The 72089-nt window shown below is 39.3% G+C and overlaps 2 protein-coding genes across 3 annotated transcripts in view; one reads left to right on the forward strand and one right to left on the reverse strand.

Annotated features, from left to right (window-relative positions):
* Positions 1-22626: 22626 nt before the first annotated feature.
* Positions 22627-48883, reverse strand: LOC124147887 (lysophospholipid acyltransferase 2-like). The gene is made up of 12 exons (XM_046518731.2): positions 48702-48883; positions 37990-38135; positions 36960-37130; positions 35430-35540; positions 34677-34821; positions 32817-32867; positions 30230-30323; positions 28444-28542; positions 27736-27839; positions 27111-27308; positions 25723-25874; positions 22627-24587 (listed from the first exon to the last, which is right to left on the reverse strand). Exons 1-12 carry the CDS (start codon positions 48780-48782, stop codon positions 24485-24487), a joined length of 1455 nt encoding a protein of 484 aa, XP_046374687.1. The 5' UTR covers positions 48783-48883; the 3' UTR covers positions 22627-24484.
* Positions 48884-55833: 6950 nt separating this feature from the next.
* LOC124147896 overlaps positions 55834-72089 on the forward strand; it is a 17279-nt gene continuing 1023 nt past the window's right edge. The window contains exons 1-7 of one of the 2 annotated variants that reach the window (XM_046518751.2): positions 55834-56007; positions 58178-58279; positions 59747-59952; positions 69037-69094; positions 69393-69509; positions 70134-70205; positions 70671-70842. In XM_046518751.2, coding sequence (XP_046374707.2) covers positions 59763-59952; positions 69037-69094; positions 69393-69509; positions 70134-70205; positions 70671-70842 — 609 coding nt within the window. In that variant the 5' untranslated portion in view covers positions 55834-56007; positions 58178-58279; positions 59747-59762. The remainder of the gene's footprint in view (positions 56008-58177; positions 58280-59746; positions 59953-69036; positions 69095-69392; positions 69510-70133; positions 70206-70670; positions 70843-72089) is intronic. The other variant, XM_046518742.2, reaches the window with a different exon arrangement.

The following is a 72089-nucleotide window of genomic DNA, read 5'->3' on the forward strand; positions in this document are numbered from 1 at the left end:
AATCCCTAAGTCCAGGGTTTGAGGTGTGAGATTTACTTGGTAGACCAGGCATCTTGTTTACTATGAGCCTTGAATTGGATGTCATTTTATGTCACGTAGATACACAATTATTTTAGTTAGTGAATTGTAGTTTGTTGTGATATATTTAGAAAATGTGAGAATTGTTAAACTTATTTGTTATTGTATTTAGGTTTCTTTTAAATTATTAGGTTTTGCATTTCTTTCATCAGAACTTTTTAGGATGTTGAAAAAGAATGTGATGCTTTTATTGCAAACTTCCCTAGCCAAATAATGCATACGAGGATTAGAAGTGTATTTTCAGTGCAATAACTGTCAACAAAGGCTATGTGTATTATGCTAGAAGAACCCTTACAGCACATTCATCTGCATAAACACCACATAACAACATGTTACTTCTGTTTTAGGATTTTAAGATGATAGTGAAGATGGAAACAGGCGAGCAGGATTGATACTGTCTTGGTGCCAATCTTTGATATTATTATCAATTGTTCTTTTGTGTTGATAATGGGGAAATAGATTTTTAATTGCAAAATTGTTTTAATCATGAATTTATACAAGTTTTCAGATTCATAAATCATGTAAAATAAATGTTATGTCAATATAATGATATTTACAAGAGATGGACAATCAGGTCTTTGATTGATTGTAATAATGGCTTTATGACTTAAAACAATGAAACATCAGTTAGTATAGTGATCCTGTGCTTTAGACGTTTGTTATGGACTTTAGGCACTGTTTATGTGAGTACCCTGTTTCTTTGATTAAGAAATATTTCAAACTTCCTAGTTCTGAAATAGTGGGAGATGGTAAAGGATTTAAAACGGATGAAAGTTTTTTATTGAAACAAAAAAATGTAATGTCTCAAACTCTCAATGCTCCCTATCAAAATGCACAGGGTTTTATCTAGGATTCCACATGCGCTTCCCAGGCAAATTGGGAAGACAAGTGTTTTGTTCAAAATTGGGGTTCTTTTTGAAGTTCATATTTCCATAAATTTAGAAAGTATTTTAACATTGTGTTCAGTGCAGTAATGTAAAAGTGAGCATTAGAGCCTGTCCTTGTCCTTGGTATTTCACCAGTGACACACAAGACACCTCTCCAAGACCATCACAACCACACTGATGTGAACGGGGAAATGTTTTTATTCAAATTTGGTGATTTGTTCTGACATTTGCTGTAGATTTGTAGGTGAACATTAGCTTCTGAGCAGGTCTACGTAAATCCCTTATTGTCTGCGATTTTGTAAATGGTAGCCTGGAATAAAACAAGAAAACAAAGTAGCCAAATCTCGACAACTGATAAAAGACGTTTCAGACAATATTTACATTGTATTTCAAATTTGAAGACACTGTGATAGGAACTCTGAAAACGTTTTTTTTATTTAGTGGAACAAAATAAAAAATATATGTACCGTATGTATGAAACTTGTACCCAGCCACCCCAGGGTATTCCAAGTAAGGCTCAGTGGCTTGGTTGATTGCACGTCATTGATTGAATGGGGCATTAAATAACAAACAAAACAAACAAAAACTAGTCATGTACAACTACTTTTATTCTTGCCAATATTGTTTACTAAATAGTAATTTTGTAGTTTTTATTAGCTGACGATAGAAAGTCAAGTGAGATTATGCCATAGCTTCTTGTCATTGTTCATCTGTCGTTGTTAACTTTTTCACCTTCTCTGAAACTCCAGACCTAAAGAGCTGAATGTTTGTAGGAATGGAAACCAAACTTGAGTTTGAAATGAAACGGTTTGAGCAACATAGGGAGAGGCTTCACCATCCTACACAGGTTAAAGCAGGCCCTAACTACCATGGACGGCAGGTCAGCGTTGTTGCCAATTTGACCAATGTGTCAGTTACCCCTAGGCTTGTCAAATCCTACACAGCCTTTGCTTCGGTTGTCGCGACAAGGGCTTCGAACCTTCTCTAGCGACCTCTCTTCCTTACCATGGACTGCTGAACATGTACGTAGCCTTGTGATCTGTGGTAACACTGACCTTTGTAGTCTAAAGAGCTTTGCCCTTGTAGCATTCTCTGAACTAACTTCTAGTTTGGCATGCATTGTCCTGAAGAGTGTGGTCGGGTAGGCTAATGGTTAAAGCCTTTGCTTGTCATGCTGAAGACCAGGGTTCGATTCCCGACATGGGTACAATGTGTGAAGCCCATTTCTGGTGTTCCCCTCCGTGATATTGCTGGAATATTGCTACAAGCAGCGTAACACCATACCCAGTCACTCACTCTTATGGAGACATCTTGTCTTTTTTTTTTTTAAAAGTATTTATAAATTCAAAGTTTACAGGAAGGTTTGAAATCTTGTTCCTAAGAGCACCACTGGGCACATGGCTTAAACTGTGAACTGAATGACCATACAGGGAACCAATATGTTCAAGGCATCACTATTTGCACTCAACATCGTAGTCCTAAATGATGCTGCAAGACTTCTTTTGGTTCCTTTCCCCAGCATCTACTGCACCAAGTTTTCTTAACGAACTACAGATATTTAAAGAAGAGAATATATGGATGTCAACTTCTTTATTATGAAGAACACAACGTTTCGGAGTATATGCTTACTCCTTCATCTTATGAAACTTTGTGTTCCTCATAATAAAGAAGTTGACATCCATATGTTCTCTTCCTTATGTGTATCACTTCTAAATGCCTTTCAAAGACCTATAGATATTTGTACCAAAATAAGGTTGAAGTATCATGAAATTATGTTTTATACGTTATTTTATGGCCTACAGTAATTACTTGTGTGATTTGTTAATCAGTATTTGGGGCAACAAGGTTGGTTTGAGCTCATGATTGAGATTATCAAAACCCATGACAGGATGTAAACCTTTCCCTTTGAGATATGTTATATATTTCTTCTAGTCAATGTCATGGTGTGGGCATCCAAGAGTTAGTGCTCCTTTAACACGTTTGTTTGGACCACAGGGTGTGTCTTTTATACCACATACCATGCTGCATTTCTTTGGGGCCAACTGTCTTCATTGCCAGAAAGAAATAACAATGAAAATGTGGTGGATAAGTGGACTACTTCTGACCTGAAAGAAAGTTGATGCTCCATCGTCTGTACCCACTTCCATCTGGGGTCAAGAGATTGCACGAGAGCATATTCCGGCTGCATGATCACCTGCCATTGTAGCTATTGCCAGTCTTGTGACATAGGAAACACTCCCCGACTAGAAACATCCCAAGGTACCTAGTCACTGCTGGACTCTGTGGACTCCCGTTGTGTCAGTAGCCGGCTGGTGGTCAGGGGATGTAGACTTACTCTACTTATCAAGATGTCACCATGATATACGGTACTCTGGGTACATGTTTGTGTCTAGATCACTTGACTAGGAGATTGACAGTAGCCGTTTTTTCCTTTAGCGTGGCCTTTGTCATGTGGTCACCGAATGGAGTGGCACATTCAGCATACTGTATTCGACGTAATAAGCACCCCGCTCTAATAAGTGCCCACGGCAACATTTGCTAAGATATTGGCTAGTGAACAATCCCAATTAGAACCCTCCGATTGATCAATGACACAAGACTTATTTATTCGCGTATAATACACACTCGTGTGTTATATGCACCCTTAATTATGGGCATTTAATTCTGGAAAAATATATCTGTCGTGCATAAACATTTCAGGCTGTCAGCATAAACCACGAAATGTATCTTTCAACTCTGTTTTTCTCTCACCAAAATAACATTCAAATAAGAGCCCCCTATTTCTAATTTTGAGAGCGCCCTGGGCGCTTATTACGTCGAATACGGTAAGTCCCCAGGGTAAATCTGGGACTATGCCCGTGTAATTAGAGCATTCCTAACCTGCCAGATCTATATGTCTGTAATTTGGAAGACAAACAGAGAGGGGTGTATGAAGGTCAAAGATGTTCCTGTGCCTCCATGTTGGAGCATTAGAAATCCTCAAGTCAAGAGCATATTTGACATTTGGTATTTATTTTGAAAGTCAAGTTTATGCAGTTTTACATTGATATTATTGGTAGGTTTTTACGAATATGGTAAGTCATCTGGGTGTTGTAATGAATATGGCAGGTTTGACTATACACCTGAGTCAGCTTGTTATATAGTTAGGTCATGCAGATATTGACATGAATACATTCAACTACCGGTAGGTCACGCAGATATTGACATGAATACATTCAACTACCGGTAGGTCGTTCAGATATTAACATGAATACATTCAACTACCGGTAGGTTGTTCAGATATGAATTTAAATACATTCAGCTGGGTAATCCAGTTATGTGTAGGTCGTTATGAACTTAAATACATCCTGGTAGGTCTCCCTGCTGTTTTATAGCTTTAACAGGGCATCACAGGCAAAACAAACTTCCAGTCAGTCTGTAAACTAGCAGTTCGTGCCAATTATATTTCTTTACCTTGCTTCCTGTGATCTCCGTGGTGATGAAGGTGTGGCTGCTTTCATTATCTCCTGCAATCAAAACTCTGTTTTTTGCTTGATGTTTATTTATATAATGGCTGCATGTTTGTTTGTTTAGGGCTTGTCTTGTACAGACTGTCGCCAACGCTAGGTCTTCTGTCAATATTTGACAAGAATACTAGAAATGAAGGTCCCACTATTTTACTGTTTTGTGTGTTTGTGTTTTATGTATGACATCAGTCCAAACCAATTGGATTTCTTAGATTTTCTTGTCAATAGGCTACATAGTATTGTCTCAAAATATCTGTATTTACTTGATATTAGTATTAACAAAACACATGTGAGATAAGTTTTACACAAATGTAAGACTTATTAAGTTATATTAAAAACATTTTAAGAACAGAAATATTGTTTTGTATAAATATTTTGAATTATTATTAAGCTCATCCAATATGCAAGATGTAATATTTGTCTGGCCAAATGAATGAAAAGATTTGTTCTGCAGATGCTGTCCTCCTGTATGCCACCATTAATCATACTTCATCTTACAGCATCAACAGATTCATTATATACACAGTATTACCGCAAGCTTGGACATCTGGTTATTATACACAACCTTGCAAACGCGGTGCAGCTCTTTGGTCAAGTATAAGTATTATATTTGTATGTATATACACATTGTCACATGCTAGCTTGCTTGCACATATTTATTGCATATATATATGTATACTTCTCAACATTCGATAGGGATAATCAGGTCGGTCAGATATATAGAGGATATTTCATGAGACACATGAAATATCCTATTTATTATATACTTTTTGTGTAGTTGTCTACTGGAAAATTAAATTATTTCATTACGACTTAAAAGTAGTTTTGTGTTTGCAAAAGATAAACAAAAGTATCAAAAAATGTTAAGGGTCATTAAAAGTCTTTATCATACATTTGGATATTATTATATACAAAATCAACTTTAACAAAAAATATTCTTGAAAACTGCGAGACAGCTGTTGGAAGCGAAAGAATACACGCTGGTCAAGTTACAAAAATGCCGCTTTGTGAAACGAACAGTCTTGATTGACGAGTTAAATGAATAATTTACAGTTTATAACGAAACATTTTTGAGACAATAACAAATCTCAAGAAGCGATATTAACTCCATAAATGACCATCTGTCATTATTTTGCTTTCTCAATGTGGAACTAATGTAAGAAGGACATCGACAGTGTGTTTACTGGCTAGACACTTACGATAAAGGGAGACAATTTGAGGGGAGGTAACTCTTGTATGACAATAGTTCCATCAAAGTGTTATGTTCACTGCAGTGAAATATCAAGAGATAAGTACACTGCAGTGAAAATATAACTTTTCTCAACTTCTTTCACACTGAAGTATATAATAAATTTACATATACACTTGACGAATCAGTTTGTGTATCATGGAAAGATAAAGTATCCCTATCCAAGGTGGAGTAGTATATATGTGAATGGCAAACATTCCAGTTTTAATTCAGTTGCTATTTGATGTCGGTCACTTTCATTGGTCGCTTGGACTGACGGGAAGAAAGTTACGTTAAAACCTATATGTTACCTTTGTGTTCTAATCTGAACAGTGCAACCTCATTAACCTGGGCGTATTCTGGGAACCACAGTTGCTTCCAGACAAGTGGTTATTTATAATGCTGCACTCAGCAATATGTCAATTATATGAAGACAGACGGTAAATAATCTCAATCCAGTGATTGATGTTATGAGCAATGGTCCCACCGTTGGGTTACAACGACTTGCCATTGTCCAGGGTGCCATTGTACAAAACAACCTTAGTGCTATGACTGTTGTAAGTATATGTTAAGGTATGGGGGTTACGATCACCTTAGCGCTAAGATTGCTCTGTACAACGGCACCCAGGTCAGTAGTATTTGATTGAATCTGATCACATGGGTGCCGTTGTACAAAGTGATCTTAGCGCTAAGGTGATCGTAACCCACATACCTTAACATAGACTTGCGACAGTCGTAGCGCTAAGGTTGTTTTGTACAACAGTACCCTCATCCATTAAGTTGCCCTGTCAACAAGCGTATGTCGCTGGCAACATCTATTTATAATCATAGGGACTTTTAGTCTGTGTTCAGGATTTGTGAAACCTTGAAATATGTAAATCTGATGGTTTCACGTAGAACAGTCCAGAATAACAGGGTTTCACTGAGGATGGAACAGAAAGTTTGTCTGAATCATTTGTGATTTATCATAGTTAGGCTGAAGTGCTGAAACTGACAAGGAGTGAAGTGGCCATCAACAAAGACCTATAGAATTATGTTTGTTTGACTGCATGAAGCCAACAATACTATGCATGTGAATACAGTCAAATCTGTATCCATGGACTGCCTGAAACAAGTTTGTCTATACCAGGACTATTTATTATGATAATAAATATGTATAGAATGGATCAGTGAGTTGATTAGTTTGGGACTTGGGTGGCCAGGTCGTTTGAGGCGATACAAGTCACCCACTCATGTAGAATTGATTCTATATTGATGCAATATTGCCAATGTGACATTTGTAGGACAAACAGGTTGTGTATTATTGCCAGTGTGCTGTGATCTAAAACTCAGTAACTCATCTAGAATTGTTTTTGACCTCATCGAACACATCGGGTACTGTCTGAGGAGTTGCTGTATAGACAGCGTGGGACATGACAGTTTGGGTGACAACTGGAGTGATCTAACCTGCAACAATAATACATTTCCCCCTAGATTAACATCTACTTTCTGAAATAAACATATTTTACAGAAAAAAACAGTTGTTAAGTTATCTTGGTAAAATAATATAAAAAGGAGCCCAGTGACTCTGTTCCTGAAACTGCAGTAATCTGGACTTGCCAACTGTTATAGACTTGCATGGGCTGTATTGGATATATTTCTTTCAGGGTCTGTATGACTCACTACCAATAACACTGAAAACATCATTATGGTCAGGAGTGGATTCAGGGTTCAGATTTGAGTTCCGACCAAGTTACCAAGGAGTCTTACTCTGCCTTTACTGTGCGTTTAACTGGATGACAAGTTCAGTTCAGGGGAGATTCCAATGCACTGTGAATTATGTAAGAGCTTCTCTGCCATAGACTGTTGAACTTTACATAGGGTGTCCATGGATGCAGTTTGATAGGGTCTCCATGGATGCAGTTTGATAGGGTGTCCATGGATGCAGTTTGATAGGGTGTCCATGGATTTAGTTGGATAGGGTGTCCATGGATGCAGTTTGATAGGGTGTCCATGGATGCAGTTTGATAGGGTGTCCATGGATGCAGTTTGATAGGGTATCCATGGATGTAGTTTGATAGGGTGTCCATGGATGCAGTTTGATAGGGTGTCCATGGATGCAGTTTGATAGGGTGTCCATGGATGCAGTTTGATAGGGTGTCCATGGATTTAGTTGGATAGGGTGTCCATGGATGTAGTTTTGATAGGGTGTCCATGGATGCAGTTTGATAGGGTGTCCATGGATTTAGTTGGATAGGGTGTCCATGGATGTAGTTTTGATAGGGTGTCCATGGATGCAGTTTGATAGGGTGTCCATGGATGCAGTTTGATAGGGTATCCATGGATTTAGTTGGATAGGATGTCCATGGATGCAGTTTGATAGGGTGTCCATGGATTTAGTTGGATAGGGTGTCCATGGATGTAGTTTTGATAGGGTGTCCATGGATGTAGTTGGATAGGGTGTCCATGGATGCAGTTTGATAGGGTGTCCATGGATTTAGTTGGATAGGGTGTCCATGGATGCAGTTTGATAGGCTGTCCATGGATGTAGTTTGATAGGGTGTCCATGGATGCAGTTTGATAGGGTGTCCATGGATGTAGTTTGATAGGGTGTCCATGGATGTAATTTTGATAGGGTGTCCATGGATGTAATTTTGATAGGGTGTCCATGGATGTAGTATGATAGGGTGTCCATGGATGTAGTTTGATAGGGTGTCCCAGGATGTAGTTTGATAGGGTGTTCATCAATGTAGTTTTCATAGGGTGTCCATGGATTTAGTTTGATAGGGTGTCCATGGATGCAGTTTGATGTTTAATTAAAAATCAAAGTTTGAGTGTATTTTTTCTTTTCTGATAAAGATTGGACAATCGTGAAATTCCAATAGATAAGTAAAGTCTTTCTGGATATTTGATCAAGATCTTGATTTTGTGACTGAATTTTCTGTCTCTCTTGGCAAACATCAGTGAAATTAACAGCAGCATCTCATATCCATAGTGTTATGAAAAATGTTTTGTAGTGTTTACAATATTTATTTAGACAGGATTATCTATTATCGGTCCCCATGAGTTTTGATAGAATTCACCTGGTATTGCCGGAGTGATAGAGAGGAATGCCACACCATGCCAGACGTTCATGTAGTACCTCATGGTGCACAAGCTTGTATTAGTTGTGCCTATTGTTAGTTTTTAAGGTATAGTTTTAACCATATTATGTCTGCGGAACAACAAAATGTTTCCTAATACTTTGAAATAGGAATTGCAAAAATTCAATTACATAAGTTATGTTTTTATTTGACATTTTAATGAGATTTGTTCTTTTTGTGTATAAAAAAACTGTTCATCTTTTACATGAGGTATAATTTTCTTGTATTTGTATTTTATTTATCTTTTAATAATTATATGACTTGATCAATATATTCCATTTTATGTCAACCCGGTAAGAATAATTTTCTTTCATTGTCTACTCAGATTATTTGGGTATTTGTCTGTGACCAAGAAGCCTTGACATAAAGGCCTCAGAGTTGGATTGTCAAAAATATTTAGTCGTCAAAACCATCCATATTTACTGCTAACAAACATTTAGTAACATTTTATGTACTTGCACCAAGCACTTGCCTAATTTAGCTACACCTTTGCAGCATTATTTATTTCCTGTGCTGTCTCCATCACTAAGTTGATGGAGAGCTACAAAAGCATCCAGTGACATATGTGCATGTCGGATTGTCCTGGAAAGGGACATTTCTTGTGATCCCTTTTTTATCAAACCATTTTCATGTGCCATTTGTCCAAGAAGTTTACTTCAACCACAATCAAATCTTTGGGTTCTGCACACAGGAATTTGTTGTCTGTAGATCCTCATATATGTGTATCTTGTATGCTTGTCAAGTTCTCCTTGACAGTGTTTGATGTGCTGTTAATGTACTTAAAGATGTTCACTAAAATCTCTCTTGCTTGTGAAATGTTCTTAGTTTGCTAGATTGTCACAAGTATTGCAGGATATTCACCCAGTTTTGCTCTTCTGAAGATGTTCAGGTTTCACTTATTAGCCTTCCTGACATTTTGCATAAGTTTAAGAAAGTACATGAAATATAATGCTGTTTTATTGATAATGTTTTTTAACACAATTTAGATATTTTTGTTACAGTATTCAATTCAAAAGTGTGTTCTTTAGGAAATTAACCACAAACAAACCCTGCCAAAAATGGTTTTGTTTCCTGCCTCTTGGTAGTTATATATTAAATAAAGAAAATAACTGGCTTGGCAGTAAATTACAGAGAGATGTTTTTTGTTTAATTTAACAAATTGATCAGATTTCTGTGGCAGTTAGTCCTCCAACTAAATAGCATGAATATTTATTTGTATTTGATTGTTGGTAAGTTGAGATAAAGTCACAAATTTATGCACTTTGTGAAACGTGACAAGAGTTATCTCCCCCTGGATAGTGCTGCCACACATGCTTAAGTCCTGATCTTGCTTATTATTCACATCATGCTTACAAAGTTGCTGTGTAGAATATAGGTTCATATTAGGGTATATCCATTGTGAGATTACTTGTATCAACACAAAACATTTCCAGCATAATGAACGCTGTCTATCTCAGAAGGCTGAAATGTACAACTGAAATGTGCGTGTCACTCAACTGCTGTAATTAATGCCTAGACTTTCTGTACTCTTGCTATTTATATTTTGCTTGATATGTTGTGTATCTATCACAGTGTTACATTCTGCAGTTGTGACAACATATGATGATGATGACGATGATGGTTATGATGATGATTGTGTCATGAATAAATCTTTTATTTAAAGCTTGGGTTGTGTTTCAATCCTGAAAATGTTGTGAACATGAGGTGAGGTGAAATGGGGTTTAATGTCGTGTTCATGGTTGTTTCACTTATAAGGTGACCTGCATGCACTACCTGCATGTGTCCGTGTCTGATAGTTGTAGACTCTGTGGTCTAGTGGTAGAGGTTCTTCCGGAAGAGGGGAAGGTCGGGGGTTCGACCAAAGGCAGTGTCATATCAAAAGACGTTAAAGGAGAAGTGTACACGCAAAAATCACTTTCTTTCTTTTTCTAAACAAAACGCAATTTTAGAATTAATTAGTATCTGTGTTTGAAAATATACACTCTTTTTTTTTCACAGTGAACGTAGGAAGCTCACAATAGTGTGAAAATGATATGCCGTTATGAGGCCTTCGTTTTTCGAGCTAAACAGGCCTGAGTTATCCCCCTTAGATTCTGACGTAATTGGTGCCAATTCAACTGGGTCCCTGTTTATTCTCAACGCAAAAGATATCAAGTACCAGTTTGCGGTAAAACAACATGGCCTACGACACACTCCGGCGCAGTGGTGACTCAGCATAACACTATGCTGGCTGGCATCTGAGACGCTAGAATCACACACCTGGACCTACACCACGTGAAGCGGCTCTAACAAAGCATGATGACGTCATAATGTTTATCAATTGGCACCAATGACGTCATATTGCAAGGGGCATAAGCCATGGTGTTTTTGTTGTGGAAATAGAACACTTGGTAAATGTGAAAAATATAAATCGTTTTAATGCGAAAAATATGTTAATTAATTGTGATATTTTTATATTTTTGTCTATGACACTTCTATGTTAACACTTTTAATGTGGAAAAAGTACAAGAAAAATAGGTTCATTTCCGTGTGAACTTGCCCTTTAAAAGATAGTACTTGTTGTTATCCTGCCTGGTGCTCAGAATTCAGGGGCTAAATCAAGACATGGTATCGCAGTGGGCTAGCACTAATTCAGTATTAGTCTGGATTAGTACAAGCAGCCACACACACACGTCGCTGTATAAGTGCAAAGATCTTGAATGCGATGTTAAACCCCATTTCACCTTGATTAACCTGATGATTGTACTTGTCTGAACTTATTCCAGACTTATAATGCTAGCCCACTGAAATACTATGCCACAGTTTAACATGCACACCCAACTGGGATACATCATACTGACCCTGAGCCAACCAGTCCTTGTTTGAGCCCCTAAATACTGAGGAATTTAAGGAAAAGTAAGGAAAATTCAATAGTATTATTGCTACTATCACTTTGTTTGTTGATTAACGCTGCACTCAGCAATATTCAAGCTATATGACTGCGGTCTGTGAATAATCGAGTCTTGACCAGACAATCCAGCAATTGACATCGTGAGCATTGATCTACGCAATTGGGATATGATGACATGCATCAACCAAGTCAGGGAGCCTGACCACCCGACTATCACCTTGTAAAACAGCCACGCAACCTCAAATGAGACAGTGAATGTTGTGTAATGCAACAGTCAGCAATATTACAGATGTCTCACAATAGCCAGTGAGTAATGAAATATGATGACATACACTCAACCAAGTCCACAAACCTCACCTCCTGGGCCAAATTGTTGCCTTTTATGACAAGCAATCAAGTGCTGGTCCCATGGGGCAAGTAGTTCACTCAGCAATATTCCAGCTTTATGAGTGGGGCCTGAAAATAATCAAGTCTGGACCAGACAATCCAGTGATCTATATTGTGAGCAATGATCAACGCCATCAGGATACGAGGACACGCTATCAACCAAGTCATGGAGCCTGACCACCAGATCCATTTGGTCGCCTCTTATGACAAGCATCGGCAGCTGCAGATCAATTCTAACCCTTAACTCCCACTGAGTCATATACAGTTGAATACTGTGAGTGAGTGAGTATGGTTTCACACCGCTTTTAGCAATATTCCAGCAATACCATGGCGGGGGACACCAAAAATAGGCTTCACACATAGTACCCATGGCGGGAATCGAACCAGGGTCCTCGGTGTGACGAATGAACACTTTAACCACTAGGCTACTGGAAATACTGTGAACTACTGTCCTCTTACATGTAGATGTTCTTCAGGAAGTCATCTGAAAAATGGGTATTCTGGGTTAACAGGCACATAAAGGGTTTCACAGTATCCGCATAAATCGGTTTGCACAGAAAGTTCATGCGAATAACGGTATCTTTACCAGATGATCCCAAGGCAAGAATGCACACTAAATATGTCAGAAAACAAACACTGATATAATCTCACACATTTATTTCTCATATTCAACAATAAATTTGACTCTTGCTCAAAACAAAAAGAAGATTGGTGACACAGCAACAATGAAATAAAATGTGAATTTGTGAACAAGCATCGTCCTGTTGACACTCAAGGTCAATTCAATCCTGGTACATCTACAAGCTTGTCTGCACGGTTCTTACATTCAATTCAATTCAATTCATTTTGCAATACCTGATCTGTGTCATATTGGCCTGAATTCTCCATGTTTCATGTGGCTCGGCTAACAAGAGGTAGTTGAATTGTTCAGATTATTTAAATGCAATCAGACTAGCATTTTGTGATAAGCGTTAAGGAAATATTAGGCCACAAAGTTATCAGGCTTAAAATTAAATATTACTTATTGTAAATCGATACAGAGTTAAAACATGAATTGACGTGTGAAGGCGTATTATGATTGTGAGTTGTTCATTTGCAGTGAATCGTGATAACACTTTTCCATACCATGTCTACTTTAAATCCTTCAACACTGACAATGAACTTATTTTTACCTCATGCCAAATAGTTGATAGGGTATCAATCTACATTTCAGAAATTATTCAAAGCAGGTAACACAGGGAGTGTTTTCAATACCGAGGGTATTTATTCACCACTTTTATTATTCCAGACAGGTGTGTCTTTAGGAGCTGTGGTGCATGAATTACCTGGATACCTATATATTTACCTGGATCAATGGGATCACAGTAATCTCAATATTCATGACATTATAAGTTTGACTTCTCCCTGAAGGGAACAAACAAAGATACAAATATTTTTGTGTGTAAAATAATGCATTTTAATATTTTTCAGTTTGTGGTACGTTTCCTTCCATGATGGATGGGTAGTGTTTGAGTTTATTAACAATCTTGCAAAATATTTCAAACATTCTTGAGCGTATTGATACCATATAGTTGGTAAAGAATCGAGCAGACTAGTCTGTGACATCACAATTACAACAGAACTCTGTGAGGAGGAGAAGTGAGTATCTCTAGAAATGTTAAATCATAATTGAAATATGAATGTGAGATATTAAATGTAAATAATAAATAAAATCTATGTAATATACTCATCTGTCTCTATATCATCTTCCAACTGATCACAAAAGCCAACTGTCTCATATTACAGGATTTATGTACAATCTTATTAGTTGTGATGGCAATTAAAATGCAACAGAGTACATCTTAAAATTTTCAAAGTAATTCTGTACAGTGGATTAGTAATAAACTCTTTGGACACTACTACGTGAAACACTTTTCATTATAGCAAGTTCAAATGTAGGTCACATTTCAACACCATGCAAAACTGAACAAGTTGAATAAGTAGTCAGGAGAGCACAATGTGTAATTAATGTGTAACAGTGATGTCAAAGTTCATACATTTGATATACTACTAACATGACATCAGACATTTACAAGTCATCGAGATGAGGGCCTCATTCCACAGAACGATCTTAGCGCTATGGCTGTGGTAGGTCCAAATATATACTCCCCAGGGGTCTAAGAAAGACATTTGAGTGCACAAAGATCCTAAGGCCGGGGTAAAAATAATGCAGTGCCAATATAGTTCACTTGAACTGAATCTGGTTCATTATAAACATAATTATTATTATCAAGTGAATGGTCTATAAAGTATGTAAGCATGTTTGCACTAAGATTGTTTCATGAAACAAGGCCCTGAACAGAGCCAGATTCTTTTGAAAAAATCAAATCTTAAATGAATAAATTAAACATTTATTGGATGCCTACCTCAATAAACAAATCATTAACTTAAATAAGCAGGCAACTGATATTACTTTAAAACTTGAAAAACTGTCCAAAAATATTTTGCAGAATTCTTGATAAATGAAAACTCTATATCTTCATAAGGAGGTCTGTCCTAAACCAGAAGCCCCTGATATATTTGGGTGAGAACTTTCAGAATAAATCAAAGTTTCTGAAAGTCCAAGTCTTGGATAAATACACTGGATAAATGCACTCCAAGGATTCACAGTTACAGCTAGTTTTAGCATTACAAAACAAATACCAAATCTGTTTAAAACACCAGCAATTATACAAATAAAGCATTCTGGGCAACACAATACATAAGTAGGATTCTTTGACTTACTTGAAATTATGCTTGTACTTCCTGATCAATGTTACAGAGATTATGTTTTGCATTGATTCGGCTGATGCACATAGTGTATGCACACCTGCACACTAAGGAGTGATAGGCCCGAGGTTATTAGACTAGACAACAATTTTTTCTTCATAGGGGGCCTCTCTTAGTAATAAAAAAGATATTAAACATTAGTGTACATGGGTTGTGTGTCATTACTGACAAAGGGGTAAGCACATTCCTTGTATCAGTTTCCGATACTCTCTGATTTAGCTGTCTACAATTTAGCAAAACAAAAATTCTCGTTGGAAATTTGTACCTTGTTGTTTCTTGTCAGGTAATCGTCAATGTGTATTCACAATGTTGGTTTACTTTTGTATAAAGCTACTTTCAGGGTTCCACAAAGCGATTGTAGCTCTCCGGCTGCCTTAAGTCTATGATAAAGTATTGGCGTCAGTGCTACAATCACATTGTGGAATTGGATGCAGGACAAGCAGGACCATGATGTCCAGCAAAAGGGAAGAAATGTATGGTAGGCAAAGCCAGGGTCATTGCCCTGAAAAGGACTCCATGCTGGCTGGGTCTTAACACTGGAAAAAGGTTCCTTTGTTTAAAGGGTAGGTGAAACTGTCAGTACCATTGTCATGCTGATGCTCAATAAAAACTTGCAGGTAGGGAAGGTGCATTTTGTGAGATGTTGGTTAAAGAGACTCAACAGTGGATGGTGATGACTTCAACAATGACACTTGACATCCCACCAAGTGTCAAGTCAACAAGATATCCCAATAAATTTGTTCGTAAATTGGTAGTGTGCGAGATCCGTCTGTGTTTGAATAACTGATGCTAGCTTGACATCAAGTAGCTATTAACAGTCAAGATACATGTACCATGAAAGTTTATGAAAATCATGAAGATGTGTTTCAAATATATATTTTGGGTTACAAAATTTGTGCAATATTCTTTTCTCAAAATGAGATTATGACAATCTTAAGGGACAAAAGGGTGAAAATTTAATGAGCAACAATACCTTCCAATACTATGAAAACACTGTTCCTTCTAAAAGTGAGTGAGTGAGGTGGGTTTATTGCTGCTTTCAGCAGTCTTCAGTTATATCACTTCAACAACATATGGGTGGACAGCCTGAAGTGATGCAGTTCAAAGACAGTTACCAATTTGAAAACCAAGAATCCTAATTAGGTCATATCTGGGATTCAAACTCAAGATAGGATTCTGGTATGGCAAAGGGACGCAACTCTCCACAGCAAATTGTGGCGCATTAGATGACTAGGCTGCCCGTACCACTCCCCTCATATGAGCCCCTAACTACAGTGAATCATCAGAATATCTTTGAGCACCATATGGCATCAAACAGCCTTGTTTAAGCACACCAGGAACCTGAATGTTTCATGTCACAGATCCAGGTTTAAGCACACCAGGAACATGAATGTTTCATGTCACAGATCCAGCTCTAAGCACACAAGGAACCTGAATGTTTCATGTCAGAGATCCAGGATTAAGCACACCCGGAACATGAATGTTTCATGTCAGAGATCCAGGATTAAGCACACCAGGAACATGAATGTTTCATGTCACATAACCTGGTTTAAGCACATCAAGAACCTGAATGTTTCATGTCAGAGATCCAGGATTAAGCACACCCGGAACATGAATGTTTCATGTCACAGATCCAGGATTAAGCACACTAGGCACCTGAATGTTTCCTGTCACACAGTCGGGATTAATCATAGGTTTATGTCACAAGCAAACATTTATCATAACATAGATCAAAAATGGATGGCGCATGCGTTTAGTCTACCAGATTAAGTGCGCTTAAGTCCAGACAGCAGAGTTGTAGCCTTCCAATACCAGGAATCACAATGTTTCATGTCACAGATCATGGTTACAAATGCTATGAAAATGACATGATAGTTGAAGCAGTAAGGTAATCGAGTTGTATTGTTCATGTAAAGTTGGATATTACATAAATGCCACAAAACATGAATAGCAAAACCAAAATCAGCATAAATTAAAAACTTTAAAAGGAATGATATATCTAACTGCATCAACAGTGTAGACAAAAATGGAACCTGCCAACAATTTGGCTTTACTTTTACCCATAACATATACCTGACATTCAGACAGAAGTGGGGAATATTTCTGACATGGCCGTTAACCCCTTTGCATTCTACATGATTCTACACAATTCTCCAAAATGAGTAGTCTAATTAATGCCCTTGACTAAATGATCAGTCCAAAAAACCCGGATCAGTCACACAAAAAACAATAAAATTACCAGAAAAACAAAACAGTTTTCAACATCAAATAAATGCCTGCTTAAAAAATCACACATGACTTACTTGGGGATGTCTGCTAGTAGGTAGTGACAGTATTTATTTTTTAAAAAGACATCAGTGTTCATGGAATCTAACATTAGATTAGTCTAATGCACTGAGCACACTTTACTAAAGTGAGTTTAAGTACCGGTAAGTGAGTCAGTTGGGTTTAACACTGCTTTTAAAAGTATTCCAATTTTATCATGGCGTAACAACTTGAGTTTGGAGGGAACCCTGAAGTGATGCTTGTCTTAGATGTTTACCACTTTGGTGAAACCCACAAGCACAGGTATGGAGCTGACAAAGGAATTGGTAAGTATCACCAACCACCCTCACCTAATAATAAACTAAAAGTTATTTTTACACTGGACAGTCAGAACAATCAATCATGTTATCCACTATAAGTCTACCACACAATAATATCCACAATCACAAAGCTAGGTACTTTGGCGTTGAAAGATTAGCCACTGTAAGTTAAATGGTAAAATTCCATCTATTGCACAAGGTAATCCTAAAATTTGAAATGCAGTAAAATGAATGGTATGCAGTATGATAAGTTTTTGGGTAAGCTACATCTGATTTCAGTTACAAGTTCTTCAAATACCTAATTGAACCACTCAACAAGGAAGGAATTTTGTCAAGAATGCGTTTCCGTTGATAATATTGCCCACAAAGGTGGCATTCCAGAAAGTGACCTTTGCAATAAGGCTTTCGTAAGCCTATGTTAAAATTTGGCAGCTACGAACAGGTTCCTGTACTAAGGGTTCTTGATATCTCAGATACATGAATGATGATATATAAAAAGTTAAATGAAATGACCAACTCTATTTCTATTTTTAATGTGCAGGAGGAATGAAACGACAGTAGAACGGACTAGAGGTCAATTACATGCAATAAAGTGGCAAAAGAAAGAGAGAACTTGGTAACATTAGGATGCAAAGTATAATTTTGAAGGGGCTTGTTGTCGTTTTTGTCTTATTTCAAATAGTCCTTGAATTGTGGTTAAATAAACATCCCGCAAAAATAAATAAATAAAAACTTCTAACAAACATAACAGAAAAAGGACAGAAAAAAAAATCCTTCGAATGTCTAACACTCCATTTCTGTTCTATTTTAAAATTTTGTTAATTTTGTACGGTTGATCTGCAAAACAAATGAAAAATGGCCATGCTTAATTAAACAATTTCAAATGCCACCTTTACGTAATAAACCTTTCGAGAATGAGAGATCTATAAATCTTACTGACGAAAAAAGGGTGAGAGATTATTGTTATTATGTGTTGGATAACATTTCTATTATTATCATCTTGCATTTGATATTCGTTTCTTAAACACTTCTTGTGATGTACATTTAGTATGTTCTGACTACAAGCATTAAATAATCCAATATACTGAACTTCCCTTTCTGAATACGGTGTTACTACTGATATGTTATCCATGACACCCTGACATAGTATTCCATACAACAGATCATATCAGGCTATTTCGATCCCATTCGAATATATCACTGCATAGTCTATATCATGACATAAATATTCTGTGGGAAGATCAAATTAATTACCAACTAATATAGGAATAATTACAGTATTAATTAGTGCAGACAATCAAGTAACATTAGTCGAATAGTGCCATAGTATCATATCATTTTCAGAGCAACAAGATGTGTCCTAAACTTCCAGTGAAAAAGTATAATATCAAAAGGCACTTGGAAATTATAGAAAATATTTTTGAAGCACTCACATTTTTCACTTCCAATCTCTGTCTTTAGATTTATGTTACTCCAACCAGGAATACATCCTTCATTGCCCAGCGTATAAATTTCTCCATTCTGTTGTGATATATACTGTTCATTCACCATTGAAGCTTTGTTTCGGAAATAACGTCACCTGCTCCATGGCTCTTATAACTAACTTAGCACAGAGTGTCTCTTGCTCATGATTGAAATCAACAAGCAATCAAAATACGAGTCCAGTACTGATCTATATTAAAACATTGCTGCCTCATCTGTGCGATCCCTCGATAGTGAGTGAGTTGGGTTTAATGCCGCTTTTAACAGTATTCCAGTTATATCACGGCGTGTCAGCTTAATGTGGGAGGAAAGCCCGAAGTGATGCAGGTCTCAGACGTTTACCACTTCGGTGAAACCCATGAGCACAGGTATGGTGCTGACAAACCTAGAAACATAAGCGGGGCGAACCGGGATTCGAACCCACAATCATAGGTTTCTGGCGTGCCCAAGGGACGCAACTCTGCACAGCGAATCGCGGCGCCTTAGACGACTGGGCCACTCTTGCCCCCGATCCCTCAATAGGGCTAATAGAGTCATAGATGTCATAAATGAAACGTTAGTTGGAAAAGCTGTGACCTGAGAAAAAAGACTTCCTTTTCGCTACAAGATGTTGTGGCTGCATGTAAGACGGAACGCACACATCAAGTGGAGCACTGGTAGTTGTATTGCTCATTTGGATCATGTAGCAACAGTGTTTTGGGTTTTTGTTTTGTTTGTTGTTTAACGCCCCACTCGGTAATATTCCAGCTGTATGACAGCGGTCTGTAAATATTTGAGTCTGGACCAGACAATCCAGTGATTGACATCATGAGCATCAATCCACGCAATTGGGATACGATGACATGCATCAACCAGGCTCAAAACAAATGTACGGTGGGGAAGAGCTCCTGGGTACCAATCATAATAGAATGGAGTCTTTATAAATACACTGGATAATTGAAGATGCCATGATTATTGATGATTTAACAAAAGCAAAACAATACACAACACTTTATACCAGCTAGTTTAACAAAAGCAACAAAACTGAAATATTCTTTACACAACACCTTCGTGAAAACAATATTATGCAAAATATGTCTTATGACTAATAGTAGTAATACTAACTACAGGTGCAAAAACTACTATATCTTAGACTAATTATGAACATATTCTTTGAGAAGCATTATGGAAAGGGTTCGCGGTGTTATTCAATCTCCCAATAAATAAAACATTAGTGATTGGAAAAAATAGAGCAAAAAAGAGAGAGTGGCAAAATGGATATTACTGTAACAGGTGAAGATGAATGGGGTCAGACACAATAGTAATAAAGTATTCACGTACTAATCAAGTTAAGTTTCCAGTTACTAAGATGTTGAACTTGTTTTTTAAATCCAACAGTGTGTTTTCTTCATTTTGAATACCGACAATTAATGGGTTTTTTAATAAGGGAAAGCATTAGTCACATCCTTGGCTATGTCATTTTGTCTAAACACACTAAGTCCGATCCACATAACGAGACGTTCCTCGGCAGAACAGTGGAGGTAATGAAAGGAACGCTATAATTAGGTATTGCTTCATTGGACACATTTGCCACTCAGGAATCAGAAAGTGACACCAATTAATTATGTACAGTAATATTTTTTTCAATTTTCAGAAAATATATAACCAGTAGAATCTCCATCAGTGATGTAGGTGCGTAGTACAGAGTATAGTACTAATCACAAAGTCATTCAATAAGACTAAAGACAGTTGAGTTAGACTTGTCATATAATAGTATGTACAGTAGTCACTACTATATACAATGGAATTATGTTTGCTGAGACCAAGGTGTAGGGAAAGTTCAATAACGATAGTGATGGTCTATGTGATCACAGCAGTATCCAGTCCTAAGAAATCCAAACACTGATTGGAATTGACATACAGCACAACCAGCCAAAGGGAGACAACTGCTACACATAAAAACATCCTGTAACCTCATCCTTAAGTTCTTGCACTACTTTTCTTGATGACAAGATTCTAGACTATTGTGTCCTCAGTGTAACAGTGTAAAAAATATATGATAGAATGCTAATATTTTGATGTTTTTAATGAGTATACCATTTCATACGTATTTTACTTAACTCTAATTAAAGCTGCACGCAAACACTCCTAATTCAACAAGGTTTTCACCTTGTTACAGCGCCTAGTTACCTGTGGTCCCAGTTTTCGGCCAAACTCCATATTTGTGCATCCTCAATTTTGAATAAAAATACAGGAATATCAAAAACATAACCTGTGTTTCTACTTTCTAAACATGCAAACAAATTAGATGAAATTAAAAAAGGACGGCTTAACTAATCATGTTAATAACTCTTATTACTCAATAAATGCAATCCTTTAGGACTTAAAATAATAATGCAATTGGAATCACAAATTGCCCTAAACCACCCATTAGAGCTCAGCCTCGTACCAAATGCAGTGAAAAAATACAGGCTAGGCACAAACAGTTGCCAGGTCCTAATTATTACAGTGTCCTTGATAACAACATTATGGATTTAGCACATGGATAATTCTGCTTGTGGGTCCAACAAAGCGACTTGAACAAACAGCATAGAACCAGTTCAGCAATGATCATGGCTGGAAAAACACCTCTAATTGAAGATTGACTTTTTTTACGATTAACATGTCTTTTTCAAAAAATTAATATTGAAAACAGATTTACATTACTTTAACAATCCTTTTAAAATCTATGTAAAGATACAAAAAGTTCATACTTTTGTGTTAGGATCTATTTTCTGTCTAAACATGGAAAGATAACTAAAATAAATGGCAGCAGAAGCAAATGGCTGACCAGCATGGTATTGTTGTCTCTGAACTGGTGCAGACAAGTCATCGGAGGCTTGCGACGGACATATTGGAAATTTGATTGTCATGACAACACACTGGCAACTCCCTTTAGCCATCAGATTGATTCAGTCCTTCATTTGCCTTAAAATTTTATACACATAAAATCTGAGACATGCTTGCTACTTACAAATGGCTTCAAGTTTCATTAATATCATGCTCACAAATTGAAATTTCAGTTTTATCTAATCCCATTAATATCAATCCCTTATCACTCCAAAACCACTGACTGAAAACATTCCACATCCAAAACGATCATGCAAGATGACTTATATGGCAATTGACTGGTAATATACTAGCGGAAAACAATTCCTATGCACCATAACAAAACCACATTAAAATATAATGATTGTCATGGATTTGTCACAATCATGCATGATAATCAACAGCTTTGTCATGATTACCCATGATGGCCTAATATTGCAAGTGCATCCTGGTCATTGCATGCATAAAATGCCATGAGTAAAAACTTGAACATGTTGCACTGAGCCAATTCAAACAGTAAATCGATGAAGTGTCTTAAATAGGAAAAGCATCTTTGTTGACAGTCTAATCTTGTAAACATGTCATGCATATCTGAAAATGAGCGGTAGCCAGCGACTGGAATGGTTGAAATCGGAGTTCCACAAAACGTTGTTCTAGGTATTTTGGTATTTAACATAATTCCATAAGTCATTCTGGGGTCAGTAACAGACAGTCTTGTTTACCTGTGAAATAGTTTTGAGACTGCAACTTAGACAATCCCTGGCTTATGTATGGTCAGTGCAAGGACTGAGGAATCAAGTACAAGAGCATAAAATCTGACGACGATGTCCAGCTGTACATCCAATTTTGCTGCCATGTTATCAAACAGCAGCTGGCACAGCCAAGAGTGAGTGAGTATGGTTTTACATCGCTTTTAGCAATATTCCAGCAATATCACGGCTGGGGACACCAGAAAATGGGCTGCACACATTGTACCCATGTGGGGGATCGAACCCGGGTCTTCGGAGCGACGAGCGAACGCTTTAACCACTAGGCTACCCTACCATTCCAGCATGGCAAAGACAACATCTGAGGTTCAGGTTACTCGACTGAGGATTAGTCCTTTTCACAGATAAGTCCAGGTTTCATCTTCATACGTCGAATAGAACGTTACACTGACACACACGTTGTTCAACATTCTGCATTTGCTGGCGTGAGTGTAATGGTTTGGGGAGGCATCACTGCATATCACAGGACCCCTCTAGTGGTCATCCATGGCAATTTGACAGGTGTACGGAATACTGTGACAAAGTCATCCATCCTCCCCTTCCTTCAGACCCATGGATAACTCATCACTTTACAGCATGACAACGTAGGCCCAAACGTTGTATGTGTGCCGGATCAGGAGCCCAATGAACATGTGGGGATGAAATGAAACATCGTTTACACTGACTTCCAAACCAACTGATGACGTTGGTCCTGATCTGAACTGGCATCCAACCAGCCTTCCTCGACCATTTGTGTCATCAATTGGATGCTGTTGTCAAGCTGATGTCAAGCTTGTGTTGGTGGACATATCCGATACCGACTCGTGAAATGTCAACTAACCCTATGCCACTTTCAGCCTGAGATGACGTTTACAGAGGATATATGTTGACAAGTCATGTTTCAGAGACATCAATATCTTGTTCTATTGCAAAATTATTCTGTTATTAACTATTTCCCATTATAGTCAGTGATGCACAGGAACCTTTTTCCACCAGTATATATAACATGTGTGACCATCTTACCGAAACTGTAAGTACAATTCGAAGGACCATCCCCATAAAAAAGTGGATAAGGTCAGGAAATGGTAAACGTGAGTTAAAAGTTTGTTCCAGTGAGCTGTGCTTTAGTTCCAAATACCAATAAGCAGGGACATTTGTAAAGTTTCTAATAACAGTGGATGTATAGGGACTGAAGATGGCAACTCATTAACTGATGAACAAGTTAGAATAATATATTACGCTCTTGCCATTCCTCAGTATTTAGTCCTAAGATAAAACGGTAAGGCAACAGTTTTTTATTTTTGTGTTTCACAAAACCCTCAAGATTTAAAAGCCCAATTGGATAAAACAAAGTAAAAAACGTCTTCTACATGTCTATTACACAGACAAAGTAACTTTAACACTGCTGAGGGTAGCCGTCTTTTTTCTTAAAATACAAATTCATGTTAGGTTGGTATTAGTGGAACGCGGGTCGGGATCTTCGACCGTGACAACAGTATATCGAGGGTTCACTGTATAACTAGTAAACTTCTGGGTAGTGAGACACACAAAAATCAAAAACATCACCAGCATTAAATTTCAAGATATGTTCAGAATTATTAGAAAACCAATCCAGTTGATAAGGTTCTCTTTCACACAGCACTGTATCAAGCTGTGCAATGATACTATCATATGCCCCCATGTTGTAATCTCCTGATCAGGTATCTTTGAAAACTCTTGTCACTCACACACTCACACACTCACACAGTAGACACACACACACACACACACATGCTTCCAGTGACCCCAGTCGTGCAGCCAATCCTCCTCCCCGCCATAGTACATCCACCAGCTCGCCTTGTCCTACTGGCCTCGGGATGAGGTAAAGCTTTTCCTGGTATGGGAGATCAACTAAGGTTCAACCTAAAATGTGTCCACATCACTGCTGTTTCTTGTCTTGACTTCGTCGTTTCGGCGGTGCAATGAAGGTATAATACACTATAACAGCAATGGATAGTATATGCATCCACCAGTAAAACGATCTGGAAAGAAGCAAACATTCATGTTCATGTTCATGTATCAAAGTGAGTGAGTAAGTATGGGTTAAGAAAATAAAGCCACTTTTAGCAATATTCCAGCAATATCACAGCAGGGTTCACCAGAATTGGGCTTCACACATTGTACCCATGTCGGGAATCGAACCCAGGTCTTCGGCGTGACTAGCAAACGCTTTAACCACTAGGCTACAATAAGGACTCTTGATTCATAGAGTGAGTGAGTATTATTTTACGCTGCTTTTAACAATATTCCAGCATTTTCAAGGCGGGGGGACACCAGAAATGGGCTTCACATATTGTACCCATGTTGATGCATTGTAATTGTCAATTCCCGATGGCAATATCAAGTTAAAATGGCAATAGTTATCAGTTCCTTGTGGTTATTTTATTATGCAGAATTTGTTACTTGTGTGAAGTACTTATGGTAATATACAATTCAAAAGAAGTTAAGAACCACCTGATTTTTTCATATTACTACAGTTAATTTATAACATGACAAATTAACTATAGTAATCAGTGGTAGAAACTAACACTTTTAGTCCACTAGTCCTTATAGTGATAATATATAGCAAAACCCTTAAAATGGCAAATTTCCACTAGTCCTCATGATACCTTAACCATTGTGCAGTTTGGTAAGGACTATAGGACTAGTGCCAATTTCTAATGATGGTAATATGAAAGAATCACGTGGTTCTTAACTTCTTTTGAGTTGTATATTTTGAAAAGTGGTCAGGCCATTGAAATAGTTTGTTACATGACAATAGATTGTATGTTATATTGGTGTTTGTAACAACCATGTTCCACTGTAACTAACAAACATTAACCCTCCCTTATAAAATATCTGCTCCAATGTTCAGCAATCTTCTGGTGTTTGTATTATGTATATATAAAACATAAACCATTTAGCTGTTTCATGTGTAAGTGAGTGAGTGAGTGAGTATGGTTTTACGCCGCTTTTAGCAATATTCCAGCAATATCACGGCGGGGGACACCAGAAATGGGCTTCACACATTGTACCCATGTCGGGAATCGAACTCGGGTCTTCGGCGTGACGAGCGAACGCTTTAACCACTAGGCTACCCGACCGCCCCTTTTCATGTGTAAACCTTTGCATACTTACGTGTATAACTTTAGACCAGGCACAAACTCTAGGATGGCAAATGGCACACACATGTAGACATTCGCCATGCGAGTGAACAAAAATGTAACTGCATCATAAAAGGCTTTCAGGCTATCGGATTTCAGGAACATTGGCCTAATATTTCTTCTTACCTGCAATTGAAAAAAGGTGAATAAAAGATAATGATATATTATGCAGTAGCCAGAATATTACAGCTAAGTACAGTAACCATGGTAACTGAACAGTGGTCAATAGTGTGAGTAACAAAGAGACAGTGAAATGTCCCCCAATATTCAGCCACTTCACAGTTTTCCCCGGTTACAGTTTTCAACGACTGAAACTTGGATATCAGAGAAATGTAGATTTCAAGACTTTTGTATAACCTTAGCCCCAAATAATTTCTTGCCTAGTATGTTATCAAGATATTTCAGACGTTAAATCAAGTTCTTTTCAAGAACAAACACTCCTTTTTAATCAAGTTCTTTCAAGAACAAGCATGCCTTTCTTTAACTCCAGTACTTTTGCATGGAAGTGTGATACTTGCACTTCCCTCTTGGTGGTGAGTGGGTGAATATTGTATTACGTCACTGTCAGAAGTGAGTGAGTATTGTTTTATGCTGCTGTAAGGAATATTCCAGTAATATCAGGCGGGGGACACCAGAAATGGGCTTCACATTGCAGGGAATCGAACCAGGCCTTCAGCGTGACGAGCGAACGCTTCAACCACTAGGCTACCCATCCGCTCTTCCACTGTCAGAAATAGTTCATTCATTTCAAAGCAGCATTAAAATTTCTGAGTTTGGACAGACAAACCATTGAGTGAAAGCATGAGCAATGCTCCACGCCAAGATGACACAGTCAAGTCCCAGAGCCTCACCACCCAATCCCTAGTAGCTGAATCAAATAAGCAGACATTACTGGGGACTTATTCAGACTCTCATAGCTAGTGCTAACCCACTGAGATACCATGCTCACAATACCCCACTCAGACATAGTATACTGACTCTGAGCCGGCCAGTCCTTACTTTAGCCCCTTGATGTCGAACACCAGGCAGGGTAGCAACAAGTACCATCTCTTACGTCTTTTGGTATGATGCGGTCGGGGATCGAACCCATGACCTTCCGCTCTCCGGGCTGACGCTCTACCACAAGACCAAGGAGGAGGTTCATAAACAAGCCACATTTATAGCAGATGGTGTAAGGCTAAATAATTATACTCTCTTTGCCAACGTCTTGTGATTTTTCCACCGTAGGTTGGCATATTATTTGTGTGAATTAGAGAGATCAGATTTTCGTATTTTAGTTGCAAATTCGTAACAAATATGAACAATGCGGGACAGAGGCCAGCTCTGGTCCCTGAATCTTAGGGGTCTGTTGCTGCTACTTACATATCTTGCTGCAACTGTGAGGAGGGCTCCTGTAGCAAAACACACGTAGTAGCCTGGATAGAATCCATGCCAGAAAGCACTGACGGAGAAGACGGCTAGAGTGTTGAACTTGGGCATCCTATCGTACACCACCCGTCTCAACCAGGTCATCGTTGTCTTATTCCAGCTGTCCATGTTCAGCTTTAAACTATTACATGTCTGAAACAGCAGCAGGTTTCATACAGAACTTGATCTCTAAATATGTACCAAGCAATAAAAATACACTTGGCACTCAATAATTTCAATGAAAAGCTGTTTGTTGCTTAACCAGCAAGACTCCAGCTATATGACAGCATCTTATAATAATCAAGGATTGTAATCATGGTAATGGCAAACCAGTTATTGATATTATGAACAATGATCAATGCTGTTGAGGTACATTGACCCCCAATCAGCCAAGTCACAGAGTCTGATAATCCAATTCATAGAGCTGCCTCTTATGACAAGCATAGGTTTCTGGGGACCACTTCTAACCCAGAATCCTCATGGGGTGAACTATATCTGTGACCATGTTAACTCATCAGAAATGACATAAATACAGTCCCCACAATTTCCTTTTACAAAGAGAAAAGAAAGGGAATCTCACTTCTAACTTGTATATATCACAGTTATTAACAAGGTCCCAGTTGGGCTGGCCTTTCTCATCGAAGCCAGTGAAGCCCAACCCTGCTGCATTATTTACAGTCTCTCCTGAAACATACAGAGTAAAATAACTCACAAAACAGGATGTAATAATATACATTTGACATCATATCCTAATACAGTGCATGAGTGAGTATGGTTTTACACCGCTTTTAGCAATATTCCAGCAATATCACGGCGGGGGACACCAGAAATGGGCTTGTACATTGTACCAATGTCGGGAATCAAACCTGGGTCTCTGGCATGACGAGCAAACACTTTAACCACTAGGCTACACAACTGCCCCACTATCATTTAGAACAAATGAGTGAGTGAGTTGGGTTTAACGCCGCTTTTAACAGTATTCAAGTTATATCGCGGCGTGTCAGCTTAATGTGGGAGGTAAGTGAGAACAAATGAACATTTGAACATTTGGGCTGTGTGTTGGCAAACAATTTGTAGAGAGAATATCAAACGGTTGGTCCCTAATGTAACAATATCTACATCAAAATCTAACTCAATGACTCTTACAACATATACAACATATACAACAAGGATGAAGTCCTGTGGCCTATTCAGCTCTAAAATCCCAATTAGAATCTTATGATTTATGTTACCATGCATCAACGACTTCAGATAATTATCTGTTTAAAAGCTTACAAATTTGTCTCACCTAGTTTCCAGGCAAAGTAATATTTACACCTGGCAAATGTCATCGACACTAACAAGAATATGTGTCTGCCCAGGAAAGACATCTCATAAAATGCAGTGCCTGGAACATAAATAAGAGACGTGTTAAATATACCTCAGCTAGAAAGTGTTGGTGGAATATTGGCCAATTTATGATACTGTCATTGAAAAAATAGATGTTTCAAACTTGAAATTCATTAGCAATGATAATTCATGCATATGGAAGCAGGATTCAATCAAATTAAACCAATATCATACATGGACGAGAATTGTTTTATTCAAAAACACTGAAAGTTTTTGGGGGTTATATGGTTTATGGACACACTCTAATGGCATGTATCACAAATTAAGTGACACTTGCCGTCACAAAATCCATTGAAAGTTTTAATCCCTGATGATTCCTAGCCGGCAAAGCATTTAAGTCTGAAGCAGGCAAACCAGCTGTCCAAAGTGTGATCACTCATCCCTGCACATGAAGCAAGCAGATGGTGATGGCGTACATTCAGTCACAGTTGAGTGATCACACATGTAAAAGTCTTCCCACCTTGACACCAATGTTTTGCCTTGTGTGATAAGCATAAAGCACTGGTGTTTACTCTTGAATTGACATAGCTTGAAGAAAGAATTATTTTGTCTCAAATTGAAAACCTGAAGGAAAAAAGGAATGTAGAAGTAAGGTGATAATGACATCTTGCCAAATTGTGCTCTTTCAGTTTTCGAGGGTCATTGACCTCTGAAAATGATGAAGGACTATATGTCTGCCACCCATACCCATAATGATGGCCAATGAGAAGGAAGAAAATTCAAGTTTAAACATTCCATGGATGGGCTGTAAATCGTGTTTTGTGCAATGATTTTAGCCTTAACTGCATCTGGACAGCTTTGCGCCATGAAATTAATATGAATAGCTTACATTAGTCTTAAAATTATAATAATAAAATTTAGAAAGATTTCAAAATAGCAAAAGGCACCAGTTAAGCTGATGAGCAATGCATATGCCAAGTTTCGTTGAAAAATGTTGAAAGGTTTGTCAAATTATGGCCCTGGAACAAACCCTACCCTCGTTTGAGATTTAGTTGAAATTGTTTCAATGGCAACATCAAAAATAAAATTTGGAAAAAAATATCAAAATAGCGAAAGTCACTGGTTAAACTGGTGAGCAATGTATACGCCAAGTTTCATTGAAACATGTTGAACGGTTTTCAAGTTATGGCTCAGAATGGGATGGGAACGCTGACGCCAAAGCCAACAGGAACCGAGCCAAAACAACATGTCTCCCCTCCATTCAGGGAGGAGGGAGACATAATGAACCACTTCCATAAAGAAGCACCAACAGATATTTCAAATACTCACCATATGTGAGTAAGTAAGTTTTTGCAATATTGTAGCAAGGAAATCCAGACATTGGTGTTGGGAATCAAACCACAGACTTCAGTGTGCCCAGCAATCACATGAACCATGTTTACCACTGGGCTACCTCGTCACACAAAGCATCTCTGGTATTTACTTTTTACATGAAGCAATATTACAGCTAAATTGTGGCCTTTTAATAATCAAGTCTGATAATATTTGCAAAGATGCACGCTGTCAGGTTACGTTGACGCGTCATCAACCATGTCATCAAGTCAGACCACCTAATGTATCAAGTCGCCGCTTACAAGCATGAGGTCGCTGGGAGAAATTCCTTAACATATAATCCTCATGCAGTAAATGAGCATTCACTAAGATTTATATACAAAATCCTTGAATGAAACAATACATGTACATACTTGTGAGGCCATTTAGATGGTAGAGATGTGGTGTGACGAACACCATAAGAAACCCAATAAAAGCTGTTATACAGAACTTCTCCAGCACAACTTTCTGAAAAATGAAAATTGACCAATTACTTCATGAGAAACAGTAGCTATGTCAGCAATTAAAAAATGTTACTTGCATGAAAAAAAATACAACTAACTGCATTGACAATAAACACATGGATTTTTTGGGTAGAATTATGTCGCATATGAAACTAGATTTTTTAAACAAACATACACTTCATATACTTATCTTGACACAACACACTGCAATTTCATTCATCTCGATCATATAACACAGAAACAAAAACGTGCCTCTTCTACATCAGGGGTGCCCATTGTCCTTGGTTACTAAACAGAGTTATCTGTCCTTGATTCATCACTGCGGTCTCATCAGCATGCAATGTGACAACCAGACAGGACAGGGATGGGACAGATGGGCCTGAGACTTGTTGTGTCAGGATAAATATACTTATATCATGAATATCCAAATTCATGTGGATAATTTCTTATCCTGACACTACACATTGCAATGCTTATCCCTCAGTTGGGGGTGGCATCTGCAGCTTGTTTTGTTGCTGACATCCATGGACCAGGTTGACTGTGCTGAGTGTTAAGTTTTGTACAATATTCCGGCTACATGTATATGATGGCGGTCAGTAAATAATTGAGTCTGGACCAGACAATCCAGTGATTGATATCAGCATCAATCTACACAATTGGGATACGATAACATATATCAACCAATTCAGTGAGCCTGACCACCTGATCCCATTAGTCGCCTCTTGCGACAAGCATAGTCGCCTGTTATGGCAAGCATGGCTTGCTGAAGACCTATTCTAACCCAGATCTGCACGGGTATTGAGTATTAAGATCCCATGCCATAAGCAATTTTGCTCGGTCAGATACCATAGAAAGTCCCCTCGTTTCGTAAAATTGGCATCTCACGAGAATGAGTGTAGTATTCTCTATCTATCTGTCTTGCCATATCAACTGATTTTCCCAAAAGTACTTCTTTTGCTTCACACGGCCAAGGAACAAATGTGTCTTTTTACATAATATATTACGGGCCCTACATGCTGATAACAAGCGAGGTTACTTCAAAGGTGGCAAACTGCTGGTCGAAGATATGTCACCAACAGAGCAGACGACAGATAACAGACAATCACCACCGCCTACAGAGACCCCTTGGGATCAGGACCAAGACTGTGTACTACGCCCTAGAACCAAGTCAAACTCTGCTCATAGTTAAGGAGATAGGTGTGTGGCCAAGGCTGTGACCGTGATGCTTTACACAACTCCTAAGATTTCTCTCCTGGAATATTGGAGGGTTACTAAATAAACTTAAGGATAGTGACTTTTGCTCTTTCATATACAACCATGAGGTCATCTCGATATATGAAACATGGACATCAGAAATTGGTTTCATTAGCACTCACTTTCCTTACTATAAGGTCATTTCTCTACCACTAAATTAGTTATCTCAGTATGGTTGATATTCTGGGGGATTACCAGTTTTAGTTAAAGCTCAATTAGCGAAGTACATGTTTGATGTTAAGGTTGGGGATAATGCAGTTATCTTGTTATCGTGCCTGTGGCCTATATGTATTGGAAATAAAATTATTGAAAGCCAGTTAACGCCCTTGCCTTAGGAGTGAGTGAGTGAGTATGGGTTTACGCCGCTTTTAGCAATATTCCAGCAATATCACGGCGGGGGACACCAGAAATGGGCTTCACACATAGTACCCATGTCGGGAATCGAACCCGGGTCTTCGGCGTGACAAGCGAATGCTTTAACCACTAGGCTACCTGACCGCCCCCCTTGCCTTAGGAAGATGGGTATATATATATACATATGGATATAAATTCATGAAGGCAAGCACATGTCTATCCTCTTGTGCAATGAGAGAAATTAAGAGATTTAGGATAAGAACTCAAGATGGTAACCAAGGGCAACCTGGATGGAGAAGAGGCATGTCTTGGGTTTTGTGTCATATGATGACGATAAAGAACTAAATTGCAATGTCTCGTGTCAGGTTAAGAAGTAATCAGTTTTTTGTATGTGAATTTACACAAACAGATGAAAAAATACATGTCCATTACTACTTGTTTAAGACTGCTATCACATTTTAGAGAGTCACATGTTAAGGAGGAAGGGTGTGATGGTCAATGATGCAATAAGCATGATAAGCACAAGCATCACAATATCAGCTTCACAATACAATAACCATCAAAACATAAACTTCATTTTCTTTGACCTTTAACATGTTTAACAACTTCCATGATTACCAGATAATTTGAATTTTTGAATGTCTTGTAGCAAAAACAAGTGACTGGTTGATATGTTAACAAAAGACTTTGTACACAACGTCCCTATTGTCAATGTCACTGTGCTGATGGATGATATCTGTGCAGTTCTGAGATCATGTTCAGAAGAAGAATGACACAAATTAACAGTTATTTTAAAATGTTGAAGGTATTGCCAGTAAACTGTTCATATCTTGCATCTGATTATGATGCACTGCAAAACTTCTATAAGCCAGTAGAAACTGTATCTTACATCTGTCTGGAATATATCCTCTGTTTCGCCTGGTAGTTTGTCCGACTTTCCCTGAAACACAAATAGTACTTCCTAGTTTACCAAAATAATGACTTCTTCATTGGAAGCAAATCACGGGTATTGGAAAAAAAATCTAAACAAAGTGTTTGGTTGAGGTGATCATACATTCTTCTTTTATTGTCCATATTATCCCGGTATGTTTCATAGTAATGGTATCTGTGTATTTATAACAATGTTTGAAAAGTAACATGTTTTCATCACAAGCATGTCTAACCCATACTGTGTCATCAAGGCCATGTGTGTGTATAATCAATACTGTGTCATCAAGGCCATGTGTGTGTATAAGCAATACTGTGTCATCAAGGCCATGTGTGTGTATAATCAATACTGTGTCATCAAGGCCATGTGTGTGTATAAGCAATACTGTGTCATCAAGGCCATGTGTGTGTATAAGCAATACTGTGTCATCAAGGCCATGTGTGTGTATAAGCAATACTGTGTCATCAAGGCCATGTGTGTGTATAATCAATAATGTGTCATCAAGGCCATGTGTGTGTATAAGCAATACTGTGTCATCAAGGCAGTGTGTCAGTATAATCAATAATGTGTCATCAAGGCCATGTGTGTGTATAAGCAATACTGTGTCATCAAGGCAGTGTGTCAGTATAATCAATAATGTGTCATCAAGGCCATGTGTGTGTATAAGCAATACTGTGTCATCAAGGCAGTGTGTCAGTATAATCAATAATGTGTCATCAAGGCCATGTGTGTGTATAATCAATACTGTGTCATCAAGGCAGTGTGTGAGTATAATCAATACTGTGTCATCAAGGCCATATGGTGTATAATCAATACTGTGTCATCAAGGCAGTGTGTGAGTATAATCAATACTGTGTCATCAAGGCAGTGTGTCAGTATACTCACTACTAAGTCATCAAGGCAGTGTGTCAGTATAATTAAAACTGTGTCATCAAGGCCATGTGTGTGTATAATCAATACTATGTCATCAAGGCAGTGTGTTAGTATAATTAAAACTGTGTCATCAAGGCCATGTGTGTGTATAATCAATACTATGACAAAGGTCATGTGTCAGTTGTAATCAATACTATGTCATCAAGGTCATATGTGTGTATACTCAATACTATGTCATCAAGGTTATGTGTGTGTGTATAATCAATACTATGTCATCAAGGCCATGTGTGTGTATAATCAATATTATGTCATCAAGGCCATGTGTCAGTATAATAGTTACTATGTCAACAAGGCCATGTGTCAGTATAATCAATACTATGTTAAAGGCCATGTGTCAGCATAATCAATATGATGTCAAAGGCCATGTGTCAGTATAATCAATACTATGTCAAAGGCCATGTGTCAGTATAATCAATACGATGTCAAAGGCCATGTGTCAGTATAATCAATACGATGTCAAAGGCCATGTGTCAGTATTATCAATACTATGTCAAAGGCCATGTGTCAGTATTATCAATACTATGTCAAAGGCCATGTGTCAGTATAATCAATATGATGTCAAAGGCCATGTGTCAGTATAATCAATATGTTAAAGGCCATGTGTCAGTATAATCAATACGATGTCAAAGGCCATGTGTCAGTATAATCAATACGATGTCAAAGGCCATGTGTCAGTATAATCAATACTATGTCAAAGGCCATGTGTCAGTATAATCAATACGATGTCAAAGGCCATGTGTCAGTATAATCATCATGACCTGCATCATGTGCATGAATACAAAGAAAATATATAGCGTAAAATGAAACCATTAAAAATTCTTTTATAAGAAGCTTAGCCATTCAACCTGGATGACTCATCAATGATAATATCTTCATTTTTCAACCTACATTGACAGAGGATGGCTTTGTGGGCTCACTAAAGTTCCGTCCTTCAATGAAGGCGATGTAGTCGGAGTAGAAGGCCATGGGGCCGCACATGATGCCGTGGAAGGAGAAGAGGTAGCTGTAGAAGGACACCAGGTTTGGCATGCTCCTGGGAAACAAAGAAGCATTACCATGGTTACAGTGGAGTAGACAGGCAGCAAAATGATGATGATATCTCAGCTGTTTACAAAGTATATATACATGATATAGACACTTACAATCAGAAAATTATTCAACAGTATCAAGAGTCTTGCGCATATCCTATCACAGTTTAAAGACAAATATGTTAAGGGACAGACTTTGACATTATTCCTATTTCAAGGGTGACTATCCACATGATCTAGCGATGCTTCTACAAAAAGCATGGCTTTTAATTGTTTGTTTGTTGTTTAATACCGCACTCAGCAATATTCAGGTATATGAAGGCAGTCTGTCAATAATCCAGTTTTGACCACACAACACAGTGATTGATATCATGTACACTGATCCACGCAATTGGGATACAATGACATGTATCAACCAAGTCATCGAGCCTGACCACCCGATCCCGTTAGTCGCCTCTTACGACAAGCATGGGTTGCTGAAGACCAATTCTAACCTGGGATCTTCATGGGCCGGCTTTTAATTAAGGCATGTTTCTTTCAGTTCACTTCCATTATCATGGTTATGCATCAATCCCATCTATGCTGTAGGATACTCGGAGTAGCATGGACTCACCTGACTGCCTGACTCTTCTGGTCTGCAGACAGCTCCTCCTCGGACTTCACTGTGCCATCATGGATGGAAAACGCCAGGCTTGTCAACTTCTGCACCATGATCATCATTGGCCTGAAGGAAGGGAAGGCAGCAGAGTTAAGTAGCCATGATTACTCTCTTGCTGACTAGACTGATGTGGCAACACTTTTAGTTTCACAGAAGATGTTTGTAAGCATGGCCAAAGGTCAACAGTTAAGCACTGAAGCAGGCCTCGAGAAAAGCTCACTTGCTTTCAGTTGGGTGAGCTAAAACAAGGGCAATCAAAGCAGAAACTTCGCAGGCCCATGGCCAGTTTTTACGAAGGGCTTGCTCAAATGTAAAGTAGGTGACCCATCTGGTTAGTCAAAAGTTCACCCCTTCTCCATGTTTATTTCAATTTTTTTAATGCGAATTGTGTAAATTCAATGAGAAAATATTAAGAGGGGTGAGGTCGTGTGAATGGTTAACTCAGTGAAAGATGTATCTCCAAGGGCATGTCAGTTGCTTCAAGACCTGGTGTTTAGTTGTCTTGCAGCCAGCATAAAATTTGTTGTCCAATCTACATATCCAATCCAGGTTAACATATCACAGGTAAAACAATAATGATATAAACAGTATCATCTTGGAAATGTCTTTAAAACCAACATGACCAAAACTGGCCAATCCAAATAATCCGGATTTAACAATAACAAGTCATAATTTTCAAGTAGTTTTAATATACAGTAGAACACGGATATAACGAACTACAAGGGACCAGAGAAGTCAGTTTGTTATATCCGTTGTTCGTTATACATGTTTTTGCTCGGAAACATCCGCCATCTTGGATAAGACAAAACACAATACACGTAATTGCAGTGTTACACGTGAAATCTTCATGACCTAATTTCACTGCAAGTTCGTCAGCTTTGGTCTTTCTTGGTTTTTATGCCAGCATCAACAGCATTAATAATTCTCAATTTCGTGTCTAAACTGATAGCTTTCCTCTTATTATTGCCCGCCATGATAGCATATGCAAGTGAACTGTATAAAATTGTATATGTTTAATGTTTGTTATAAAGACAAGATTACATGTACAGGGAAGATTAACACAATGCAAATTTAACAAGGTTGATCCGTCACCGTTGATTGAATTGATTCGCCGCCATTGTGTTGATTCGCCGCTGATTGAGTACAGCCAATTGTCAGTGACACTTGACACTGAGTGAGATTTCTCAGTTCGCTATACACTTCACTAATTAGTGATAGATGGGCTTGTTGGTGATCAGATATCAGTTCGCTGTATCCATTAGTTCGCTGTAGAGAGTTCGTTATATACGTAAATTTTATATGATATTATAGAGGAGATAAATCGGGGATTTTTTAACAGTTCGTTGTATCCGTTTGTTCGCTATATCCGGGTTCGTTATATCTGTGTTCAACTGTAAATCTGAGACATACACAGTTTCTAATAATTGAATTATTTACAACCATTCACCATGATTTTACAGAAATGTTCAGTGTGTGGCGACTGACCCTGTGATGTCGAGTGTATATCCTCCGTAGTCGTAGATCTGCCGGAAGATGTGTGTGACTGAGAGGTAGAGCATGGCAAATCCAAACACTGCCTTCTGCATCCATTCCTGACTGCCCATCAGCATGATGAGGTAGCACACCAGTGACAAGAAGAACAGATGCCATATTTGACTGAAACAAACAACAGTGACAACCGAAATTTACAACTGTCTTGGCAGAAAAGAAACACTTTAATATCAATGAAAGTCAATAGCTCTAGTTAACATAAATCCTTTCTTCTTCTTCCGAAAGACGTATATAATTATGTGATCAGACTGATTCTCCAACTGATCTACTACAAACCTATGCACTCAGTGATTATGATAAAAAGCCATGAAGCAGGTATTTGCACTTACTGTACAGTTCGGTCTGTTCTCCTTATTTGACAGGTCTTAATATTGTTTAACATGTTTAAGGTTTTACGTTTTGCAAAGTTTAAAAAAATAAAATTATAATCATCATCATTGATCATGAGGATATAATTGAAAGTGCAATAAACTATGGTTATAACAAACTTAAAGGGACCATTAATTTTAGTTCGTTATAACCGTAGTTCGTCATAAACATATATACATCATAAATACAACAAATGGTCGGGACAAAAAAAAACCCAGCTTGTTATATCCGTCAGTTCATTATAAGCGTGTTTGTCATAAACATAGTCTACTGTATATTTTATTCCGAGAACATTATTCAAGAACTTATTCGAGTACAATAAGCATGAAAGGCAAAGAGCTTTCTTAACATCATCATAATAACGATAATACAGAGAATTTATTACAATTTTTACTTTTCCAGGGTCCACTAGGTCAACATCTGATTTTTTCACAAATGTCAATGTCCCTCCATATTGCCAACATGGTCAATATAGCTATACTAGGATCATGAGGATAAAACTCTTGGAAACATTCACAAATCAAATAGTTAAGCCTTCATCATGTTCATGACGAGTTCAGGTACATAGTATTTCCTTTGTTGCTCTGGTACTTACTATCCAAAGCAGAAGAATGTGAGAGCAAATCCTACAACAATCTCTATGGTATGCCGGATAGTCGCACTGGTCGTCTTAGGGCCATACACTTTCCTGAAGGGGATAGCCAACCCAAGTCCGATCAGCTGACACAGCAGAAAGTTGATCTACAAACAAGACAGGTGTTGTTAGGTCAATCAATCCAAGCAGTAAACATGAACTGACATTGTACGGGCTTGGAGTGAGTGAGTGAGTGAGTGAGTGAGTGAGTGAGTGAGTGAGTGAGTGAGTGAGTGAGTGAGTGAGTGAGTGAGTGAGTGAGTGAGTGAGTGAGTGAGTGAGTGAGTGAGTGAGTGAGTGAGTGAGTGAGTGAGTGAGTGAGTGAGTGAGTGAGTGAGTGAGTGAGTGAGTGAGTGAGTGAGTGAGTGAGTGAGTGAGTGAGTGAGTGAGTGAGTGAGTGAGTGAGTGAGTGAGTGAGTGAGTGAGTGAGTGAGTGAGTGAGTGAGTGAGTGAGTGAGTGAGTGAGTGAGTGAGTGAGTGAGTGAGTGAGTGAGTGAGTGAGTGAGTGAGTGAGTGAGTGAGTGAGTGAGTGAGTGAGTGAGTGAGTGAGTGAGTGAGTGAGTGAGTGAGTGAGTGAGTGAGTGAGTGAGTGAGTGAGTGAGTGAGTGAGTGAGTGAGTGAGTGAGTGAGTGAGTGAGTGAGTGAGTGAGTGAGTGAGTGAGTGAGTGAGTGAGTGAGTGAGTGAGTCTAACCACAAGTGTGAACAGTACTTCAGTTATTTAATAGCATGTCAGCTTAATTTTGGACGAAAGTCCCAAAATGATACAACATGTACAACCAGGTCCTAGATTTTACAACTTTGGTGAAACACATGAGCACAGATATGGTCTGACATGCCAAGAAACATAATCAAGGCATATTTAGGATTCCAACATACAAACATAGGATTCTAGCAAACCTACATCTTCCTGTGGCAAAAGTGTTAACCGACTTTATAAAAGTAGAAACTGGATTTTTATAAAGTCAGTTAACACCTTTGCCGTGGGAAGATGACATACCGAAGCCATGCAAGTCTTGCAACTGCCCATATGAGCATCATGAAGCTTTGTATCTATATCATGAACATGGAATAAAAAAGAAGTACGGAGGGTTAGAAATGAATTGATATTTGCACCATGTTAACTAGTCCCCAAACATAATCTGCTACGGAATTGCCATCATCCTAATAGTAACAAGTGCAAAAGTGAGCATGGCTCACTAATACCCATGACCCGCCTAGTGTGTCAGTAGTTACAAATTAAATAGCTAGGATAGGGTTAGCCTAGGGTTTGAAAAATTAATAAAAAACGGAAAATTAATAAAAACAATTTTTTTCTTTTGACTGCACCCCTCCATATGACACAGATTATATGTACTAAGTTTGAGATGAATCCACTGAAAAGTTTAAGAGAAATCGCGCGGACAAAGTTTTCGGACGGACGGACGGAATCTTGGTATAACTATATACCCCCGACATTTTGTCGGGGGTATAAAAATAGTAGTCCACAAGAAACTCACTTCCTGCTATATTTACCAGTGTCTACAGCGCACGTACATTACCAGGACAAACTAAAAGAAAAAGCCTGTGCAGATAAAAAATTTAATGTGCTATTGACCAAGGTTACTGCTAAATATAACCGCTTGCAGTCACCAGACTGTCGATTCGTATCTGGATTGTAGGCATGTGATCAAACCTTAATAATGATGTTTATCGTTAGCAAAATAGCTATTCTTGAAAAGTGCATATCCCTTCGTAGACCATTTGTTTATATTAAAATAAAACATGATATAAAATAAACAACTGCACTGTAGTAAATATTGTCTTATTTGTCTAATTTCACATTTGACATTTCCATAATTCAAGTCCAAGTTGATGTGAAACAGCATTGTGATAAACATTCCCTGGTTTCTCGTTGGCAAGAAGCTGTGTCTTCTTCCTCTCAAGGGCATAGGCTAGGTTTCGATACTTCTTTTTCTTGGGTGTCATCAAACTACCTGGACTGTGATCGCAGTATTATCCTGCTCAACCTGCAGTATCTCAATGAATTTGTACATACAGTCAAACACCATTGTATCGGAGTTGAAGTGACCTTCATAAATACTTTGAATTATCCGAGGTTCGACACAAAGAAAATTATGGATAAAAAGGAATATGCACAATCTCATTAAAATCAGATCTAAGTTCTCACTGCCGCTAAACAAAGATCTGAGGAAATCCCATTACGGTCATGTAAGAACGACTTTTCGCGAACTTGACTGATCACTGAAATGACTAACAAGAAGTCAACATCAGCCAAGCAGCTTTCTTGGGCTTTACGGCACTCGTTTCAACCTGGTGACTTCCATTTCAGACTACGCTTGAAAAATATGTTTACACAGTTCTCAATGAAAATTTTGAAAACTTAACAAACGAACATTCTGGAATGTCTAATATATGGTTGAGATTGTATAGCAGTGCTTCCCACGTACTGTGCAATGCATCCTCCATTCAAATGTTTATCCCATGGAAGCGAGAAACAGACAATAAGTTTGATGGAATCAGTCGTACGTGCCGTAACTGTCGTTCAGAATACCCCGTGTTAACGTTTTGAAGGTTGCATGATTAGTAAACACATTCCAACTATCACTTTCATGATCTGGTAAGCCACGCTTTGATTGGTCGGATAAAAAGTCGTTCTGACATGACCCGTAATGTAAGATCTGATTTTAATGTGTTTGGAATATGCAGGGACCAAGATTTTACTTTGAGACAACTGTAAGTTTGACACATCAAAGTTCAACAGAATGATGTTTGACTGTATTTGGATGCCAACCCAAGAAATGATTTGTGGTGTCATTACACTGCCAAGTGCTTCGTGACAAAGTCATCTCCTGTGTTAATATTGGCTGGGTATCTTCTTCGGAAACATTTCCAATGAATGGAAGTTTGACATCTGGTTTTAATTTTGAACTTGTACCCGGCAAAAAACAAATACTCATCCCTCTTAGAATTGAGAATAAACTGTAAATGAATCTGCATTTGCCACAGTGGATTTCTGTTTCTTGTCTGTAATTCCTTTAATAGCCCAAATCGTACTAAATGATTAAAATGTACACTCACTCACTGATATATATTCTATGTTTTCACTCAGAACATTGTATGTGAATAGAGTTCACCAATTAGTTGTATCGTTAATTTTTGTGACATATTCATCAAGTACTTGTCTTACGTGAGATGCCCCCTAAATCCCCTATTGTTGTACCCATCACCACGCTCGGGTGTACCCATAACAGTAGGTGCTGGACAAGTAGGAAGACCCCTAACCACCAGGTAGACTTGGTGCCGGGACATATCGATGAAATTGCGCAACGAGCCAAACATCAGTAACCTATTTTAACCAACATGAAGGGGATTTTTCCTGTTGTGTTTTTTATCATCTATTTTACAGTATTTCCCTTTTTCAAATTTGATTTTGGTGAATCATTAGGTATCCCCTAAAGTATTAAACTCTGCAAGTTGTTATGTTGACTATACCTACCCTTTATTATAAACCTTAAGCCTGCTGAATTATTTTAGCATAAGGTGCTGTAAAGATCGAGAACAATTTCAAACCGTCGGTGCCTCATTAAACAAGGGCAATGTGAAGAAATATTTTGCACACATTTATTCCTGACAGAAAACTACACATTACAATGTAAACATTTCCTGATGTTTTCAATCATACCAAGGTAAAGACCAACGCGAAATTTGTAAATTTTCGTGAACTTTCCTGAATTACGTTAGGTGGTTTACGTTTCATATTAGGAACCTTTGGATTGAGGATTTGGGGTCAAAGACAAAATTTCACACCTCTTTATTGTTTATAGCCACTGACCCTTAAACATTGTTCAACAGCAGAGTTCAATATAACTAAATTGCATACATATATCATTATCAGACTATTACAATGGTAAATGGTATAAAATTAAATACAGTAGTAGACATCATTTCCACAGTTGATTCCAAGGTGTGACCAATGGTCTCTTATTCACATTATTCTAACATGTCTGTAGCACTCATTATCTAGATTATTGATCTTGAAATACACCTTCAATATGTCCCATAGCTTCCTAATGATCTTCATCAGTTTCATTCATTTCAAAGCCTCCAACAATACATGCCATTAGGCACTCATTATTGATCCTGAAACCTATTTAAGGTATTTTGCATCTGTGGCAATCGACATTAGCCTCATCCCAGGTTATCCATAGTATCAAATCTCCAATTTATCCTGATATATATATATATCCTGGGCCCATTTGCCACCATAGCTTCGTTTTAAGACCAGTTGATGTAAAAATAGATGTCCAATTAAACAACATTGTTCTTTCGGGATTGAAACAAGTAGAGATACTACCAGTGCTTGATTCACTTGTTGCATACTCTCTGAAACACAAATGGGAACGTCTTGCAGCTAAACACACTGAAGGACTTCCCTTCCCTGGCCACGGGCCAATGGTCCAGCAGTTAAATTGACCACTTCAGAATGTGGGACAGTTTCCTTTTAACAAATACTATATGGAGAAATGTAATATCTGATGAATCTAATTTTGGCATAAAATACAGCCAGTGCCAACAACTTGTGAGACTACTAGCCTGAGCATAGCCCTTTGCATAATTTTTAGTAGAATTTAGTGTTACTATATTATGTATTTGGACTGTTATAAGTTGAGCTTACTAAAATGAACAGAATTTTACTAGACCCAGGTTTTGGAGAAGGCGCATAAATTGCAGACTGAAAATGCCTACCTGATTAAAGTCAATACAAGCACAATACTACCTAAAGTTACAATTAAGGCGATAAAGGTTCATAAATCAGAGATGTTTTTACTCTATCAGACTCTCTGCAGGTGCTGTGAGAATAATTCTCAGACAAGCTCCATTCAGGTTCAAAACAAACTAAATATGAGAGAAAGCATGGAATATATTGTGGTCCGGATCTCAATACATGAATCATTATTGCAAAAAAATGCAATTCAAAAGTCAGGCCAATACCCCTAACTAATCAGTGGTGTGGAATAGGACTGAGGGCAGTAGTTGGTTTATGGTACTCAAACAGGATTTCACATAAGCACGATAAATGTAAAGGAGATATGAAAAAAACAAAGTAGAAAAAGTAACAAACTGAAACGTGTGAAAGGCGACATGGTCAAAGGTTGTAGCAGGGTCAAATTGCCAAATATTCCAGAAAAAATATCATCACCATGCTCACTGCAGTTCAAATATCACTATGACACATGTGTGCAGTCAAAGCTGTGTAGTGAGTGAGTGTATTAAGTTTAATGCAGCTTTGAACAGGATTCTAGTTATATTATGCATGCCAGCTTAATGTGGGAGAAAAGCCTGAAGTGATGCAGAGCTATGAATACTTCTTGCCAGTATAAAACTTCCCATTTGAACATTTTGTACCTACTTGAGACCTAGAGTGGGTACCCGGGTAGAGTCGGGTAATAGGGGGTCGGGTACCTGGGGAGTAAATATAGACTCGTCCAAGCCCCATGGTTTGTTTTGGACAATATTGGGAGCTGATTACAGAGCATATGATTTCAGCACTTTCACTTGGTCAATTAAACATGTTAAATACTTTCTACTAATGTTAAGAATATTTCTTCTCTCGGAAATTGACGTCATTTATCCAGGAAAACTGACATAAATTGTTTGATAGGCATTACTTAGAAGTTGACCTACTATATATATTCTGTACTATGTCCCTCATTCAGTCTTGCTTGACAACAGTATAAGGATCTATACCAAAATGTCGCTTTTTACAGTAATAAAGAAGCTGTTATCCATAAAATTGTGTCTACCTAGGAAAATTGATATCTGCAACCAAACTGCAATCAATATTTTAACCTTACTTTCCAATTAATCTTCCGGCTTATAATGTTTAACATATAAGGATGTCCACTTATCTGTATTAAGAGTATTTCATTATTTCTTAGCATCCACAATTAGGTAGTTTAAACGTGTATATGATTTAATCTAACCTTCCAATCGAAAAAGAAGTAGATAAAATAATTTGCATGTTAATAATAGTTATTGTACTGAGCACATAGCGACGACAACTGCACACTTCATTATGTCATTTCTCCCGCAAAAACATGATGATAAAAGCATGAATAATACAAGATAATCATGCTAATGGTAACCATGGTAACAGTATTTAACTTTGAAAAATATATTAACCCCATATATATATAATTCATTTACCTAAGGAAATCATAATTAAATAGTGAGTGAGTGAGTTGGGTTTAACGCCGCTTTTAACAGTATAACAGTTATATCGCTGCGTGTCAGCTTAAAGTGGGAGGAAAGCTGAAGTGGTGCACTGTGCCTCTTATCCAGGACAGGTCATAACAGTGTTACACAAACATGACAGGTGTTTACTGTGTTGTATCACATACTTATGATAACCATCTAACTGGCATAATTCTAATCATTGACCTGTCTGCATTCCCAAACGACCATTGCTAACATCTTAATGTTATCAAGATCAGATGTCATACATAATCTACATGTTATCAAGACTTTGCCTGATATAACAATCACCTCCCTGGTCTACTGGTAAAGCATCCGCCCGGAGAGCCCGCCCAGAGAGCCCGCCCGGCCGCGACATTAAAGACATTAAAAGATGGTACTTGATGTTACTATGTCTGGCGCCCGGCATTAAGGGGCGAAATCAACAACTGGTCGGCTCAGAATCAGTAAACTGTGTCTAAGAGGGGTATTCATGTCAAATTGCGGCATGGTATCTCAGTGTGCTAGCACCATAAATCAGTAGGGACTGGTACAAGCACACACACACACACACACACACATACACGCACGTTGCTATATAAGTGCAATAATCTTGGACCCGACAGTGGCCTGTCAATAATTGTATGTGGACCAAACAATCCAGTGATGGATATTGTGAACAACATCCCATGTCCTCGGGTTACGAATCTGACCATCTGATCTAATAGGTGGCCTTTATGACCAGCGTAGGTTGCTAGGGACCTATTCTGACCTGGAATCCACACTGGGAAGTAGGATGATAAGCCCAGCAAGTTATTGAAGCATCATACACCATGTTTTGTTTTTTTGTTTCTTGCTTAATGCCGCAATCAGCAATATTCAGGTATATGACAGTGGTCTTCAAATAATCGAGTCTGGACCAGACAATCCAGTGATGGACATCATGAGCATCGATCTACACAATTGGGATAGGATGACAAGCATCAACCAAGTCAGCGAGCCAGGCCACCTGATCCCGTTAGTTGCCTCTTACAACAAGCATGGTTTGCTGAAGACTTATTCTAACACAGATTTTCACAGGTATCACACATCATGTTTGTTTAACGCTGCACTCAGCAATATTCCAGCTATATGACGGCGGTCTGTAAGTAATCGAGTCCGGACCAGACAATCCAGTGATTGACAACATAAGCATCGATCTACGCAATTGGGATCGATGACATGCATCAACCAAGTCAGTGAGTCTGACCACCCGATCATGTTAGTCGCCTCTTACGACAAGCATAGTCGCCTTTTACGGCAAGCACGGGTTGCTGAAGGCCTATTCTACCCCAGATCTTCACGGGCCCACACATCATGTCAACAACATACTGAATATGTGTACATGATCACAATAAAATTAACAGATTGGTGATCAGGACAATGATCTGACAACCATCCAAAATTCAGAAACAAATACGTCTGTTAACTGGAAACATTGATAAATATCTTACTGTGTATCATTGTGTATATGTACTGTGGAAACCACCACCGTTGACCAGAATTGGGTAATAAATCATGATACATATCATGTTTGCAGCCTTCTAAGTTCATGCCAGTCTGCTAGCCTACTATTAGTAGTACTAAATTGTTCTAAGAAAAGTGAAAATCCAATGACGGCAGTCCTCATGGACTAGTAGCATTTGAGGGCTATAACTCTGAACCTGTTCTCAATGCTTCAATTTTTACACAAACTGGAACTGAATAAAACTGATAGAAAATGTAAACATAGTAAACAGTTTTGTTTGTTCAAACATGACCAGCTACAGACACTCAGGACAATTGAGGTATTGTGAGTGAGTTGGGTTTAACGCTGCTTTTAACAGTATTCCAGTTATATCACGGTGTGTCAGCTTATTGTGGGAGGAAAGCCCGAAGTGATGCAGGTCTCAGACGTTTACCACTTTGGTGAAACCCACGAGCAGGAGTATGGTGCTGACAAACCTAGAAACATAATCAGGGCGAACCGGGATTCAACCAATGATCATAGGTTTCTGGCTTGCCCAAGGGACACTAATCTGCACAGCGAATCGCAGCGCCTTAGACGACTGGGCAACCCGTGCCCCTCGACAAGTGAAGTAAGGTTTACACTAGTCTTTTGGAATTTTTTTGTATACTTTGTTCAAACTTAGGATTTGTTAAAGTAAGAGATATATTAACATTGTATTTAACGTTTCATTCAATGTAATGATGTAATGATGGAAAACTAAGCAATAAAGCCCCATCCTCTTTATCATGTTTATTGGTCCTGCTTTCAGTGAAATACAAGTCAGAGGTAAAACATGTGAAACATGTATCATTAGTCACAACAATATTAACATGAATTCTGGGAATGTTTTAATCCCAATTTTGGATTTTCTGACATTTGCTAGGGGCCCGACCATGGCCTACATGCTCTTAGCAGGTCTGCAGAAATCCCTGTATAAATATCAACATGTGATCATATTGATCATGGTAATGGAATTAAATATCCCCCTACAGAATCATGTACATTATATCATGTATATATACACTGTTCGAAATTGAGCATGGAAGTCAGGGGGTTCTTGTCTTTACACCAATGTTAAATGTTAAAGATTTATTAGAGGTCCAAGATTCAAATACCGGTATTGTAGCAGCAAACTGTCATATTCATAACATGCCCCTAGGACCTCTCTTAATGTCGAACCCTGATATAATTTAAAGTTCACTGTGAACATGGTGAAAATGTCAAACACTGGGATGCAGTTTTTCATAATAATTTAATTATTTCTAAAAACACGCTAAACTGGTTGCCCGTACCTGGACAAGCTTGGTGACTCAAGTATGTCCACACACAACCGACAAGCAGAACCAGTTTTGAATAAATGACAGGAATGTTTACATAGTCCTGGCACAGACTTAGATACATACCTGTTATAATACTAAGAGGACTGCCAGCAAAATGCAGTGAATAAAATTAACAGCAATGTTAGAAAATAACATGAAAATAATCCTAAAAGTTCTTTGTCCAGTGCTGTGATAACTCTTTTCAAAAAGCCTGTGATGGTCCCTAAAATTAAAGTACTGAGGCAGCACACCTGAAGGACCTCCACTGAAGTCCCTTAACTATTTCACAAGCAGACATCTTCCCAAGGCAAGTGAGTAAACTCACTGTAAAATTTCCCTTCATAGTCAGTTAACTCCCTTGCCTTGGCAAGATGCAGGCAGTCTGCTGTTTAAAATTTGTTCTCCTTTAGACATAAGCCTTAAAGGACATTTTATTATTGTATCATTTTGTTTATAGTTCCCTTTAACCAGTGCTTCATGTTTCATTTTTTTATCAATAAAAAAGGTCTCATGTCTGCTAACACCTGTGACAATTTGTCAAATAATTGAGTGGCATCAATAATGAAAGCAGAAGCAACTTATTTTTATGTGCATATTGTGCGCCCTAAGAGATACCTGCATTATTAATTATTTTATAGTTTTGAATTAACCAAGTTATAAATCAATATTGTATGCAGCAGCTGACATTTTTCAGATGACAGAATTTATCTTTCACACCACAAAATGGTGATAAAGACTGAGAAAGAGATATATTTCAATAAGCATGCTCAAGTCTCTCCTACATCATCATGTTTGTGTATGTGTGACTAAAGGTTTTTTGCTTTTACCATGTTTACATTTTTTATCAATACATTTTTCGAAATTAGCATGATAAATCTTGAAACAGGATAAGTGTTCATGTAAATTTCTACAGATTTGTGCTACGGTACGTTATTTATGCCAATTATATTAACAAGTAGCATGGGCATATTGTCTAGAAATTGTTAAAGGTAGAAGCCAACAAGGGACTCTTTGAAATATCATACCTCTTATCAACTGGTAATAATAGTTATACAAAGCATTACAAGGATTAAATTGGACTGTGAAAGTAGCCCATATGTATCACTATAACATATATATATAGAAACAAAAAGAATTATATCTATCAAGTCGATGATACTTTGCACCTATAACCTTGAAATCCAACCTTTGAGAATAGGCTCGGACGTGACCATGGTGACACTTCCAGTTACTAGGACACCTAGATTTGCTTTAGACTTTAATCTAGACAAATAACATTCACTCAAGTCTTACAATCAATATCAGTACACACCAGTGAACGCAATTTCAACCTGCTTGTTTTCAATATTGCGTTACGTATCTTTCCTGTCGAGGAAGGGGAAATCTAGCCCGCACGGTAGACTGACGAAGGTAAATGTTGCTAAAAATGGTGAAACTTTCATTAAAGAAATAAGTAGAACAAATCATCTAGAATAACAGCATACAACTGTTTTCAATATCATTTCAAAATTCATGAAATAATTTTGGAAACGCTGAACCAAACCCATTTCTAAAGCCAACAAACTGAAATGTGCAATGTGCTCATACGAACCTGGTCGATCGGCAATCCCGTCAAGTTAACGAGAGGATAAAACAGTTGAAACCCCGCGTAAAACTCGCCAGTGCTCACCATCTTGATTTACCAAAAAAATAACCATGGAAGTTATGATCAAGACCATAAACAAACTCATTAACTGTCCAATCACGGATCCATTCACGCCGACCAGCCGCAAGATGGCGACATAAACAATGAGTTGTCTGCCCATTAATTGCCTCCCTTTTCCGGTGTTGAGGGAGTTTGTATCCATTCAAAACAATACAATATGAAACCAGACATGACACAGTGTGTTTCAAGTGCTGTATCATTTCACGTATAGCACACATAATAGTGTCTGGAGAGTAAGGAAACTTTTGATTATTGTAACCATATATATTATTTAAAGAGTGGGCACATGAAAAAAGTAATACACATTAATTGTCTGTGAAAATCTAATTGATCAATAGACTATTTGTAATTAGTATCCAATCAGCGCAACTTTTTAATACTCACTGTCCATTTGGCTTCATTACCTGCGTGTTATTTTGACTCTTACTGTACATCTGGCTTCATCCAATTATCTGTGTTTAATTGAACATTAACCATTTTCTGTCATTGACAATGTTAAGCTAATGCCTCTCTCTCTCTCTCTCTCTCTCTCTCTCTCTTGGATCCACACGAGCCTGTTTACTTTTGTCTAAGGCTAAAAGCAAATGAATTATTAGAAAATAATCGTTGTAACATGTATCTCTGTATTTATAATCTAATATTTTTGTGTTAATCCGAAACCCATTTGGCGTTATCACAACTGATTAATTACTTAACGATCAATCGAACCCCAAACTATGTTATATATTTTATGTTTACTCGATCGCTAATGTTGTGGACAATTTCTTGCTAATACGAGTCTCTCATTGTCTTACATGTATATCACCAGTCATCGTGGAAGAAATGTATGACCATAATTCGTTAATCCGTACATTATGCTGATCGTGATATCGAACAATAGCAATTAACTAATAAGTGAACATATTCAACCAACCATGGCTATTGAGTGAGTGAGTGAGTGAGTGAGCTGTGTTTAACGACGCTTTTAACATTATTCCAGTTATATCACGGCGTGTCAGCTTAATGTGGGAGGAAAGCCCGAAGTGATGCAGGTCTCAGACGTTTACCACTTCGGTGATACCCACGAGCACGGGTATGGTGCTGACAAACCTAGAAACATAATCGGGGCGAGCCGGGATTCGAACCCACAATCATAGATTTCCGGCGTGCCCAAGGGACGCAACTCTGCACAGCGAATCGCAGCGCCTTAGACGACTGGGCCACCCGTGGCCCCCCCCCCCCCCCCCCCCCCCCCATGGCTATTGATCATGATAGGTCAGTGTTTGTCATCTGAGGCCCTTGTTGGATGTCGCGTTGGTTCATCCCCGCTTTCCCAACATTTCAAAGTAGACACAATTTATGGATAACAACTTCTTTAATTAAGTTATCCATAAATTACAGAAGTAATTATAAAATTTGTTATCCATAAATTGTGTCTACTTTGTCATCCGTCAACTTCTAAGTAATGCCTATCAAACCCAACATTTGTTAAAACAACATGTTCAGCCATGCGTAGACAGAGGAATTAGAGAAACGCCAGCTGAGAGGGTGTCCTCCCATTAGTTAGACGTCCCAATAGTTAGACAGCTTATAACAACACTTTTAACGGTTGAGTGCACACTAATCCTTATGCTTGTTACCTCAGACTTTAAAATGGAATAGTCCAGATAAGATCTGACAAACAAAGCAAAGCAGCTTTAAATATATACTTTAATATTATACTTAACATTTAATGACACTTTACATTTGATAAATTTTATACAGTTTGTAACAACACTTTGTGACAGTTTTTGATAATGTAAACTTTACATTCAATAACTTTTACAGTTTTATCCCAAACGAAGCAAGTGTCCACAAGCATCTAAATACTCAATAGCAGACTTGTCACCCTGCTGCAGCTGATCTTTGAGGCGTACCAGGCGGTTCTCTGTCTCTCTGTAGATTCTCTTGCGGCAGCCGCAGAGAAGGCCGCAAAACAGCCAAATAGTAAGCTGATGACGTATCCCACCTTAAATGAATTCTGACATAATCCTGATGTAATTGTTGTAAGGACTTAATAAAAGTATGCGTTGTAAAACATAAAAGATATGCGACCTGTATGTTGTAAAGCATGAATTAAAACACCGTCACGTTATGTACACAGTTCACCGATGCACACACCACATACAAGTATACATTGTACTGACACAAGTTAAGGTGTGTCTACACTAGGACCATAACCACGTTCTATTTCAAATATCCGTCACGATACTCCATCATATCTGCTGTCCCCGCGATGTTTGTTGTTGAACACCCAAATCAGCAATTGTACCTCGATATCAAGGAGTCACGGCCAGCATAACCAGTGGTTGTTATTACGAGCAAAGTCAAACACCACCACGTGCGCTGAAACGCATCCATCCATGTCACCTAGCTAGACCAAGCAAGCTGTCCAACCTCTTGTGACGGTGATACTTTGTTGGGGATCTGGGTGCCCTTGTACAAAGCGATCATAGCGCTAAGGTGATCGTAACTCCCATACTTTAACATAGACTTACGACTGTCGTAGTGCTAAGGTTGTTTTGTACAGCGGCACCCTGGGGCCTCTTCGCGCTACGTCAGTCGTAGGTCTATGTATAGGAGTATACATCGCTTCGCGGAACGCGCCCCAGAACATATTAAAATTTCTACTTTTATTCTTGCTGCACATTTATATTTTATATTCTGAATATATTCCGACGTTGATGGGAATATAGTTGTGAAAGATGACTGTGCGTGTTTGTGTTAACGCCGTTGGGAAAAAATTGTCAGTTTTATATCCGTGCGCCAGCTGTGGTGGAACGCACATAATTTGTGTGGAGTGAGTTGTGTTTAAAGCCGCTTCTTAACAATATTCAAGTTATAGCGCGGCGTGTCAGCTTAATGTGGGAGAAAAGCCCGAAGTGATCAAGGTCTCAGCCATTAATCACTTCGGTGAAATCCACGAGCACGGGTATGGTGCTGACAAACCTAGAAACATGATCGGGGCGAACAGGGATTTGAACCCACAATCACTGGTTTCTGGCGTGCTGAAGGGACGCAACTCTGCACAGTGAACTGCGGCTCCCAATACGTGTGGACTGATCCTACGTCAACAAATAACTACACCAGTTGTATCGGCGTCTGTCTGGTTGTTTTATACGTTTTCCGAATTAAGTAGGTCAAAGTGTGACACGTCACGTTTTCACATACACTATAAATATCTTCAGTGAGTATACTTTTAACGAAGTGCTTGAATCTTGAAGGAAGCAATCGGATAGTGCGACGTAGCTATCAATCATAACGCTGCAACTTGTTGTGTAATAAGGTACTAAACAAACAAACATCGTTAATATTTTTGTTTATTTGTTGTTTACGCTGCACTCAGCAAGAATTCAACTATATGACGATGGCCTCGAGTCTGGACCATTAAAACCAGTGATTGATATTATGAGAGACAGTGTACTCCGTCGGGGTATACGATGACACACATGCAACCATGGTACCGACTCCCTCTTATGACCAGACTAGGCTGCTGCGGGTCTAATTTTAACCCGGATCCCCACGGGGGCTGATAGTACTTAAAGGAAACTCTGGTCTGGTGCCCATGTTGAGATCTGTAAGTTGTAATCAGTGAATTGGCCCAGCCCTCAAAGTTCGTTTAAATACTTTACTCGCGCTACATGGGATATATTACGGATACTTCACTCACCTCCAGTGAGGTAGACGGACATGGTTGTAAGAGTGACCTCCCCTTGCCATAATAAGTCTGCGACTCTGCACCATTCGTCATCCCTCGTATCTTTCCGTAACCTAGAAGGTGTTCATTCGGTTTGTTCCCGGAATAGTACAAGTTGGTAACGAATGGATTCCCCACACCTCTACATGAATTGTGAACAAACAGGGAAGCTGCTTCCAGGACACAACTGCTGGTCCTTTGACCCGTGTCCAGCATAAATAACAGAAGGCCTGCTATTAAATAAAGCCAGTGATTCTGTTGGCCAGCCTAAAGCCTATACTCACAACAACGTTCATGTTATAGAGTTTTGTATGTGGTTTCTATAAATGAAGCAGAACCAGTGGCTCGGTGTGGCCACACACACCTTTTAAAGTGTAAAAAATAAAATCCTACCAAGCTAACATGCTGATTGATTGTTAATGTAAATAATACAAGTATATATGGTTTACATATCGTGTTTGTGATTTTTTGGTAGCACTCCCCCACAAATGGGGAACAAATGGCCCAAGTTGAAGGAACCCCCTTTTAAAAGATCCTGGGCCCCTGTAAGTAATATTAAAATTAGCATTCCACAAATACTGAAACAGCAACAGGAATCATAATTGATTACTTTAGCCTGAACATGGCCAAGAATCCACCGAATTAAAAGCTCTCGTCATACACATTCAGAAAACAACGCCTGACGAGAAACGTGTTTACACTCAATATATCACTTTCACCAATTCCTGGAGACTCCATTATACTTGTGAACGCCATTGGGCGCTCTACTTAAATACTGTCAAAATACAGGTCGAGTGTGACACACTTAGCTTTCTGATTATGTAGTGTATATAACACAGATTGAGAGAGAGAGAGAGAGAGAGAGAGAGAGAGAGAGAGAGAGAGAGAGAGAGAGAGATAGAGAGATAGATAGATAGATAGATAGATAGATAGATAGATAGATAGATAGATTAACACAAAAAATATTAGATGTTACATGCAGAGTTATATGTTACAACGATTACATGAAAACATGCGGGAGGAAGGACGTGTTATACAATTGTGTTATATACACTACATAATCAGAAAGCTAAGTGTGTCACACTCGATGTGTGTCATATACACTACATAATCAGAAAGCTTAGTGTGTCACACTCGATCTGTGTTATATACACTACATAATCAGAAAGCTAAGTGTGTCACACTCGATCTGTGTTATATACACTACATAATCAGAAAGCTAAGTGTATCACACTCGATCTGTGTTATATACACTACATAATCAGAAAGCTAAGTGTGTCACACTCGATCTGTGTTATATACACTACATAATCAGAAAGCTAAGTGTGTCACACTCGATCTGTGTTATATACACTGCATAATCAGAAAGCTAAGTTGTGTCACACTCGATCTGTGTTATAAACACAACATAATCAGAAAGCTAAGTGTATCACACTCGATCTGTGTTATAAACACAGCATAATCAGAAAGCGAAGTTGTGTCACACTCGATCTCAATGGGCTATCACTATAAACCCGACTTAAGTCTGGACCAGTACAGAGCAGCCAGACAGATGCGTGTCTGCATACAAGTCAAGTAATATCTTGAACGCGACGTTACCTCCCATTTCACCTGACTTCACCCCATTACATTTATTACAGGGCGGTGCCCAATCCAATTGCTTCGATCGATGCTCATGAAATCAATCACTGAATTGTTTGATCCAGACTCGATTATTTACAGACTGCCGTCACATAGCTGGAATATTGCTGAGTGCGGCGTTAAACAACAAACAAACAAATAAAACCATTTCGGGTGTCGCTCGCCGCGATATTGCAAGAATATTGCTAAAAGCGGCGTAAAATCATACTCACTCCCTCTCTCTCTCACATTTACTACAAAGGCTATTTAACGGATTTCAGTGTATACTGGGCGATGGCATTAAACAAACCTCTTTGTCTGAATCTTGTCAGTTCTTACCTCGACAGGCGTGCCAGCATATCTTCATGTCCCAACATATTATGTGGCTTCCCTTTAGCCGAATTCGGCCGTACCCTACATCTGAATTTAGCTGAGGAACTCCCGTAAGGCAGATAGTTGTATATATAACACTCAGCATCAACTGTTAGACTTCAATTTTCTGTATAAATGAAGCTTGTTACCTCTCCTGCTACCCTATTCGTAAGTCACCGTGTCAATTCAGAATTAAACTATTCATAATTTTCGCGCTAAATTTAAATAGTTTTAAAGTTGAAAACGGTCATATTTGATTTTTTGAAGTACTGTTTGCTTTTATATTTATGTAGTCTTAAATGTGATGACATTTGTAATTAACATATTAGCACACTTGCAACATCGTGTTGTAACAAATAGCAGAGTATTTGTAATGCAGTCTTACAAGCTGGGACCTCGTGACGATGAGTCAGCTGTAACAGTCTGCCCAGGTATTCCAAGTAATACCGGCCGCACTGTAGCTGATCATTTAGTCATTTTATCATTCCTGTACCTTTGTTTGTTGTCTAACGCCGCACTCAGCTATATTCCAGCTACATGACGGCATTCTGTAAATAATGGAGTCTGGACCAGAGAATCCAGTGATAGACATCACGAGCATCGATCTACGCAATTGGGATATGATGACATCCATCAACCAAGTCAGCGAGTCTGACCACCCGATCCCGCTAGTCACGTCTTACAAGAATAGTCCCTTTTTACGGCAAGCATGGGTTGCTGAAGACCTATTCTATCCCGTTCTTAACGTTTATAACTATGGTTGATCTCAACGAGTGAGTGAGTGAGTGAGTGAGGTTTTTCGCTGCTTTTAGCAATATTCCAGCAATATTACGGTGGGTGACACCAGAAATATGCCTGTACTCACGCGGAGAATCGAAGTCGGGCCTTCTGCCTGACGAAAGATGAGAAATTGGCCGGTTTGGCGCGTCATATGGCGGGTGCGTGGTTGACAAACGTTGCCATGTTAACCCCGCTCAGTCAGTCAATAAATGGAACAAATGCCACGTACTAAAACAGTAACATCGGGAGAAAATGCTGGTTGAGCGTGGGTCGCCAAATAGATAGAATTACTGTTTTGAGGAAAATATTTAATCCAGATTTGTGACAACAGTCGCCTAAATAACATCAACTATATTAAACATTCACATATGTGTATTACGACCACAAGCTCGCAATTACCAGACAATTGAAGCATACAATTCGTATAGTGAAACATTTCGTTGTTGACTAAAGCAATCAATGAACATGGAGGGTGTCAGCTGTTGATGTAACTTATCCATTTATTGACGCCGGAGCATGCATGGCTCGTACGTGTCAGTTGGTCGATTTACAATCTTTCGAATTTTAACTTCCCTTCCGCTGTCCGCTGTTGTTGTCCCTAGTTTGTCCCCTGTATTTCACTTAGAATTTTAACTTCCCTTCAACAGCATTTGGTTTTTCCAGCGCCCGAGATAGCGTTCTTCGTGAAATATATTCGCCGCGAAGGTAAGTGGAAGGGGTGGAAGTGGATTGGGGATAACTAATTTAAATCCTCTCATGCCCACATGCAATACAACACATATCTACGGCTGTTTTAGTGCTAAGATCGCTTTGTGTGACGGGGCCCGCAACAATTAGGTATGTCTAAGTAGCTAACGTTCCTTGAATGGGGCGGGTTATGTCATGATATTTTCATGAAAGGTGGAGGGGGTAATTCTGGAATATTCGTTCGTTCGTTCGTTCGTTTGTTCATTCACGTACTATTGTTCACAAATACGTGGCTTTATATATTTTGTTGCATACTGCAAACTAGTCCTTTATTGATCGCTTCTTTGTTGCCGTCCCAGTTGTGGCCAAATTTGAAGGTAAATAAATCAATAAAAAACTATGTCTTTATGCCATTTGGATTCAACATTGTATGGAATTCTGGGAGGGACATTGTCGCATTGGCATTGTCGCGCTTTGTTTAATTTTGACACATTTTGCCTATTTTTTTTGTAAGGGCGACACTGCGATAATGTCCTTTCTGGGATTCCATAATAAATGTATTTAAAATGGGCTAAGCTTTTGGGCAACTCTGCACAGCGAATCGCGGCGCCTTTGACGACTGGGCCACCCGTGCCCCCAGTTATTATGATGTTTTGGTTCTTAGTAAGTGCAATAATACTAAATTGAGGAGCAAAAGAAACTATATTTTAAAATGTTTCTTTCAATTTCAATTCAAGTTAGCCATACTATGTCCAAAACACGATCTCTACTGGCGCTTAGTCAGCACTCAAAGAATACATGTACAGTAAACTACGGTTATAACGAACCCAAAGGGATCACTAATTTTAGTTCGTTATAACCGTAGTTCGTTATAAGCATATATACAGCATGTATACAACAAATGGCCGGGACCAAAAAATATATTCGTTATATATTCGTCTGTTCGTTATAAGCGTGTTCGTTATAAACGTAGTTTTCTGTAAATGGTTATATTTTTTCAAAGTAAATGTATTTTGATTTAAAAAATTAAAAACATAAAAAGGAATTGTTTCGCACACTACACAACTGATGGTGGGTTTCTTAGACATCATGTGTTTGTTAATCAATAAATGTGTTTTGTTTTCGGCACAAGTTTACACAGTTTCAAATATTGTAGGTGTCATGTGGTTGCATAGTCATTTCTTATATTTCTTTTCACTGAACCAATAATATATTTTTACACAAAATTACGCAGCCACAGATTACATTTTACAAACGTTTGCAGAAATGAGTGGTGGTTAAATAGACATAATCAAATTTAACAACAGTTATTTCAATTTTCAATTGCATAATCAGAAGCTCCTCTGTCCATCCGTTTATAAGCACTTGATTCCTTGTTCTGTAAACCCATTTTCAAAAATCATTTTCACTGGTAAACAGGTTTAGATTGAAAACACGTGTTTAGATCGTAAACCGAAATCTATTCACGCTCCCTACCCTATAATATTTATGCGTTTAGGGTTATTAATAATATATTTATAATACAGATCTAGACCTAAAAAAAAGTTTAGATTTGAAACTCGAATTAAATGTGATTGAACATTTAAACGCGTTAAAATTATGAGACAAGGAACATGCTTACGTTTGGTTTTGGGTCATTGTTTACGCTCACCTTTTCGAGAAACACCTGGCATCATTACTATTTGGTAGTTATCATAAACACTGCTTACGTCAAAGTGAGTGAGTGAGTTGGGTTTAACGCCGCTTTTAACAGTATTCCAGTTATATCGCGGCGTGTCAGATTAATGTGGGAGGAAAGCCCGAAGTGATGCAGGTCAGACGTTTACCACTTCGGTGAAACCCACGAGCACGGGTATGGTGCTGACAAACCTAGAAACATAATCGGGGCGAACCGGGATTCGAACCCACAATCATAGGTTTCTGGCGTGCCCAAGGGACGCAACTCTTCACAGTGAATCGCGGCGCCTTAGACGACTGGGCCACTTATGTCATACTGTTAAAAATGCTTCCCAATATCAAGAACAGTTTAACAATTCCAACCTTTGAAATGATGATAACCATTGCGATAGCTTCATTGTTGGGATTGTTAGGCAAAGAGCCGTGGAGAAAGAAAGGCCAGATTTAAAATAAACATAAAAGTGAATCGATAGAGAAATGACATTTCTCATTTATCATCTTGATTGTTTAGATGCTGTCGTCGTCATTCAATAAATCAGCAAAGAAAGAACAATTGCGTCATAAGAAACCAAAGACTGTGATGTCAGGAAATCAATCAAGGCATGACGAATCGGTCAGTTTTTCACTGCATTTTTCCGAATACGAAAAACATGAAATCATGGTCTGATAGAGTTTAGAATCAGTCAAATTTAAGCATTAAGCAGGTGACATATGAGATACGTTTGTCACCAGCATCGTAGTGCGGGCTTTGCAGCTGACTGAGGCACATCACCATCAGTCCGTTGTTCCACTGTGTCGCGCCTACCGTGTCTTAGAGGTTGTATTTTGAGAGATGGACTGAAGCTGAGTAAACTTACGTGTATCAAAGCTAGTGTTTGTTGCCGTCCCAGTTGTGGCCAAATTTGAAGGTAAATAAATCAATAAAAAACTATGTCTTTATGCCATTTGGATTCAACATTGTATGGAATTCTGGGAGGGACATTGTCGCATTGGCATTGTCGCGCTTTGGTTAATTTTGACACATTTTGCCTATTTTTTTTGTAAGGGCGACACTGCGATAATGTCCTTTCTGGGATTCCATAATAAATGTATTTAAAATGGGCTAAGCTTTCCTTCAATAGCTCAACTATCACGTGTCTGTCTGCCTGCCGCTATGACCAGTTTATACAGAAATGACTCAAATTATGCTAATTGATTCATGTGACTGTGATGTAACCTTAAACCTGTTGATACGTAGCAGATGGTGTTATCGCCTTCCCGTTGAAACAGGCATAATACACCTATTTATATATTTGGATAGGTCAAACAAATAATTGTAGGTAAAGTCATCTAATTTCAATCTAATAGGATATGTATACTAAGAAAACATGGTTATTTCAATGTAATAATTCTAACACATAGTCACCATCAAATGACAAATATGCTACTGTAAGCCTCAACTTGGTCTGTAAAAGTGTGAAAAACATTCTCTCAAACTGTGCCCCAAGCAACGTAAATTTAACACACGGAGATACTTAACATTCACGTGTGTGTGTGTTTTCGTGTTCGTGTTCGTGTGTGTGTGTTCGTTCGTGCGTGCGTGTGTTCGTGTGTGTGTGTGTGTTCGTGTTTGTGTATGTGTTTTTTTTCGTGTTCGTGTGTGTGTGTTCGTGTTCGTGCGTGTTTTGTGTGTGTTCGTGTTCGTGCGTGTTTTGTGTGTGTGTGTGTTTTGTGTGTGTGTGTGTGTTTTGTGTGTGTGTGTGTGTTTTGTGTTTTGTGTTTTGTGTGTGTTTTGTGTGTGTGTGTGTGTGTGTGTGTGTGTGTGTTTTGTGTGTGTTTTGTGTGTGTGTGTGTGTGTGCGTGCGTGCGCTCGCACGTAGTGACAGTGACGGTCTGGTCTTTATTTCACTGTATACATTAGGTTTGTATTGTGCGTGTTTTGTGTGTGTTCGTGTTCGTGCGTGTTTTGTGTGTGTGTGTGCGTGTGTGCGTGCGTGCGTGCGTGCGTGCGCGCGCTCGCACGTAGTGACAGTGACGGTCTGGTCTTTATTTCACTGTATACATTAGGTTTGTATTGTATAGTATATCTGTTTCCATGCAGTTAGTTGTGGTGGAGGATGTTCGGCAAGGCAAGTTCAGTCGTGCACGTGGCCTCTTACTCGGGGAACTACGTCAGGAAAAGATGGATCCTCAGGATCACCCTCATCTCTCTGCTCATCCTCGGGGGTTTCGTGACCCTTGTGATCCGCAACCGTCCTAGGGGCCTTTGGATCCCGACCACGCCCGACCTGTGTGAAATATGGAAAGGTACAGTGTAAAATCAAACTTCAATCGACTCGATGTACCGCCACCGAGTGCTCTTTCAAGCCCCGATCAATCCCAAAGACGAGTCCTACATCATCGGGACCCACACGTTCTTGGACTTAAGACAACGCTATCAGACAACAGTTGGTGTCGTGTGCAAAATGGAATTTCATTTGACATATTAAGATCACGTGTAACGTTCGGTCATCCAGTATTGCCCCTTGTATTTCCCTTTATATGTCTCCTTGTATTTCCCTGTTTTTGTCCCTAGTTTTCCCCTTGTATTTCACTTAGTATATCCGCTGTTGTTGTCCCTAGTTTGTCCCCTGTATTTCACTTTGTATATCTGCTGTTGTTGTCCCTAGTTTGTCCCCTGTATTTCACTTAGTATGCCCGCTGTTGTTGTCCCTAGTTTCCCCCCTGTATTTCACTTTGTATGTCCGCTGTTGTTGTCCCTAGTTTACCCCCTGTATTTCACTTAGTATGCCCGCTGTTGTTGTCCCTAGTTTCCCCCCTGTATTTCACTTTGTATGTCCGCTGTTGTTGTCCTTAGTTTCCCCCCTGTATTTCACTTAGTATGTCCGCTGTTGTTGTCCCTAGTTTCCCCCCTGTATTTCACTTAGTATGTCCGCTGTTGTTATCCCTAGTTTCCCCCCTGTATTTCACTTAGTATGTCCGCTGTTGTTGTCCCTAGTTTCCCCACTGTATTTCACTTAGTATGTCCGCTGTTGTTGTCCCTGGTTTGTCCCCTGTATTTCACTTAGTATGTCCGCTGTTGTTGTCCCTGGTTTGTCCCCTGTATTTCACTTCGTATGTCCGCTGTTGTTGTCCCTGGTTTGTCCCCTGTATTTCACTTCGTATGTCCGCTGTTGTTGTCCCTAGTTTCCCCCCTGTATTTCACTTCGTATGTCCGCTGTTGTTGTCCCTAGTTTGTCCTCTGTATTTGACTTAGTATGTCCGCTGTTGTTGTCCCTAGTTTCCCCCCTGTATTTCACTTAGTATGCCCACTGTTGTGTTCCCTAGTTTGTCCCCTGTATTTCACTTAGTATGCCCGCTGTTGTTGTCCCTAGTTTGTCCCCTGTATTTCACTTTGTATGTCCGCTGTTGTTGTCCCTAGTTTGTCCCCTGTATTTCACTTAGTATGCCCGCTGTTGTTGTCCCTAGTTTGTCCCCTGTATTTCACTTTGTATGTCCGCTGTTGTTGTCCCTAGTTTGTCCTCTGTATTTCACTTCGTATGTCCGCTGTTGTTGTCCCTAGTTTGTCCCCTGTATTTCACTTTGTATGTCCGCTGTTGTTGTCCCTAGTTTGTCCCCTGTATTTCACTTAGTATGTCCGCTGTTGTTGTCCCTAGTTTGTCCCCTGTATTTCACTTAGTATATCCGCTGTTGTGTTCCCTAGTTTGTCCCCTGTATTTCACTTTATATGTCCGCTGTTGTTGTCCCTAGTTTGTCCCCTGTATTTCACTTAGTATGTCCGCTGTTGTTGTCCCTAGTTTGTCCCCTGTATTTCACTTAGTATATCCGCTGTTGTGTTCCCTAGTTTGTCCCCTGTATTTCACTTTGTATATCCGCTGTTGTTGTCCCTAGTTTCCCCCCTGTATTTCACTTTGTATATCCGCTGTTGTTGTCCCTAGTTTGTCCCCTGTATTTCACTTAGTATGTCCGCTGTTGTTGTCCCTAGTTTGTCCCCTGTATTTCACTTGGTATGCCCGCTGTTGTTGTCCCTAGTTTCCCCCCTGTATTTCACTTTGTATGTCCGCTGTTGTTGTCCCTAGTTTCCCCCCTGTATTTCACTTTGTATGTCCGCTGTTGTTGTCCCCTGTATTTCACTTAGTATGTCCGCTGTTGTTGTCCCTAGTTTGTCCCCTGTATTTCACTTGGTATGCCCGCTGTTGTTGTCCCTAGTTTGTCCCCTGTATTTCACTTAGTATATCCGCTGTTGTTGTCCCTAGTTTCCCCCCTGTATTTCACTTAGTATGTCCGCTGTTGTTGTCCCTAGTTTGTCCCCTGTATTTCACTTTGTATGTCCGCTGTTGTTGTCCCTAGTTTGTCCCCTGTATTTCACTTAGTATGTCCGCTGTTGTTGTCCCTAGTTTCCCCCCTGTATTTCACTTAGTATGCCCACTGTTGTGTTCCCTAGTTTGTCCCCTGTATTTCACTTGGTATGTCCGCTGTTGTTGTCCCTAGTTTGTCCCCTGTATTTCACTTGGTATGTCCGCTGTTGTTGTCCCTAGTTTGTCCCCTGTATTTCACTTGGTATGTCCGCTGTTGTTGTCCCTAGTTTGTCCCCTGTATTTCTCTTAGTATATCCGCTGTTGTTGTCCCTAGTTTGTCCCCTGTATTTCACTTAGTATGTCCGCTGTTGTTGTCCCTAGTTCGTCCCCTGTATTTCTCTTAGTATATCCGCTGTTGTGTTCCCTAGTTTGTCCCCTGTATTTCACTTTGTATATCCGCTGTTGTTGTCCCTAGTTTCCCCCCTGTATTTCACTTTGTATATCCGCTGTTGTTGTCCCTAGTTTGTCCCCTGTATTTCACTTAGTATGTCCGCTGTTGTTGTCCCTAGTTTGTCCCCTGTATTTCACTTGGTATGCCCGCTGTTGTTGTCCCTAGTTTCCCCCCTGTATTTCACTTTGTATGTCCGCTGTTGTTGTCCCTAGTTTCCCCCCTGTATTTCACTTTGTATGTCCGCTGTTGTTGTCCCCTGTATTTCACTTTGTATGCCCGCTGTTGTTGTCCCTAGTTTCCCCCCTGTATTTCACTTAGTATGCCCACTGTTGTGTTCCCTAGTTTGTCCCCTGTATTTCACTTGGTATGTCCGCTGTTGTTGTCCCTAGTTTGTCCCCTGTATTTCACTTGGTATGTCCGCTGTTGTTGTCCCTAGTTTGTCCCCTGTATTTCACTTGGTATGTCCGCTGTTGTTGTCCCTAGTTTGTCCCCTGTATTTCTCTTAGTATATCCGCTGTTGTTGTCCCTAGTTTGTCCCCTGTATTTCACTTAGTATGTCCGCTGTTGTTGTCCCTAGTTCGTCCCCTGTATTTCTCTTAGTATATCCGCTGTTGTGTTCCCTAGTTTGTCCCCTGTATTTCACTTTGTATATCCGCTGTTGTTGTCCCTAGTTTCCCCCCTGTATTTCACTTTGTATATCCGCTGTTGTTGTCCCTAGTTTCCCCCCTGTATTTCACTTTGTATGTCCGCTGTTGTTGTCCCTAGTTTCCCCCCTGTATTTCACTTTGTATGTCCGCTGTTGTTGTCCCCTGTATTTCACTTAGTATATCCGCTGTTATGTTCCCTAGTTTGTCCCCTGTATTTCACTTAGTATGTCCGCTGTTGTTGTCCCTAGTTCGTCCCCTGTATTTCACTTAGTATGTCCGCTGTTGTTGTCCCTAGTTTGTCCCCTGTATTTCACTTTGTATGTCCGCTGTTGTTGTCCCTAGTTTGTCCCCTGTATTTCACTTAGTATGTCCGCTGTTGTTGTCCCTAGTTTCCCCCTGTATTTCACTTTGTATGTCCGCTGTTGTTGTCCCCTGTATTTGACTTAGTATGTCCGCTGTTGTTGTCCCTAGTTTGTCCCCTGTATTTTACTTGGTATGCCCGCTGTTGTTGTCCCTAGTTTGTCCCCTGTATTTCACTTAGTATATCCGCTGTTGTTGTCCCTAGTTTCCCCCCTGTATTTCACTTAGTATGTCCGCTGTTGTTGTCCCTAGTTTGTCCCCTGTATTTCACTTTGTATGTCCGCTGTTGTTGTCCCTAGTTTGTCCCCTGTATTTCACTTAGTATGTCCGCTGTTGTTGTCCCTAGTTTGTCCCCTGTATTTCACTTAGTATGTCCGCTGTTGTTGTCCCTAGTTCGTCCCCTGTATTTCACTTAGCATATCTGCTGTTGTGTTCCCTAGTTTGTCCCCTGTATTTCACTTTGTATATCCGCTGTTGTTGTCCCTAGTTTCCCCCCTGTATTTCACTTTGTATATCCGCTGTTGTTGTCCCTAGTTTGTCCCCTGTATTTCACTTTGTATATCCGCTGTTGTTGTCCCTAGTTTGTCCCCTGTATTTCACTTAGTATATCCGCTGTTGTTGTCCCTAGTTTCCCCCCTGTATTTCACTTAGTATGTCCGCTGTTGTTGTCCCTAGTTTGTCCCCTGTATTTCACTTTGTATGTCCGCTGTTGTTGTCCCTAGTTTGTCCCCTGTATTTCACTTAGTATGTCCGCTGTTGTTGTCCCTAGTTTGTCCCCTGTATTTCACTTAGTATGTCCGCTGTTGTTGTCCCTAGTTCGTCCCCTGTATTTCACTTAGCATATCTGCTGTTGTGTTCCCTAGTTTGTCCCCTGTATTTCACTTTGTATATCCGCTGTTGTTGTCCCTAGTTTCCCCCCTGTATTTCACTTTGTATATCCGCTGTTGTTGTCCCTAGTTTGTCCCCTGTATTTCACTTAGTATGTCCGCTGTTGTTGTCCCTAGTTTGTCCCCTGTATTTCACTTGGTATGCCCGCTGTTGTTGTCCCTAGTTTCCCCCCTGTATTTCACTTTGTATGTCCGCTGTTGTTGTCCCTAGTTTCCCCCCTGTATTTCACTTTGTATGTCCGCTGTTGTTGTCCCCTGTATTTCACTTAGTATGTCCGCTGTTGTTGTCCCTAGTTTGTCCCCTGTATTTCACTTGGTATGCCCGCTGTTGTTGTCCCTAGTTTGTCCCCTGTATTTCACTTAGTATATCCGCTGTTGTTGTCCCTAGTTTCCCCCCTGTATTTCACTTAGTATGTCCGCTGTTGTTGTCCCTAGTTTGTCCCCTGTATTTCACTTTGTATGTCCGCTGTTGTTGTCCCTAGTTTGTCCCCTGTATTTCACTTAGTATGTCCGCTGTTGTTGTCCCTAGTTTCCCCCCTGTATTTCACTTAGTATGCCCACTGTTGTGTTCCCTAGTTTGTCCCCTGTATTTCACTTGGTATGTCCGCTGTTGTTGTCCCTAGTTTGTCCCCTGTATTTCACTTGGTATGTCCGCTGTTGTTGTCCCTAGTTTGTCCCCTGTATTTCACTTGGTATGTCCGCTGTTGTTGTCCCTAGTTTGTCCCCTGTATTTCTCTTAGTATATCCGCTGTTGTTGTCCCTAGTTTGTCCCCTGTATTTCACTTAGTATGTCCGCTGTTGTTGTCCCTAGTTCGTCCCCTGTATTTCTCTTAGTATATCCGCTGTTGTGTTCCCTAGTTTGTCCCCTGTATTTCACTTTGTATATCCGCTGTTGTTGTCCCTAGTTTCCCCCCTGTATTTCACTTTGTATATCCGCTGTTGTTGTCCCTAGTTTGTCCCCTGTATTTCACTTAGTATGTCCGCTGTTGTTGTCCCTAGTTTGTCCCCTGTATTTCACTTGGTATGCCCGCTGTTGTTGTCCCTAGTTTCCCCCCTGTATTTCACTTTGTATGTCCGCTGTTGTTGTCCCTAGTTTCCCCCCTGTATTTCACTTTGTATGTCCGCTGTTGTTGTCCCCTGTATTTCACTTAGTATGTCCGCTGTTGTTGTCCCTAGTTTGTCCCCTGTATTTCACTTGGTATGCCCGCTGTTGTTGTCCCTAGTTTGTCCCCTGTATTTCACTTAGTATATCCGCTGTTGTTGTCCCTAGTTTCCCCCCTGTATTTCACTTAGTATGTCCGCTGTTGTTGTCCCTAGTTTGTCCCCTGTATTTCACTTTGTATGTCCGCTGTTGTTGTCCCTAGTTTGTCCCCTGTATTTCACTTTGTATGCCCGCTGTTGTTGTCCCTAGTTTCCCCCCTGTATTTCACTTAGTATGCCCACTGTTGTGTTCCCTAGTTTGTCCCCTGTATTTCACTTGGTATGTCCGCTGTTGTTGTCCCTAGTTTGTCCCCTGTATTTCACTTGGTATGTCCGCTGTTGTTGTCCCTAGTTTGTCCCCTGTATTTCACTTGGTATGTCCGCTGTTGTTGTCCCTAGTTTGTCCCCTGTATTTCTCTTAGTATATCCGCTGTTGTTGTCCCTAGTTTGTCCCCTGTATTTCACTTAGTATGTCCGCTGTTGTTGTCCCTAGTTCGTCCCCTGTATTTCTCTTAGTATATCCGCTGTTGTGTTCCCTAGTTTGTCCCCTGTATTTCACTTTGTATATCCGCTGTTGTTGTCCCTAGTTTCCCCCCTGTATTTCACTTTGTATGTCCGCTGTTGTTGTCCCTAGTTTCCCCCCTGTATTTCACTTTGTATGTCCGCTGTTGTTGTCCCCTGTATTTCACTTAGTATATCCGCTGTTATGTTCCCTAGTTTGTCCCCTGTATTTCACTTAGTATGTCCGCTGTTGTTGTCCCTAGTTTCCCCCCTGTATTTCACTTAGTATGTCCGCTGTTGTTGTCCCTAGTTTGTCCCCTGTATTTCACTTTGTATGTCCGCTGTTGTTGTCCCTAGTTTGTCCCCTGTATTTCACTTAGTATGTCCGCTGTTGTTGTCCCTAGTTTCCCCCTGTATTTCACTTTGTATGTCCGCTGTTGTTGTCCCCTGTATTTGACTTAGTATGTCCGCTGTTGTTGTCCCTAGTTTGTCCCCTGTATTTTACTTGGTATGCCCGCTGTTGTTGTCCCTAGTTTGTCCCCTGTATTTCACTTAGTATATCCGCTGTTGTTGTCCCTAGTTTCCCCCCTGTATTTCACTTGGTATGTCCGCTGTTGTTGTCCCTAGTTTGTCCCCTGTATTTCACTTGGTATGTCCGCTGTTGTTGTCCCTAGTTTGTCCCCTGTATTTCTCTTAGTATATCCGCTGTTGTTGTCCCTAGTTTGTCCCCTGTATTTCACTTAGTATGTCCGCTGTTGTTGTCCCTAGTTCGTCCCCTGTATTTCACTTAGCATATCTGCTGTTGTGTTCCCTAGTTTGTCCCCTGTATTTCACTTTGTATATCCGCTGTTGTTGTCCCTAGTTTGTCCCCTGTATTTCACTTAGTATGTCCGCTGTTGTTGTCCCTAGTTTGTCCCCTGTATTTCACTTTGTATGTCCGCTGTTGTTGTCCCTAGTTTGTCCCCTGTATTTCACTTAGTATGTCCGCTGTTGTTGTCCCTAGTTTGTCCCCTGTATTTCACTTAGTATGTCCGCTGTTGTTGTCCCTAGTTCGTCCCCTGTATTTCACTTAGCATATCTGCTGTTGTGTTCCCTAGTTTGTCCCCTGTATTTCACTTTGTATATCCGCTGTTGTTGTCCCTAGTTTCCCCCCTGTATTTCACTTTGTATATCCGCTGTTGTTGTCCCTAGTTTGTCCCCTGTATTTCACTTTGTATATCCGCTGTTGTTGTCCCTAGTTTGTCCCCTGTATTTCACTTAGTATATCCGCTGTTGTTGTCCCTAGTTTCCCCCCTGTATTTCACTTAGTATGTCCGCTGTTGTTGTCCCTAGTTTGTCCCCTGTATTTCACTTTGTATGTCCGCTGTTGTTGTCCCTAGTTTGTCCCCTGTATTTCACTTAGTATGTCCGCTGTTGTTGTCCCTAGTTTGTCCCCTGTATTTCACTTAGTATGTCCGCTGTTGTTGTCCCTAGTTCGTCCCCTGTATTTCACTTAGCATATCTGCTGTTGTGTTCCCTAGTTTGTCCCCTGTATTTCACTTTGTATATCCGCTGTTGTTGTCCCTAGTTTCCCCCCTGTATTTCACTTTGTATATCCGCTGTTGTTGCCACTAGTTTTCTCCCTGTATTTTCCTTTGTATGTCTCCTGTTGTTGCCCCTCGCATTCCCCCTGTATTTCCCTTTGTATGTCTCCTGTTGTTGCCCCTAGTATTCCCCCTGTATTTTCCTTTGTATGTCTCCTGTTGTTGTCACTAGTATTCCCCCTGTATTTTCCTTTGTATGTCTCCTGTTGTTGCCACTAGTTTTCCCCCTGTATTTTCCTTTGTATGTCTCCTGTTGTTGCCACTAGTATTCCCCCTGTATTTTCCTTTGTATGTCTCCTTTTGTTGTCACTAGTTTTCTCCCTGTATTTTCCTTTGTATGTCTCCTGTTGTTGCCCCTAGTATTCCCCCTGTAGTTTCCTTTGTATGTCTCCTGTTGTTGTCACTAGTATTCCCCCTGTATTTTCCTTTGTATGTCTCCTGTTGTTGTCACTAGTATTCCCCCTGTATTTTCCTTTGTATGTCTCCTGTTGTTGCCACTAGTTTTCTCCCTGTATTTTCCTTTGTATGTCTCCTGTTGTTGTCACTAGTATTCCCCCTGTATTTTCCTTTGTTTGTCTCCTGTTGTTGCCACTAGTTTTCTCCCTGTATTTTCCTTTGTATGTCTCCTGTTGTTGTCACTAGCTTTCTCCCTGTATTTTCCTTTGTATGTCTCCTGTTGTTGTCACTAGTTTTCTCCCTGTATTTCCCTTTGTATGTCTCCTGTTGTTGCCCCTAGTATTCTCCCTGTATTTTCCTTTGTATGTCTCCTGTTGTTGCCCCTAGTATTCCCCCTATATTTTCCTTTGTATGTCTCCTGTTGTTGTCACTAGTATTCCCCCTGTATTTTCCTTTGTATGTCTCCTGTTGTTGCCACTATTATTCCCCCTGTATTTTCCTTTGTATGTCTCCTGTTGTTGCCACTAGTTTTCTCCCTGTATTTTCCTTTGTATGTCTCCTGTTGTTGTCACTAGTATTCCCCCTGTATTTTCCTTTGTATGTCTCCTGTTTTTGCCCCTAGTTTTCCCCCTGTATTTTCCTTTGTATGTCTCCTGTTGCCACTAGTTTTCCCCCTGTATTTTCCTTTGTATGTCTCCTGTTATTGAGACTAGTTTCCCCCCTGTATTTTCCTTTGTATGTCTCCTGTTATTGAGACTAGTATTCCCCCTGTATTTTCCTTTGTATGTCTCCTGTTATTGAGACTAGTTTCCCCCCTGTATTTTCCTTTGTATGTCTCCTGTTGTTGCTCCTAGTATTCCCCCTGTATTTTCCTTTGTATGTCTCCTGTTGTTGTCCCTAGTATTCCCTCTGATATTGCCCTTGGTATGTCCATGTTTTTTGAGTACGTCTTTCCGGATCGGAAATTTTGTTAACTGAACTGATGGCGTGTTTACCCCTTTTGATATAAGCTACATCAATGTTATGGTACATTGAACTTCCTTTTTAAAGGGTTGTTCCTTCTTTCAGGGGAAACACCTCGACCCCCGGCAACGCTCTGGTGGCAATGGGCGTGTCTGATAGAATGGTTTGTGTGATGTACTTCACGTCTGGTCAAGTTCTACAAATGGCGCGGAGAAACGATCGGATGTATTAAATATCTACAATTTAATAGCGCGGCTTTATTTTTTTGCATTCGGAAATCACCGAGTACATTCGTTTTCGAGATACGTAAATCAGACATGCTTGTTTGAAAGCTTCGCTCACAAAATCCTCTACGGTGATTGACGATTTGAAGTTTCCTTGACTCAACCTTCCACTGGTTGCGCAATGTAGTAAAAGATCTGATTGTTAGCATACATATATGACAGAGAAATGTGTTGCAGGGACATGGATAGTGGTAACGGCTATCAGTGCCAGAATATGGAGTATATGGGAAACTGGCCTGTTTGCTGGGACGAACCCTACAGGCCCAAAGGAAACTGTCTTGTGTACTCTTTCGGGTAAGGTACTTACTATCCAAAGCGGAAGATTGTGAGAGCAAATCCCACAACAATTTGTTTTACCGAAGGATATTGTTCATATTACCCTGCATAAAGTTTATATTGTCCCACGTCCCGTTTTATATTACCAAAGATATTGTGGATATTACACTGCATAATGATCATATTGCATTACTTGCTTGCTTGCTTGATATTACCAAGGATATTGTTCCTATTGCATTGGTCAACGTTCAAATAATCCTACGTCCTGCTTGATATTACCAAGGATATTGTTCCTATTGCATTGGTCAACGTTCAATAATCCTACGTCCTGCTTGATATTACCAAGGATATTGTTCCTATTACGTTGCATAATAATAATATTTTCTTACATTCTGCTTTATATTACTTAGGATATTGTTCATGTTACCCTGCATAATATCTATATTGTCCCACGTTCTGCTTCTTATTACCAAGTACTTTGTTCCTATTGCATTGGTTAATGTTCATATTGTCCTACGTCCTGCTTAATATTACTCTCGACTTATACACAATTCGACGACGCTTTCACTCACAGTAACAGCAAATCAAACCATGTCAGGTATTGTGCGCAATTTCTTGATAACCTGTATTGATTTGTTTCAGTATAAACTATGACTTCAGTTTCGATGAAGCTATGGCGAAGCGAGGTTGTACTGTGTATAGTTTTGATCCGAGGTATGTTCTTCAATTATGTAGACTATTGCCATGCATGAACGTTATTAGAATAAATGAATATCAGTGACTTAATTAGTTGTCCTATAATGTTTGGCCGAAATTCTTAACTTCGTTTTAGTAATTTTGAATTCTGAATTCTTCTATTTATTTAATTCTTCTAATGATCTTTGTTAGTCAGCACCTTGTACCTGTGCTCGTGGCTCCCCCAAAGTTGTTAACGTCTCGGCCCTGATTCATCCGGAATGTTGAGGATGTTAAGTACTATTGGGCTTTCTTCCATTAAGCTGACATGCCGACGGCCTGGGTTCGAATCCCCACATGGGTAGAAACCATGAAGATAATTTCTGGTGTCCCCTGCCGTGATATTTGGGGAATATAGCTCGAACAGCCGTAAAACCAAACTCATGCACTCTTGAAAATGCTGTTCAAAGCGGCGTTAAACCAAACTCATCGTCACTGTTTCAGCATGGGGATGGTGGACCACAAACACTCTGATGGGGTGCTCTTCATGAACCTGGGTCTGGGCGCAGCCGACGATGACTCATTCCATCCAAACTTTGACTTGTATGTCAGACATTCCACCAACTGGAAGATGAGAACCCTGAAATCCATCATGGCGATGCTGGGGCACGAGAAGGTTTGTTTGTTTGTTGTTTAACCTCGCATTCAGCAATATTCCAGGTATATGACGACGGTCTGTAAATAATAGAGTCTGGACCAGACAGTCCGGTGATTGACATCATAACCATCGATCTACGCAACTGGATACGATGACATGCATCAACCAAGTCAGCGAGCCTGACCACCCGATCCCTTTAGTCGCCCATCAAGCCTTTTACGGCAAGCATGGGTTGCTGAAGATCTATTCTACCCCGGATCTTCACGGGTAGAGGAGGTTTGTAACAGGTTTGAACTTTGCGCAACGTCAATAGCACGGGCACTTTCATATTTGTTATCGTGTCATGTCAGTGAAACAACATGGAAAAAGCTTCATACTTATCACGACACATTTACACGAAATTGTTTAAAATGTGGAAACAACCTGCTGAAGGTCAAGGTCATTAAGAGTTAGTTTCAGAAAAGTAGGGCCTGGAATTCCCAAGTATTTTGCGATGACCAGGGCGTTAAACAACATTCACTCACTCACTCGTTCACTCAACTGTTTGAGATTAAATATCCAACAATACATATGTTGTGTTTATCTGGCTACGATGATAATTTATGGGCTTCATATTACTCCCAGTAAAACATATACCAAATTATAACAGGCTTTCAAATGCGAAGGGAAAAACAGTCAGACTGATAGGATAGAATTGTCCAAGACAACCCTCTCTAGTCGTACGTCTTGGGGTTTGTCAACTCACTGTAAATTTCATAAACCGGTTGGCGTCAATACCATTTTTGACTTTATTTGTATTTTTCTGGCTGAAAGTTAAAAATACATACAGCACGTTTTACTGTAACTACTATGCCTTAATAGCACTTTGATTTTCAGATTTTCTGGACATCATTAAGGAAATACATAATAATGAAATATCAGCTTTCTCCAGTCATTGAGATGAGGCAAATAATCACCGGAGGCACGGTTGGCCCAGTCGGCTAAGGCGCCGCAATTCGCTGTGCAGAGTTGGGCACACTATAGACTTCTGGTCATGAGTTCGAACCCCGTTCGCCCTGATTGTTTCTAGGTTTGTCAGCACCATACCCGTACTCGTGGTTTTCACCAAAGTGAGATCCGCATCACCGGGCTTTCCTCCCACAGCTGACACACATTGATATAACTAGAATAATGTTCAAAGCGGCGTTAAACCCAAATTCACCTACCCACTGAAATATTCATATCATAAACAGTTGAAGACTGTTAACATGCACCTAATGATGTTT

This window comes from Haliotis rufescens, unplaced genomic scaffold (genome assembly GCF_023055435.1).
Source record: "Haliotis rufescens isolate VD_foot unplaced genomic scaffold, xgHalRufe1.0.p SCAF_1, whole genome shotgun sequence".
Classification (NCBI taxonomy): domain Eukaryota; kingdom Metazoa; phylum Mollusca; class Gastropoda; order Lepetellida; family Haliotidae; genus Haliotis; species Haliotis rufescens.

Excerpts from the sequence above, each read along its gene's own strand:
- LOC124147887 (XM_046518731.2), bottom strand. The coding sequence starts at position 48,782 with ATGGTGAGCACTGGCGAGTTTTACGCGGGGTTTCAACTGTTTTATCCT. Across the intron at positions 38,136-48,701 it reads CGGGATTGCCGATCGACCAG|ATCAACTTTCTGCTGTGTCA; the intron begins GTTCGTATGAGC and ends TCTTGTTTGTAG. Across the intron at positions 34,822-35,429 it reads CAGAAGAGTCAGGCAGTCAG|GAGCATGCCAAACCTGGTGT; the intron begins GTGAGTCCATGC and ends TTTGTTTCCCAG.